The following is a 72,089-nucleotide window of genomic DNA, read 5'->3' as shown; positions in this document are numbered from 1 at the left end:
AACGATGCTTCACTTCATACTGACAGGGCTCAGGGCTCCACCAGCTATGTGATATTTTTTAATTATGCCTCCAGATAAATTCAGTCTTCTCTGATGGGAAGAAATGACCACCAGACAGGTGTTTCTCTCATTTGCCTTTCTTGTACTCATTCTGCCAAATGGCAGAATTAGCATGACTGCCAGTAGTCTCCTCCAAGCCACCACGTAGACCTGCCCTGGTCATGGCATCCAAGTTAACCTGCAAGCCTGCAAGTTAACCAAATAAACCACCTGCAAGAGTCCCACCACTGAATGTACCCAGCTATTCACGTCCAGACCTGTGTTACAGTAACCTAGGCAAGGCATTTCATATTTTCGGGATCATATTCTACAGGGGTGAACACTGCATTCTGCAGTTTGTCTTAATCCTTAACTTCACTTCTTAGCCCTCTGATGTGACAAACTAGTGTGCTCTGACACATGGTCTCCTCACTTCTGACCCTTGCAGCCATTACCAGTCCTGGCTTTAATGATAAAATGCAGTAAATTGATTTTCTTTTCAGGCTGCATAGTTAACACAAAAGGAGGTTCAAATGAGAGATATGAAACTTAAGTAAAGATATAACAGGGTGGAAAAAATCCTTAGAGGACAACAGCAGCTGGGGCAGGCCATGTCATGGAGATCATCAAGGAGAGGAGATAGCTAATAAGGGCTTCAACCTCTGTGGATGTTGTGTGCTCACCAGTTTGTGGCAACTGGCCCATAAGCACAGAGTACTCTTTCTTCATTGTAGAAAAAAAAGGGGGGGGGATTGCAGTGGAAATATGGATTACAAGGCCCTGTTCCCTGCCCTTACAAGCAAACATGTCATATCATTCTTTTTATGAACTTAATGTACCCCACCTTTAAACTCTTGCTTTATGCCCTTTCTAGAATGTTTGGATGGCTGTTCAAGAGAACACTCTTTTAGAAAACAGGAACATCTTTTAGTTTCCAATCTATCCGTATTCGCTTATGCCAATATTGTCCTTTCTCTAAAATGTCCCTGTTCCCTCACCATGGTGTAATTATAGATAACACATGTATCCCTCCATTAACCTTCCCCATTATTAGAACAATCAAGCTAAGGGCTACCAGCCTTCTCTCAAAATAGACTGCCAATTCTCCTACCTTCTCAGGGCCTGTTTCACTTACTCGCTATTAGAGTGAATGAGCAGACTGCTAGGCTGTACTCTTTATATGTCCTCACCAGCACAAATACTTTCTAGAATCTCATTTGCCTTTTATATGATTGCCTCCCATGGTAATTCATAGTCATTCTTGAATCAGTCACCACACATGCATCTTCCTCTTTGGTAGGCAACATTAAAATCCTAATTATGGAGATAATTTATTTCTTGTTGTTATTAAATAGATAGCCTTTTATTTTATTGAAATTCATCCCATTCCCATGAATTCAGCAAATTTCATGAACATTGCTCCTATTTATTGCACTGAAGTCATTGATGGAAATAGTAAAGAAGACAGATCTTAAGATGGAGGAATTTCCACTACTAGCATCTCCCAATTTTGCAATCAATGCTACTCTGTTTCTTGTTCCCACAACACCACAGACCTGACATGAGAGGTACTGACTGAAGAGCTTCTGCACATAGAGCATTATCATCATCATCTACACATGAGCTGTGTAAAGAAGGCAGTACCAGCCCAGACAGATTGCAATCATGATCTGGCAGGTGGCTACTTTGTTAGAAGCCATGATGGATTAGTTTGATGCCAACCAGAAAACCATTGATATAGTTGTGGTGGAAGTTTGCAAGTTTATTACGAATGTGCGGTGGCTGTAAAATGATCGATTTTTCTATCATCTCTGCAATGATATTGGGCTTTGAAAGAATAGAGTTTCAGAATGCCATTAATGGCATTCATAAATGTTTCTCTCCATGGAGTTTTATGATAGAAATCATATGCACAATTTTGCACTCTAGACACTCTGTGGGCATGTCGATGGGAAAGAATAATTCTGCACCACTGAGGATGGTTTGGTTGACCAGGAGGGCAGATCTGGCTGCGTCTATGCCAGCGAATTCAAGCTTGCCAAGCATGCCTGCATGAATCTACTCTAGTAAGCTGTTAGACTGTTCCCTGGCACATACCTGGCCTGTTGCAGCTAGCACACTTCCTGACTAGGAACTGTGCCTTCCTGGGCACTGTTAGAATGGTGTAGGTGGTTTGTATGCAGCAACCCTGTTTGGGAGGATGAGACAATTTATTAGCATAGATGTAAGGTATTCAATGCCAGTTGGCCACAGCACCTGGAAATGTTCCTGGGCACATCTAATTTAATATTATGACATAGCCTTTGAGAACATCACTCTAGGATACCTTGTCATTGTGCATGGTATTAGAGAGCTATATAGCCCATATCTATTTGAATATGAAAGCATCTTTTCCCCTTTTAAAAATATATGTACCTGCTATTATGTCAGGACAGTTCAGTGTACCCTGTCCTCTCCTGGCTTAGGAGGCCATTCCCTGCTAGGAGAGCACCTGTAGGAGCAGGCTCAGTAGTGCACTGAGCTTTTGCTCAATGGAAGTAGAACATGCATTAAGCAAACATAGTAAAATGGTGCGGTCTGTAACCCAGCTTAGGTGCCAGGATGCCCAGCATTCTTTGAAGTAGTAGAGTAGAAGGTAAATGGCACAACATTTGGAAGCACAATGTGAGGAGCTATCACCAGAGTGGGCTTAGGATACCATTAGTTTGCAGGCCTGGCACAGGAACTAGAAAGCTCATCTGTCATTACTGGGAGCAGTCCAAAGGAGGTAGGAATTGAAAGCACTTTGTGTGCTAGAGATTGTGTGGCAAGAGGCAGTGCCCAGGGAAATAGCATGAGGAAATGTGATGCTGCATTACGTTGTCATGTCCATGCCAACTGGCAACTGCTTACTGCTTTATGTAATTTTGAAATATATTGAAAGTTTGGATGAGTCTTCCTGTTGTGTTTCCTCAAGTACTTTTCTGCTAATGGAGAATGTAACTAAAATGTTTATTAGAGCAGGTAAAAATGTTTAAAAAGTAATAAAAATAATTTTATTAGAAAGCGGTAGAGCCCTCCAAGCAGACAATAAATAACATTTGCAAATGGTAGCAAAGTGGCTGCGGTGCTGTCTGTGGAGAGGATCCTGAACCCAAACAGTGTCACCTCCCGGGAGATGGCGTTACATGCTATCAGTGGATCTGCTTTTCTCCCTACTATTGCGTGGGCAGAAGAGGCAGGGGCCGCACGTCCGAGCACATGCTAGTCCTGATGTCCTGACTGACCCAGTGCCTGCCACAGTATTTTCCAGGGCTTTCTCAGCTCCAGAGTGCAATGGTACAGAAATGGTGCTGGCGCTATGGAGAGATCTGCTCCACTACCCCCCCGCTCCCTTTCTCGCTTCCCACTCCCTTTTTTCTCACCCTCCTGCTACGTTTGTGGCACTCTGATATCACCTTGCCCTCTCTGGCCAGCAGCAATCTGTCTGTATTTCCTTTGCTGCTCACCCATGGTGGTGACTGAGCTAAGACTCAATATGCATGTTCTGTAGTAAATCATTACAATTTCTTCCTAAGTTCCCTTCTTCAAAGTCTTCAGTGGATGCTGCAGCCCAGAAAAAGTCCAAGTCCTGCCATACAGCAATGAATGAATCACAGTATATTCTTTGTCTGTGGAATATAATAAAAGAAAACACCTTTTCATATTATTTCTCTTAGCGATGTCACAGCTGGATACCTCTCACAGTTCACTAAGCTGTTATTTCTTCTTTCTACATGTGTCCTACCAGAAGCATTTGCCTCCCAGGTTGTTAGCTTGCAGAAACGATAGTGATGGCTTAAGATTTCAGTTATTTTTATAAAAATCAAGAAATAATTGTAGACTTGGCAGACGGACAGGGAAAACTTCAAACATGACCTTTTCACCAATTATGCTCTTTATATCACAGTCTATCTATGTTAATTCACTGCAGATGCTGTGTTAGAAAAGGCAACATTTTCTCAGCTCTGAAATAAAACTTTCTTACTAAAAAGTTTTTTTTTTCTGTTGGTGACATGCATAAAGAAGGCCTGTAGGGTATAGGAGGAGGTAAGAATCCCACTGACTCCTTTGAGTTCAAAATCATCAGGCTTTATCAGCCGAAAATGAAAAAAATATAGGCAAACATAAACAGGACACCGAACTATGATACAGAAGCCTGTTCACACCAAATCTGCCTTCCCTTTCCACCCGTTGCTCAGAGACCACACTGAGAGACCAGGTACCATGTTAGGGACTTCTCCAGGCAGCACTGCCAACACAGTTCATAATGGAGACTGCCCAGCATGCTATCTCAATGCTAGTACCAGTATTAAGTGTCCTAAACTTAGTATATACTCTATGTAGATAGATATAATACGCATACGGTCATTTCTGTTATGCCTGTCATTTTAAATACTTTAAAAAAGCAGTATTCAGTAAGTGCCTAGTAGAAAAAAAACCTTGCCGCAAGTTTAGATATTAGGTCTCTTCATCTTGGATTGAACATGCTAGTGATGGTGACTGGCAAAGAGAAACACATAACTTCTTCCCTTGACTGAAGCAAAAGCTATCTGAGCAAGTATCTACCAAAAGAATTGCATTGGTTTTCGGATTACATGGAATCTCTCTCCAGGCAGCATCAGCTTGGCATCAGCTGTGACTCTGGTGCTGATGATGTTTCCTCTCTGGTCTGCTTAAGTTGTATCCAAATGGCCCCTCAGACAGCTGCTCACATGCTTCCTTCCAGCATCTGCTCTAGAGCTGGGGCCTCATCCTGCTTCCACTGCTTTCAGAGTTTTCCCAGCGCTGCTGGTGGTCTCATCCTGCTTTAAAAATCCAATTGGTAGGTAGAATAGCCATCAAATATGGCTGTGGAGCTCATGTTGGGTGAAGCTCTTGCAAAACTTGTATTAAGGAAACAATCATCAGTGTTTTAACTTTAAGGGTCCAAAGCAAGGGGGACCAAATAAGGGAGCAAAGCTTATGTTTGTGGATGGTTGTTGGTAGTGTAGTGTTGGTAACCCAAAAGAACAGTGTTAATGCTACAAATAACCCAACATGGACAGGGAAGTTTCATTCAAAACACTTTCACCAGGATTTTAAACTGATTTTTCCATACATCATCTCTCTGTTTTGCAGCCTTTCTTGCCCTACCACATCTTTGTAAAAAGGTGTGAGATTCTGAAGAAGGCTTGTGTTGTGCAGAGTTCAGATACAAATTACTGCACACAAACTTCCCTGCATCAGGTACTCACACCAATTCCCAGCATTAGCAGGCCTTTTCTGCCACAGGGAGCAGAGAAAAACCAGAACTGCACTGGTATGTGCAATCACATCTAACAATCATACTTAGAGCTGAAAAACCAGATTTGCAGGGCTTGGCTCATGGGGAGTTGGCTATGCACACACCATGTTGGCATTTCAAGCATGAGGACAAATACTTCTCTTATGTACAAATGATTGAGCTTCATACCAGGATTTCTAAATTTGTGTAAGTGGACTTCTAAATTTCCATTTCAACTAGGACGTATCATTACAACACTCTAGGTATAACAGAGCATAATTCTTTGTATGACCTACCATTTCACAGTAACACTGACCTTGTTTCTATGCAATGAGTGTATTTCCCTGATGAATTTACACTAATGCATGGGAATTCAAGAAAAGTGATACTACTGCTACATTTTCTAGCTAGTTGTAGCTAAGACCTTTTATGCTTCGCACTTATGGCCTGGGAGGAATGGTTTTATTACCACCGAACTGTAACGAGAATGGAGGAAAAGTAAAGAACAGCTGGATTTAATGAGCTGGAACAGACGTAGATATTAAAGCATCGTGTACACTTGTCGTTCAAAGAGTATCTACGTGCATATAAATACAAGCAATTTAAATGAAGATTTTTGTTATGAAGGTTACAATGGGGATAATACTTTGAAAAAAGATTGAAAAATTAGTGTCTTAAATTATTTTATTTACCACAAGCAAGCCCAAACCAACCTACTTTTTGAAGGCTTGAACTACCAATCTCTGTTTAAACATGATGAATTGTTAATTCTGGACTATGTTACTGGTTTCCTTTTACTGCTGTTGACAGATTTGTTCTTATTTTTCTCTTACATTTTACTTCAAATTGTATGGGTTTTTCCAAGGTAAATTCCTAGGATACTGGTAGAGCACTCATTTATCCTTTTAAAAAGAGCTATTCTGGAGGTGAGACATCAATAGTTTCTAATCTTTGTGCAATTCTTGAGTGTAGCTGTAAAGGAAAAAGCTTAAATCCATTCAAGAGAAATGTGATAGTTTTATAATTTCAGTGAAAGCATTAAAAATAAATCATATGTTAAGAGGATCTCCATACTTCAACACCAATGCAATCTTAAATGACAGGATCTGGTTTTGGAATATGGAATTTTCTTATGGGATTAAAGATGTCAATTTATATTTATGCAGATAAATTCAGCTGCTTAATTTTAGGATGAGATTAATTATTTTTCATGCTAGTAGCTTGACAGTTTCCAGGATCTAAGCGAGACTGGGATCTAAGCAAATCATGATGCAAAAACATTTAATCAGTAATCTGTTCTTTAAATCATGCTAATATTTAGTCTCAGGGCTAGGAATTTGACAAAAAAAAGATTATTAAAGATGGCTTAGAGGAAATTAAATGCACCAAAAAGGTGTTACTTCTATAATAATGACAATATTTGTATTTAAAATTCAAATCAGCTTTCCCTAATTACCCATGAAAAATTACTATTTCACTTATATGGATTCAGTCTCACATCCTTATCTTCACACAGCTACCTGGAGATATGCAGGCAGCAACTGCAGCTAGTAATATCATATCTACAAAATCACACGTTTCTCAAGGAGATGTAGTCTGTGAGTATTTGGATGATCCACTTTTTCAATGGACTGGTGCTTGGCAGACTTTTGTAACATGTCTCTTGCCAAGAGCTCTTTCCAGCAGATGGTAACAGCTGGGTTATGACTGAGTTTGAAAAAGTGCAGAAGGAGCCTCATGAAGGGCCCGTTGTATTATCCCAATGACTCTTTCTTGCTAGTGGGCTTTTGTTGTGTCATGGCACAATTTACTCAGGCAGTTGGGGAAACCGTGCATTAAGGGATCTGGCATGATAAAACAGACTACAGGGCCGGATCCTGCATTACAGGAGAAGGCCCATTGATTCATATGGGCTATAACCTCCGTGAATGTCAAGCATAGTTCTTAAACTAATAAGAGGCTTCCTCTTACTGATGATGTTAAAATACCTGTGGTACAGAACATTTTTAATTGTTTTAAGAGTGGCCATTCAGACACTTTAAGGCTATTTAAGGCAAAAGCAGAAGAGTACATAAACTCTCTGTGGTATTCTTCTTATTAATGGAGATACCCAAGCCATACGTTACCTCAAGCAAAAGATGATTGTGTAATTACTTGTCTCATTTCAAATGTATACGATAAACAATCAGTTTATATCAAAATCACATAAAAATAAGTATTTTGATTAAGTGTATCAATAATTCTTGTATGACTTTTGCTGTTCTGGCAATAGTCTTATTTTGCTTATATCATATTATCAAATTATTTTTTGAAGCTGCTCTGGAGGAGCCAGGAATCTAATTAGTAGTCCTGCAATAGCTCAGCAAACTGTATTTTCAAATCCTGGTTGACATCCCGTACTCAAGAATCCAAATTTCATTCAAAGACATCTTTTCTGATTGTGCCCTTACTACACGTCAAAGCCTGAATACATGCCAGTTTCTGCACAGCTTAAACAATGCCAGTAAGAGGTGTTGACTGCCTCCTTTCGCCTTAGTTTATTCAGATACAAATTACTGCATGCTAAATCACTGTTGATTAAAGCAGATAAGAAAGAGGAAGTTCTACTATATATTGAGATCTGAAAACCCAATGGTCTCATGTTAATGTCAACATAGGGAGGGTCTGACCTGTGGTCAGAACTTGAATTCTTGGGGTAGATCATGTGCTCACATATAATAGTCAAAATGCAGTTTGTATTAAGTAACATAATTTTAACTTGTTTTCCTGTTGTCTTTGTGTGGGAGTCTACCTGCTTGTAATCCCCCCATAATTTTGTTTTGAATCCACTAGGTAACAGCGTACACTTGACAGAAAGACAACAGTTTAAGTCCCTATAAGTTTCACAGGAATAAACAACTGGATAGAAGGTACAGCTCACTGAGGGAACTACATAAACACAAACAGTGTAACTGAATTATTTAGTTAGAGAATCCACACATATGAGAGGTATTATGACTACCTCAAGTGCAGAAAATACTTGGGTGTTTTTATACCTTCTTAAACATTGGCAAATACCCTGGAAATCAATACCATTAGTTCCGCTACTCAGAAAACTACTTTTTTAGATATGCTAAAAAAAAAAAAAAAATCACCAGTCAAGCCCAAGAGTGACCAAGATGAATTCACAATATTGCTCGGTACTTCTGCTGATGTCAATAAAATATCAGGCAAAGGCCTATCTCTAAAACCAAAATATTCAGGTATCAAAGTGTAAACTGATTTTCACCATTCAGCCAGAGAACAACATTGGTACATTGTCCAACTGGACATAGCTCTTCTTCAGCAGCAAGCCACTTGCTAAAATCCCCAAAGCTTCAGTAGGCATTAGTGCCAATTCAAATCAATGTTCAAAATGCATCAAATAACTAGAGAGAAAATATGGGTATAGATTTTCCTGTAGTCTGTACTAATAAGACTGTATATACTATAGATATACTAAATCAGCAATCATTTCTTGTGTATGCAGCAGGGTTAAACTTGACTTAAAGCACTGTAACCAAAAGAATATGGCCTGGGGGTTCTGAAGTGCCCTGACATAGTGATTTATTCAGCCGTGGGCATTTTCTTCTGATAATTGCACAATAAAATGGTTGTGGCTGTGCAGAGCAGTAACATCATCATCTTTATTCCTGTTCTGCTAATACTAATACCTGCCAATGAGCACTTCATTGTTGTCCAGATTACAAAACCAAGCTGTCCATTATAACCCTTCATGTTCCCAGCAGGACTCTATTCAGCAGTGTCCAGGCGGCCGTGCAAGGCAGCTCCCTCGTCAGAAGATATTATGTGGCTGGTTAAAGCCTGTCACAAATCCTGCAGCTCTCCTCATCTTGCTTTTGAGTTGTTTTTTCTCTTATTATTTTCTGTTTCTCCAGACAGGGGTTTTCCTTCTAAGCCATCTTAGATGTAAATCAATCCAGAAAGGCTCACCAAGAGGAGGAGGAGCAGGAGCCTGGCTGCCCGTTTCTTTCAGGGCCTCTCTTCCTTCAGGCAATTTGCCTTTCAAGATAGCACCTTGGCAGCTGAGAACAAGTGGAACTAGTGTGCTATTTCCCCGTTCATCATCAGCCAGTCTAGTTTAAGCTAAAGGTAAGACATGACTGAAGGGGTAGATGATTAGCCCGGAAAGTAATCTGAAGGAGGCAGCGCAATCAACATGCAACTTTGCAGCAGCTTCCAGTCTCTGCTAAAGCCAGAGCAATTGTTAATATATTGCAGCATATATTTCCATACACTAAACCTACTCATAAAGCATCTTTTGTGTCTGAACAAATATGAATAACTTCCCAGATCATTGCAAGGGCATATACACATTTATGAGAATTAGGTAAAGCCTATAAAATAGCTTCAATGGATATGCATACAAATAGTTATCCCACTTTCAGCTATTCTTCCCAAAGAATATTGTCATTCTGAACCAGATCAAAGGTCTGCCCCTCTGTGCACCCTGTCTGGGACTGTATCCAGTAGGAGCAAATATAAAGAAATATAACGAAAACACAAATATTGAGAGATGCCCCTTATTTACTTACATATTACTATTTACTTACATATTACTACTTTCTAAGAATCAGAGGTTAAGGGAGCTGAACTGAAGTGGATCCATTGTATTTCACAACCCTTGATAAACCTATCCTTCATGAATTTGTCTAATCCTGTTAAGTCTTTGACACTTTTAAAGCCCCTTTATGTTTTATTCCCATGAAACTTTGAAAAAGCCCCCAAAATATCTATCTGCTCCACAGTGATGTTCAGAGAGTGTATTTCAAAGATGTTGGGACAAGCATGTGTGCACCTGAAATTCTGCATTCATACATAATCACTCAGCCTGGGAACACCTCAGGACAAATCTGATTTATTACGACAAAATCTGATCACTCAGACTTCCACAGCTTAGCATTAAAATCCCTGTCACATAAATTTAAATGAGATATGTACATTCTAGGAACAGAACATAGCCAACTGCATTCAGCCAAAGTCACCTGAGTTTGCTTAGTTTCCTTCACCCAAATATTGATCAGACTGTTAAAATTTTTTATTAGAGGAAGTAGAAAGATTAAAATCTGGTAGTTTTCCTTTTTGTCTACAAAAACGTCTCCTTTTAATCGCTCCTAACAGTACCAATACAACACCCGTGTTATTCTAGTTTTATAAACTGACACCAATAACCAATAAACCAATAACTAATAAAAAACTATTACTGCCCCGTGTCTCTCGCAGCATGGCTTTTCATTTTGTACAACAAAACATCCTCTAGATTTGCTTCAATGTTTAACCTTTACCTTTATGTTTCACCTTGCCTAGCAGCCTGTTAGTGAACAGAAATAAATAATCAACAATAGTTTAAAACAGAGAACGTTTTGGTTTGTTTGTTTGGGGGAAACAAAGCTGGTTTTTTTTGTCTTTCTATGTAAAGCCACTGCATTATTTCCACATGGCTGAAGTAGTCTTTGGAGCGATCTGTGTTTAAGAAGCCTGGGAACGATCCTTGTATCTATCTAAAAAACATTAATTTGAGCATATTAAAGGAAAAATGAAAAGTTCCCAGGCAAAAGATTATTGTTGTTATTGCAGTACATTGTACAGTGGGAAAAACATACTATGTTTCTATGCTCCAGTGCTTCATCAAATCACCTGATTGCTGAGTTAAATCCAATAGCACAAAAGCCTTTTGGTATAACAACAACAACAAAAGCCTGCCAGATACTAGCTGAATGGACAAGGTTGTAAACTGTGAAGTTGCACATGTGGCCACATGCTTTAGTACTGGAGTTGTTCTATTTTAACAGTTACTATGCCAAGGCAAGGCTACGCTTCCCAAAAACACCAGAACATTTTTTCACCTTTGACCCAAGATGATGGCATGTAATGGTGACAACAAATAACAGCGAAGTCTTGCTGGGGAAAGTCCAAAGGGGAAATACGTGACTCTTCCCTCTGTGTTTCCTCAAAGGTACTCATTATTATCACTGCAGTAAAGAATGTCAGATCTATTGTGTTACTAGACTTGAAAGGCCAAAGGAATCCACTGGAAGTGTGGGTTTTATGGCGGTATAGTTAACTCCCATTATTGTCCCTGCTAAGGAAGCGTGGAATCCGTACTGTGGTTTCTTCTTTCTTAACAGCCAGCTTACTTTTCCATATCTCCCATTTATGGTTCACTTCAATCTGATGCTGCATAGTAACAAAACATCACGAAGTTGAATTTCCAACCTGAACTCTGAAAAATTTCTGTGATTGAAATATTGATAGCTTTCTTTTACTCAGCAGTACTTGGTACAGTACAACATTATAGTAAATCTTTGGGTAAGTAATTTTTTCTGATCAGTTCTTTGCTTTCCTTGGAAAGCATTTACAGATATTAGGAGCACCGTTGGGTAGGAGCTGTTAATCTCTTGAGGGCGAACCCCTCTGTGCTCCAGTACTGCCCAGAACTGTTACCTTGGTGAGTTGTCTGTATGTAGCAATGGCAGGACTAGTCAACCATATGGGCTCGCACAATAAAGCTGCGCTAAAGATGAGTCCTTGCTGGTTGTGCTTAAGAGCTGGAGAGTGTTCCTTTCTCATAATGCTGTACAAAATTTCTCCAAAACAATCCTTCAAATCCAGCTTCATTTTCACTTGAGATTATTTATCATGAACCTTTCTTTCTCGCATACGACAACATTTTCCACAAGCAAGCTATCAGTTCCTTTCTGACTTGCCATAGTCTCTTACTGTAAGTATTTTCTTCCCTTTTATTTTTATCATGGGGTATGCTGATTTCTATGCATGAAGCTATTGCATGCCCCAAAGATGGAAAAAATATACAAAAATTACAAAGATTCTTTCCTTTCTTCTCTTGTAAGTCTCAGCATATAGAATATTAATAAGCCTGAATTCTATTTGGTTTGCTAATTCCAGATTGTTGTGTTGTAAAAAACTAATTCTGAAGAGAGCTGCAATTTCGGTGAGATCAGTTCAGGTTTATTCTCACTTCCAATTAATTAAATTGCTATTCTTACAGAATCCACAGATGCAAGTGCAGTTCTTAGGAAATCTAAGGATCTTTTGTAGGTACTTTGGGTCCATGTCACCTGCATCAACTGGTAGCTGTCACATGGGACTTACGGGAAGAGCTGCACACTTTTAGGTGGGCAGCTGGAGGCCAGGCAGGATGTATACAGCCTCAAAAATAATAGTAAATAGCCACATAGGGGCACCGAATCATGTCCAGGAGTGGAACACTCTGCAGCTTCTTTTTTCTCTTGGACCCTTTTGAATCTCTACCTGAATTCAGTAGAAAGAGAGATGCAACTCTCCTTAAAAACAGAGGGTAAGTAGGGGATGTCACTGTGGCCAGCAAGAGTTTTCTCCTGTGATCATTCTTTTTCTTCCATCAAAGAAATCTGAAGTCCATGTAATATACAAGAATGTTTCCATGTTATTTGTGGCTACAAAGAACAGTGAGATTAGGAGGAAGTAGGGAGGTTTGGGATCCTTTAAACACAAAGCACTAACTTTAACTGGTTTCCTCTACCTGTAAGTCATACAAGGCTCTCTGGAGTTCTGGAGATCAATGTTCCCCCACAGCAAAAAAGCCAGCATCCGGTAGAAGAAGCAAAAAATATAACAAAGAAAAAATTGGGGATGTCTTTTACCTTATATTGGCTTATCTTCACTGGACATGTTTAGGACACTAGGAAAAGACATAAGGATAGAACAGGTCAAAAACAAGACAATAATGTAGAAAAAGACAGAGACACTTGCATGGACAAGACCAATCAGGCAATCTGTGCTATCCAGGAATGGAATATCCCCATAACAGATACAACTGCAATAAAAGACCACAATAGACTGATTCTTTCTTATTCAAAATGTAAGAAAGACTTGTAGTACATTATGGCATGTGGCACACAAGGCAGCAAAGTGAAAGACATTTGATATTTACTTAACTTCCAACAAGACAGTAGCATTTTGGCACAACTTAAGTGGCACAGAAAAACAGGTGTGAGGAATGAATTTCACATTACCTGCGTCTATTGCCAACATCACATGCTCTGCCACTGTAGCTAGAATCTCACATTTAGGGAACAGAAAAATGACATTGTGAAACATCCAAAAAAAAAAAGACTTATCCAATCTCTGGATCTAAGTTCTAAGTTGTTCAAGCTCTGCACCACTTTAAGGAAATGATTTCTAGGGAAATCCATTAAAGAAAATCTGATACGACTTGTCTTGCTGTAAAATGTGAGTGAGTTCCATATAATGTTCACGCAACTAGAAACAGTCATTATTTCTTTGGCATTTAACATTTTTTAAGAAATGCATATATTTTACTTAAAATGTACTAGTTAGAAGGCTAACCTTACATAAAAGAGATTTTATTTAGTTGTAGTCAGAAATTTCAACAAGAATTTTGAACTAATGCCACACGGATAAATTTAAAGTCAACTAATCATGGCCTCTAAGATGCAAATAGGTATTCTATTTGAACAGTGCTATCCTGGAAATAAGCATTTAGAGACAGACTAATATGACTAAATATGTTTAACATACAAGTAGGGTTTTGAATGATTTTTTTCCTCCCTTGATTGCACAGAAAAATCACTCCCAGAGGACAGAAAGAAAACATGAATGGACCCAAATACACTTGTTGAATGAAACTCTGACTATATGAAATCAACTTTCAAGGACTCAAAAAGGTTCATCTAGAAAGTCACCGCATCATGGCTCTAGTTTTGTTGTGGAATACCTATGGATTCAATGAACTTAAAGTGAAAGCCTGGATTTCTGTTGCAATAAAATATTAGCAATAAAAATCATCAAATTGTTCTACATAAACTTGATGAAGGTGCCCATGGCAACCTAACACATTTGAACCACAAGCCTGATGCACTTCTAAGTATGTTATGGTTACTTATCTTTGATAATCAAACTGCTGAAAATAATACAACACAATTAGCTAATTATTTCAGGGGCGCTGTTGTTCCTACTCTATCTTTACAGGCTACCTGACCACAGTATTTTCTAGATTTATGTTCATCATAACTCAATAGTCAAGTTGGCAGTTTATTCCTTGTTTCTATTTTCTGTGCCAGTATTAACCTTTACCATTAATCAGCAGTTTTCAAGTTACTTATTTCTTCATTTTGATACTGTAATTGATACAATACTTAAAGGGTTTTAAATGTATATATTTAACTGAGACACCTCTTACTGAATGTCACCTATAATAAAATGTCTTTTTCACTGAATACAATATTTCTCAGGAATGCTTACCCTGTGTGAAGGCAAAATAAGCATCAGCCTTTTCAGCTAAGGTTTCAAGAAATTAATTGCTTGAAAAAGGCAGAGAAATCTCTTTAATGTATTGATAGTGAACAAAGGGATTGGTATCATTTTCTATTTCTTCTAAATTGCTTTTATATTTTTATGCATACTCTCGTGCTGTATGAACACTACAGAAAAGTGCATTTATGAAGGCAGGCCACAACCACTTCACATTTTACAACTTTTTGTAATGGAAAGGTTGCATAAATATATAACACATTGCCATTTCCATGGCACTTCTCTTCTTACAGTCTTCTGACTTTTGCTCTTAGAATTAAATAATTCTCAGGTAATGTGAAGCCAATTATGCATATATTTAAAATCACATGTTGATAGTGCCATTTAATGGCATGAAGAATGTGCAGCAGCACTCAACAATTAGCGGTTTCAATAAAGTTGTTGGTGGCTTCAGCAACTTTCTGATGAGGATCAGGATCCTGTTCAAGCATTTCTTTTTGTAAAATGAGAGTCAGGCAACACAGAGACTATGTCTGGACAACAGCTTAGATCACTGTTTCTCAAGTTTTCAGTATAGCCTCTTTTTGGACCCCTCTATCTTTGTGAAACTCCTTTCCGTGCAAAGTTCTCCTTTGACTTACCCTCCTTACATTTCTAGGGTAAGAAGGGAGAAGCCTAATTTCTTTAGATGGAGAGAATGATAACTGCTGGTTGCTCTTACATTGTGGGTAGCAGTTTTGGGGCTCTTCAGCCACATACAGCTCTCAAGCTACTCAAGTGCAATTTGCTATGCTGGGGCTGCATCTGTGAGTAGAGTGAGGCTGTGCTAACATGGGGCTGACTGATTAGTAGGACTATCTAGCAGCAGGAGATTCAGCAGAGATTGCTGAAACCAGCTTTGCTGGGTCACAGAGAAGCAATGAGATGCCCTGGGAAACTGCTGTCATCTCATGCCCATGTACGTGCTGAGAAACCTACCCCTTGACACTTTGAAACATGTGGCCTCTTTGAAGCGTTGTCGAGTTAGGAAGCTGGGTAGCAGCTCCGGTAGTATTTATATTCTGTGACCTCCTTCAAGCCTTTTGGTGGTGCTCTAAGAGGGAGAAAGAGGATGAGTCATAATTCAGTTTGAGAAATACAGACAACATGACAGAACTACAGGTCTGATAAAGAGCAGTGGAAAAAAATGACAGCTATGGCAAAAGAAATACTGTGGAATTTTTGGAAATATTTGTGCAAAAAATTACATTATTGGCATAAGAAAAGTGAGAAAAATATAGCAGAAAAACATCTGAAAGCAAGACAAGGAATTCCCCCAGAACTTGATCTAGAAGAGAGCTATTGCAGTAACCTATAAACAAGGTGAGAATGGATAGGGAAAGGGTATAGCATGAAGCAAAAATCTCCTAGCATCTATGCTGACTCATGACATACTTGATTACACCTCCCAGGGGCACACAATGTCTTGGTGAAACAACAATGGTATTAAAGATCAGAAACTGTGAACACAAATCACAAGACGGAATACAGAAATCTCCACTGGTGAAGCACTTAAATGAGATGAAACTTCCTGTTACATCTTTAGAGTTTATAGGTATTGACTACGTCCTGAGAGCCCCAGGAGAGGGGGAGGCAGAAGGAGCTTATTAAGACAGTGACAAGCAGAGAGGATTTAAAAAATAAATATGTCACTACTAAATAGCTCAAATCAATAACGGAAATAGACTATGTATGTTTGCATAAGCCTGGGAAAAGAAATGAGTAGGAAGACACAGAAATCTGTTCCTCCAAGCTGATTATCTCTGCTTGATTAAGGACAATTAGGTGGTGCACCAATGGTGGAGCAGGGTTGTCAGTGACTGAAGACAGCGTAGGACAAGGTAGCAGAGACCATTGGGTCATCAGAGCTTTTCAATGGGAGCTGTCTGCTCCATAAAAATATTTTGTAAGAACCCCCAGACAGTTTCTTCTTTGTTATGCTCTGCAGCATTTCTTAAATGGTATAATCCCTCGTATACAATCAAGGTAGGAGCGTCATTCTTCTCAGTTTGGACAACAGAGTATTTGCACAGAAAAACAAATTTGTGCTTGTAGCATGAGAGTGGGCTATGAATGATCAGACATTGTTATAAATGCCAATAAACCAAATTGCCATTGTATAAGGGATTTTGTAAACATATAAAAGGACAGCTTGTGCCCCCCCCCTCGCCCAAACCTCACATTGTTGTGAGCCATGGTTGTGGCTAAGTCCACAGTTCCTCTTCACATGGGAAGATGACTTGTAAAAGCTGCCAAATCTGCCTTCATTTTGAAGTGGTTATTGCTTGAATACTTGCTTGAATCTCTGTAGAATATTTTAGTATGCTAATGCATGGTCACAAATGTTCGACTGTCACTAACGTTCTCAGTGAAGCTCTGATAAGCCAAGATGAATTTGCTTACTGCTAGGAATAATCTCTGAAAAATAAAAGATCATTACAATTGTTAATCTATTATCTTTATATATTGATAATTCATTTTAAAAATGGGCAAATAGAATAAAAATAAATGTACTGCAAATGTTTCTAGTTTTAAAGTGTTGACTCAACTGGTTAATTTTTATCAGTCAAAACTAGAAAGGGAAATGGATTGCAATAAAATTTAGCAGTTAGCTGAGGTTTTAGAGGATTCTTAGTTCTCTGAACTAACTGCCTTCTCTGTGACCTTTTATGGTGCTGACCTAAGTGAAATTTGATCAAGTAATTTCTCTGCGTACATTTCAGTAGAAGATCAAAACCAGCCTATGAGCAAAACTGAAGTGTCTGAAATCTGTGACTCATACTTTCCCTCTGTTCAACAGATAAATACCTCACACAAGAAAGTGAACAGAGGTAAGATCTGAATTGGCCTAAGCGCTCTGAGATGTTTAACTTAGCTAATGTAGTTAAGGGAGGGTGAAATATGCCTGTGCTCAAGACCGAGACAAAACTGCAATGATTTCTTCTGTTTTGAGTGATACAGAGAAGAATCTATGGTATTTTTTTAAAAAAGTTAATCCTGATTGGAAAAACTATTTAGAACTAGCCTAGTAACCAGCCCTCTGCTACCTCATCTTATCACTTCAACAGCAACCAGTTATGCAGTGGTGATTAATCCAGCTTTCAAGTGGAGATGGAGATTCCTTGATACCGACTGGACAACCACCAGTGACTTTCTTTTTTAAAACAACCCTTCATGAACCCACTACAAATGGTCTGCTGACCACTAAGGGTTTACAGGTCACATGTTGAAAACCACTGCTTTACAATATTTTTGCATCATACCTGTATTGCTGGTAACATATAGTTAAACAAAATTCACTAGTTTTGCTATTTATATTCCTAACTTCATCTGTGTAGCATAATTTCCCTGGGAATACCTATCTAAATTGTCATCTGCTGCCTATTGTTTTATAATGTAGTTTCTTTATGTAAAATAACTCCTGTATTATCTTATTTGTTCTCTTCTATCTTCTGACATGCTTACTTCAATTAATACAGAATAATATAATTATTACACTATTATAATCACATAGGAGATACCTGACAAATACTTCAAAATGGCTCAGATCTTTATTCTGCTAATTGCTGCAGTAAGTCTGTGCATATCATTGACTGCATTACATCTGAAATTCTTGAGTGAAACCAGCTGAATCATATTCTTCCTGTGTTATGCAGGTTTTTAATTCAAGATCTTTTGTTCTAAAACCAAGACTTTTATTCCAAAGTAATGTCAGATCAACAAATTCATGTTCAGGTTGCTGGGCTTTTTAAGGGGTCGAGTGTAGATTTTCTTTTCTTTTACATTAATAACTGGGCATAAAACTGTAAACATAAAATGAGCTTCTCAAGAAGGATGATGGTTCAGGGAATTAGCATATTTAGATTCACAATATAGAATATTTTCATTATGTCCTCCTAATAATGCAAACCATGTTTGCATTGGGATTACAATAAAATTAAATTTAATAGCATGTTATTAATGCTGATATGCTTTCAAGTTTAAAGAAAAATGCTCTTTTGGTCAGATAAGTGTAAATAATACCTCAGAATGACTCACTTGAGGAGACAGCTATTTCTTATAAATAGCTAAATGAAACAGAATTAGTTATAGAAAATAGTTAAATAAAAATAATCAATTTTGATATCTAGTTTCTTTATGTTTGCTAACCAGGCACTTTATATTTCTACGTTTACCTGTGGTAAGTAGGTATTCTATACTATAATCTATGGCTTAGGTGTATATAATATCTAGATATCTCTCTGGAGATTACAAAAGAAATTAAGTAAAATACGATGCATAAATAAACTTGTTGAAAGTCAGGTGAAGATTCTTGTCATGGAAAGAACTGAGTGTATGGAGAGGCTATTTTGGCTGGTTACCATATTAAGTTGAGCTTTATTATTATAGTTTTTTGACAATACTAATAACTGAAGACATCAATCTACAGATACGGTTATTCATAGCAAAAGACAGTGAAAACAAACTGCTTTGCTTACAATATTTACAACACCGAATCATGCCCTCAGCAGAGAGATACAAATGTCAATAGGCTGCTGAGCTCTTCAAAATCTGTAATAAGTTATCCACATAAGTTTAGCACAGACACACCTTTAGAAAGTCTTTGAAAACACAGATCAAACTCCAGTACAGAGTTTCTATAAACTCTGCAGTTAGGGCAGTTCTGGAAATCTGTTGCCTCTTAAATTGCAGTAACATTTCTATCAAAGGTAAGTCTGTCAAATGGGAGTGTACTTTTGGGTCATTGTTTGCAGAACCTCTAAGGTCATAATACACACTTTTAACCTACTTTAAGTTTTGAACATAGACTTCAGACTTCAAGGACTCAGGTGCAAGCCTCAGGTATTTCCCATTCATTTAAGCTCATCTTTGTGCCTTGTTCTATTACGATAATGAACTTTCATTGCTGGAAGCAACTGCATATTTTAAATCAGCATAAAAACATCCAAATGATAGCTGCATGAAGTCAATGTGGTATTTATTAGACAGAGGAAAAAAAACAGAAGCAGCAAAGCTTTTGTTCTTTCTTATACAAAGGTGTAGCTTGAAAAAAACTCCAGTATCATCATCCAGTATTATCATCAAGAAATTAAGTTATAAAAGTCAGGAACTGGCATAATATGTTCTTTGCCACTTAAATACTGTATATTATTTTAGCAAACATTTCTGCTAGCAATTGTTAACCTCAGGCAATAGAAATATCTGTTTGCATAGGAGTAAAGAGCAGCTAGGGAATCTGTTTATTCACTCTCATAAAAGCTTTTCTTCACTGATATGCAGAGTTACTATTTCAGAATGAGTTATAAAACAAACTTGTTTTAAGTGGTACTTTTGCTGGCTGAGTTTAATGTTATTTCTGAAAACCATATTAACAGCATAAAGTTATTAGTAGATATATAAATGATACACAAAATTAGTAGTACTATTCGTTTAAAGCTATGTTTAACTTCTTTAGTTTCCAGAGAAAAAAGGGATCTTTACAAGCTCTTTTCTTTGTCGATAAGTTTTTAAAATTCAGTATCTGACATATGGTGTAAGAATACTCATTTCAAAGGAAGAAACAACACAAGACAGAAACCACAGACTGGTTTATGTTTTTGTGACTCAGTTACAATCATCCTGACATTTCCTTCCATGTGGTACTAGTATTTTACAATGACTTCCTACAAGTCCTTTGTGATCTTGACCCTCTGTGTCCATCGCTCTTATGAAGATATGCCTTTTGATATTGGACTTGCAGACTGTTTTTCTGCTTCCAGAAAGGGCTCTCTTTTTTTATTGTCAAGCCCAGTGCGCTGTCTTTGTCACAGACCCCAGCTGGCTGGCTGGAAGCATCACCTCAGTGCAAAACAGGTAGGTGACTGGATTTATTCTGGCTCACCTCTCCTTAGTAGCGGCTGTTACCCTGAAGGCTGCATTACGTGGTGTTATAACTAGATGGGTGAACATGAAATTTTGATTGCTAAATCCTGGGCCTGTAGACGTATGTAACAGGACTCAGAGAAAGAATCAGGAAGAAAGAATAAAGATACAAAGGAAGAAATCAGCTGAGGACAAGAGGAGATAATGAACCAAATAAATGCATGGAGGTATAATACCATACCTGCAATGAAGCACCCAGAGCCCTCTGCCATGAAATGTTTTGGAAAAACATCTGAAAGACCACAAGATTTTAAGGGAAGAAATTGAAGAGAAATCAAAAAACAGAGTTAAGATGCTAAAACCAGACATGCCCAAACTGTGGAGAAATTGGATTCTAAGAGCTCTGAAATATGGGTAATATGGGTCTATATGTAGTAAGAAAACATTACAGAAAATGAAAGTGATAAATAAGGAAAAGGAACAAAGAAAAAGAATCCTCCCTGGATCTAAGAAAACTGGGAGAAGCCATGAGAAAAGAGGAAAATTCACTGACTATAACTAAAATTATAGTCTTTTTTTCTGCTTGTCTTCTTAATGAGAGTGTAAAAAATTGCTGCCTTTTTTGCTTGCTACGTATGATGCTTAGATATAAATCATCTATGGGCTCATGACTAGACTTCAGTGAAACTAATGACATGAAAATCTGCAGACCTGGGATGAGAAAACATTTATAAAAAAAAGATCAGCCTGGTGAAAGGAATATTAAAATTATTTCTATTACTATATTATAACATTTATATCTGTTCATGCTATTATGCTTTAGGAATATGTATGGTTATTACTAGGTAGAAGAATCATGAATCATTCGGCTTCCAAAGGATATCCCTGAACAACAGTCTCAAATGCAGATGTTTCAGAATTCCTAAATTGCTTGTTGGAGTTAGAGGGCCTTATTCAAGGTCTTTCATGGATAAGTTGTTATGAGGCATCCTGAAATGGCATTTAAAATTGTGATTGAGAGGCCAATTTGAGTTATTCCAGTTTAAATCCAGGGTAGTCCAACAGACTGCAGTTAACTGTCACCTGAATCAAAAGGCAGGTGAAGGGAAATGTTTTTTTGAATAGATGTGTCACTTTGCTGGCTATCTATCTCATTTAGTTACTGTAAAAGCTAGCACTGTTTTACCAGAATAATCATTATCATAAGCTACACTTTCTGCATTCAGTGTGAGTGTAGGAAAAAAAAACCCTTGGTTGTCACCAAGTATGGTGAAGATTCAAGTTCAGGCTATTCACACTCATAGTCATCAGTTCCCTTGGTGAAAAGAAAAATGGAGAAAATGGCGTTTTTCAGTTACCAAATAGATATTCTTTCATGTTATCACAAATCTTTCATATTTCAAAAAAATATATAATTATTTTGCAAAAGCATGGATGGTTTTCCATTCTTCTAAAAAGATGGCTTAAGAGGAAAGCTGCATCTTCTATTGCCAACCATAAATGCTTAAAAGTTGAGAAAAATGAGAAGACAAAAATTTTTTTTTCATTGAATTGTGCTAAGTAAGCTAAGTACATTCTACATAAAACTACTATCAAAACACAATAGGAAAAAATATAAAAATATTTTTCCATTCTTATTTTGAAGTCAGCAAGTGCCACAGTACCACTAGTGTGAGGAAGGGAGCCCCTAGAACAACCAGTGATCATTCTTACTTCCTCATTCCTTTGTTGCTGTTATCCCTGTAATGCTGCCATAGAAGCTGATGGAAATTTTGCTACAGGTTTTAAATAGAATGAATAAATATCTTCATGTTATAATTAAGAAATTTATGTTGAAATTTTGTACAAGCTTACCTTCTAAAATACAGCACATTCTATTTATCTTGTTCTGGAGGTGATCCTTCATATCTCACTTTTAATCACAAAATTAAAAATCAATCAATCATTTTTGGTTAAAGAGAGGATTTCTTTCAAAAGATCTCTCACAGAAATGTATTTTTTCCCATAGTGCAAAGACTGTGACATAGTCATAGTAAGAATAAGAACATTAAAACTGTATTGACTCCTCTGAATTTAGCTTTGCTACTTCATTTATATTGGAGAAATCTCAATGAAAAGGATAAGTCTGCTCAATATTTATGTAATTTTGAAAAGAACTTTGAATAAATAAAAATTGATTATGGTATACAAAGTACCGCAGGTATTTTATGCATTTCCTATAGACTGGAAACAGGTTTGTACTGAACAGGAATTCCCAACGTGTTTAAATACCATTACTATGGGGGTTATTCCATCTTATACTTAATCCTTAACAAGATCTCAATTCTTATCAGCAAAACCAAGTAAGGAGACCATTGTAGCAGTTTATCAAGGAGATTTCTGCCATCTAGTGGAAAATATACGAGTAACATAAATGCATACCTGAATATCTAAAAACCTTTGTTCCAAGACTAAGTATGTAACTGCTGTATCTAAACTGTAACAAAAATGTTATCGCTTCCATAGTTCGGGGGTTTTTTTAGTAACAAATCTCTCTACTTCTTGATATATTGCAAAATATTTCTTCTAACTTATCTTTAGTCATATTGGCTACTCCTCATTTATCCTCATTCATATCCTTGTTTATCCAATCATTATTAGCTATTACACTACTTCTGGAAGATATTAAAACCTGTCACTTGATAGACTTCCTCCGCGACCGCACGTCTTAACTTTATGCAAACCTCCTGCTTGCAGCATGCAATTCTACACCATATGAAGGCCTGGTCCTGAATGTTAGGAAAAAAAAAATCCCTAAGTGTACCTACTAGTCTAAAACCTCTACCTATGTGTGTGTGTGTGTGTATATATATATGTGTGTATATATATATTTTTTTTTCATACCCTTAGAACCTTGCAGGTGCAACAACAGGAATATGTCATGGTAATTGTTCCAGTTATACTTCGTTTAGTATATTGTCCAAAAAAAAAAAAAAGAATGTTATCAGAACAACATAAATGTGAATCAAGTCATAATTCCAAAAACACGGGGCAGAAGGCCGTCATTTGGAACATCCACTACGACGCATTGGTTAGGAACAGCTAAACGTAAAAATCCTAAAAATGTAAAAAACAACTTTGATGGGTTCTGCACGAGTGATTCTTCATACCCACAGCAGGTATTTTCAGTGCTTATATTCGGGTATGTAAATTCATGCCTAAACTTGGCATCTCCAGTGCTACGGAGTCAAAAGTAGAGGCAGGGCAGGCTGCTCCGGTGGTCTGACAGGCGCACAGCCCGAAGTGCCTCGGGTGTTAAACCAGGCTTGCCGGGCAGGTAGTCTAAACCGCCCCCCCCGAAGAGGAGAAAGGTCACAGGCGGCCGATTTGGGCCGCTCCGACCCCCGGCCTCGGCCGTGCAAAGAAGCAGAAACCCGGCAGCAGCTCTGGGATGACACTGGGGGCCGCCCCGGACCCTGAGGCGAAGGGCGGACATGGCGGCCGGCGGGGCGCGCTCTCCGCACTACACTTCCCAGAAGCCCCGTGCGGGCCGAGGAAGAGCCCGCGCTCGTTTTCCGGCGGTGCCGCTGCCGCGCGGGGGCTGCTGGGAGTTGTAGTAGGGGGGCGGAAGGACCATGGCGTCCAAGATCCGTGTGGCGCTGCGGCCCGTGAAGAGTATCCTGGTCCGCTTCTGCCCCTTCGAGCCCAACGCGGAGAGCACGAGGTGAGGGGCTGCTGTCGCCCGGCCCGGCCCGGCCCGGCCCCTCCGCCGGCCCCGCGGCGCCTCCCTCGCCGCGGAGGCAGGCGGCCGGGGGGCGCCGCCATCTCCCTGCGGCTCCCTCCGCAGCTCCAGCTTAAAGAGCGCTCCTCAAGTGTGGGATCCTCATAGGGTTTCGTTGTATACTTTTATTTATTTATTTATCTGGGGACTGAGATTTTGCTGACTAGCACCCGTTAATAGTTTGGCTTTAAATTAAAGCCTAAAGTGACCTCAGCGCGGCCTGCACCCCAGGACCCTCGCGGAGCCCTGCCTTGGTGACTGCTGCACCACGATGTCTGCAGGGTTTTTGCGCGGTTGCACCTAGAAATAAGCAATTCCCTAAATAAAAGCAGTTCCCTAAATAGAAAGGACGGAGTAGAGGCCAGAGCCACTCCAGCTGTTGCCCTGACTGCATTGGTAATACAAGTAAAATGCAGCAGTTAAAATTACTGCCACTGCAAAGCTGTGCGGTTTGCTGTCACCATAGCAAGCGAAAGAAAGAACACATAGCAGGAGCGAATCTGTGAGGAAAGGGCATGGTTTTTCTTCGTTCTTTGTCCAAGACCTTCCCTTTCACAAGCTTGTATGCTTGCCGTACGCTTTACGTGACTCACACGATCTTGGTCTTTAAGGGCTTGCATTCAGCATGGCTTCATAGTTTGGTTTAGTCTAGGCAGAACCTTAGTGATTTACAGTGATTGAAAAGACACTGTATTTGTCTTAAGGGCTATGTTTATGCTAAGTATTGTCAGGATACGCACAGCATTAATTTTTAGCAGATTTGTAGAGGATCTCCATGTCTTGAGTGTAGACTCCTGCATGTAAGTGTGTTTAACTTTCCTAGTCTGCTCGCAGAGATGCTACTCTCAGTTGCTGAGAATGTAGGTGTGCGACCAAAGTTACTGGCCCAAGTGGGAAAGAAAGGAGGGAACAGCTGCTGCTGTGTCTTGTTAATCAACTGCTTGAGAGATCTAGCTAATTGTGCTTCTGGAGTGATGCAACTTTTGCCATTTCTGCATGGAAGGAATATGATATGTCATTTTCAGTAGATTTGCACACACATTTATTATTAAAAGAGTCTTATTAGCACAACTTAACCTAGAATGTCTTTAAGTCAACTGAATGTCAAGCAGATTTCATACATGTGAGAAACCTACTGGAAACAGATGTTGTTAAATAACTAAATGTGGTCTGAACCCAAAAAATAAAACAGTGGTAAGTAAATGGTATATAAAGAAAAATGAGAATTGGTTTGCTGATTCTACTTTTTTCATATTAATAACCCAGCTGAGAGAAATGCAGAAAGTACATGTACTGAATTTTTGAAAAATTCATTGGTATACTTTTTACGTATCAGCACATAACACATCCATTTGAATTTTTAAGTGTAATTCTCTCATAAGAAGTAGATGCCTGAAATTATTAAATGAAAATCTTATTTTGTTTATACTTTGATCAGCAGGCAATGTCAACCTGTTATAATTAATTATATAAATATCTATAATATACTTAATACATTTTCAATTGTATTTTCAGAATATTTCTTCAACGGATATACCATAAAAAAATCTATGACACTAACAGGAACTGTGAAGTGACTGCTGATGTGAGACATGATGGGTCTGAACCACTTATAGATGTTATGTTTGGTAAGAAGTTCATTTTTAATGATTACAGAAAGTCCTACCAGATTTGAGTTGTTATGGTACTATTATCTTCTCTATTTTTTTATTGTGATTGCTTTTTTGTGTGTTCCAGTCCACAGCTGTATGCTGTGCAGTTAAGAAGAAAAAAGGAAGAGGGAATTATTAATGTATAGAGAAATGTGTGTGTATATATATAAATATATATATATCTTCATACTACAGTTAGAACTGGTATATCTTAGATCAAAAGCTGACTTAATTTTAGGCTGGAGTTCACATTTGAAGTGACATACTTCTGTGCCCTTGCAACTCAGGTAGAATTCCAGAGAATGTATCTCTGTTTGGATGTAAAAGTACGTTCATGTTCTGGTCCATGTTATTATCTGTGGCAGAGGCGTGTTAGTCTCGAGAATACAAAGTTGAATGCTTTAGATGCTTATGCATCTGAGTAACTTGCTATTTATTTACTGAGTATGGAGGAACAGCTTATAGTAAAGATAAGACTTTTCATATGTAGAAGGACTTACAGAGTGAGGTCAACTGATCTATGACAAATTTCTTGTCTTCTCTGAAAGTGTAATAAGTATATATTGGACCATATGATATTTAAAGGTCCCTTCCAACCTCACCATTCTGTGATTCTGTGAATAGGTAGGGAGCTGATGGTGAAAATTTTGTCAGTTTTGGAAGCAGCCCAGAGTCTAGGCTGTGAACAGATGGCTCTAATCTGCTTTTGTCCTCTTCCCTGGCTGCATCTCCTTTCCTACTGTGCCTTAATGGCCCATTATGGCATGTAGCCTATTAAAGTTTTTATTATTATTGATCCTTTTCTTGAACTTTCTTATATTTAGTGAATCAGTAGGAATGTCAAGAATGTTGAATGTACTTGGCTTTGTCTTTACAGTGTTGACTATACCTCCTTTACCCTTTCCCATGCCTCTCCTTTTCCCAACCTTGTCTCTTAACTGTGATGTATTAAGACCTAAGAAGTAAAGCTTGATGTTTTTCACAGTGTAAAAACAAAACGATTTATTTCACTGATGCCAAGAGCTATGGCTCTGAACTCTTCACTTTCTAAGAGTTGATTATTTTCCAAATGAAGAGTTTACAGCCCTTGTAGCTGGCAGACATTGGGCTGGAACTTGGATGCTATGCATTATATTGCATTTTATGGGTGAATTATATTTACAAATGTTTCAAAAATAAAATATTTAACTCAAGCACTATACTTAACTTCTAATGCTCCTTCACTGTTTTAAAGTAGTTTTTTTCAGAATTTTAAAAATCCTTTTGCTCTCTACTTTTTAAATTACAACTACCAGATTGCATCAACTAATTCATTGTTTTGGCTAAAGAAATAAGTTAAACAGACTGTTTACAATGTGCTGCTAAAATGCTGAGCCATATGTGGAAATTATGCCTCCTAGTCCCTTCTATGCCTTCTGTTAGATGATTTGAGAGCATAGGGTGAGCCATTCTGATCAAATATATGTTTCTGCTGTAGGTATATCTAGAGAAACATGTTTGATTTTTAATGGTACAATACAGAAATAAAAGTTTTATATGGATTGTGTGCAATTTAATGTGTTATTTGTTCTTACAGTGATGTTGTGTAACCAGATTCCTTGGTGAATGGAATACTTTTTAATCAGACAGGATGAACAGGATGTTCAGATTAATATGTGTGAGATAGAACTGCACACTAAAGCAACTGTGACTTAGACTTTGTGAGTTCTTAAAACTTGTTCCCTTTACAGCTGACGGAGAGCGACTGATAATGAAAGGAGCCAACCTGACAACAGTTGAAATGTTAACAGCATTGAGCTCCAGATGTAATGCAAAAGAGCTTAAAGCAGAACAGAAAAGCAAGAAGAAGAGTCCATGAAGAACCAAACAAATGTGTTCACATTTACATGTGTCAAAAGCAGCAGGCTGTATAGAAGGCTTTTCTCATATGTGACAAAAACTGAAAGAGAAAGATGGCCAAGTGCTGACCAGTTTAACATGCAGCAGAATGAATCATTTAAATGTTCTTGCCTCTTCTCCTCAAGGAAAATGCAGTGGAGCCACATAACTTTTAACAAGTAGCAGGTCAAAATGGCTTATGCCACAAGTGCATCTTTCTAACCACCTGCTTCTTGGTCATCTGCATATTGGACTAAAATCACATGTATTTGCATATGAATATGAATAGTGGACATTAGTTATTAATAAATGTTAAAAATCAAGATAGATCTCTTTCGACATTATTTCTAATACATGCTCTGTACAGTGGAATGCAATATGCTGTTAGAGTGGTAATAATTTGAAAATAATTAAATGAAGATACCTGAGGAAAATTTTTGAAATATTCAACATTGACTTCAGTTGTGAGGCAGCAAACTGCAAATACAGCTTAAATTTTATAATAATCCTGCTTGTCTGCTGCTAAATATCTACCTTTTCTTCCTCTGTTTGCAAGGAAGTGTGAGATTTGATAAATGTGAATTTAGCTCAGCAATTAAAGTGACAAGGTAATGGGACTGTGAACACATATAAAAGCTACTCATTCTGTAAAAAAAGTAGCAAAATTTATCTCGAAAGGTAAGTTAGTGTTTTTGACAGTTGGAGGAAATGACGGTCTTTGAAGTTCAGTTTTGTAATATTTTTGTCACTTAGTTTTGAGGAATTTCATTAAATATTCTGTAAAGATCAAAGGAAGAACATGGCTGTGTTTATAGATACAACCCTATTATTTATTAAAGTAAGTGTTTAAGAATCTCATCTGTATTGCAGAGTTTTCTGGATGTGGAAGGCCTGATCTCTTCTCATCTCTACAGGTGAAGGTGTCAACTGCTTAGGTGTTTTAAAGTAATTAAAGTTCTAGTTTCTAGAATCAAAAGATGTAATCCTAAGTTGAAAGGTATTAGTCCTACCTATTGTTAATCAGATGTCTGACTTTTATAAAATTATAATACCTATGTTTCCAAAGGTAATTTTGCTGCAGATTTAGAACACAAATCTTGTCTCTAAAACTAGATTTACTTTATTTTTGCTAAGATTTGTAAATGCCCTGTCTTAAGGCAACATCATATTATGTAGCAGCACTGTCAGGGCAAGTCTTTGCTGACTTCTTAACCAGGATGATGAAGTCAAGATAATGTTGCAGAAGCAGAGATGTGCTAAAGATTTTGTGATATTTTGTGATGGCCTCTTTTCTTCAGTGTGTTTGGAAGAAATAGATGAAAAGAAGATGATTGGGGCAGATGCGTCAATGAAATTTGGAAATGAGAGCAATGTATTTGAATTACTTAATCTGGAATGGATACCAGTCTGTTATCCTTTTATTAACCTACCAGCTTTGGGGAGTGGTCTCAGAATGCTGAGCTCCTGAACCTGCCGCTGAGCTCTGTTCTGGTAGAAGGAGTTCTGAGAACATACGAATTTTTTGAAAGATTTTCAAATCCTGTGAAGCTAGAAGAGCATCTTAGAAAGTGGACCAAAGAGAAGAAAGGATTTTCAAAAGAGAGTTTTGAATCCTTTTTTTTTTTCTTCTAGTTTAAAAGAATATTGTATAGCATGATTTTGAAGAATCCTTACCTGAAGAAGCCTTACAAAGAAGGTGAGAATAGATCAATGGAAAAGCACTGAAGAATTGCTCATTCATTCTCCAGTTAATTGCATATTCGTATGCTCAAAAGCCTTCTTACAGAATGTATCAGTGATGTTAGATAACTTCCTTGTTTTTGTGTTTTATTTTCTTTAACAGTTTATGCAGCAGTCGTGTCAGACAATTTTTGCAAAAGTTGTATTTAAGGATGAAGCATTTAAATACATCTTAAACCCAATAGTAAGCCATTTGCAAACAGTTAAAGAGTAAAACAAGGGTTAAGTATCATATTTCTAGAGTGATTAAAAAAGGATCAGTTTTTAGTAAAATTTCTCTTAGTCTTTATATCAGTCCAAAATTAAGGTTTACGTTTATGAAGAGAAAAGAGTGAAAAATTAAGCTCCTAGTTCAGCTTTTTTTAGCCAAAGTAAATCCTCTCCACTGTTGAAGAAAAGTGATTTTTTTCTTTAGTCTAAAGGACATATATCAGGCTTTCTATGGGGTGAGATTTTACTACGCATTGGCGTGTTAAGTCAGAGATGCCAGACATTTTTACTTAGATTAAGCAAAGGGCCTATAATGTAGTCACTGAGAGATGACTGACAATTCAGTGGACAAGGTATCAACTAATGCTCCCTTTGCCATTTGTGCTGCTATAAGCTGCAATTTACAATGGAAAAACTCCCATATATTTTTTGCATGAAAAAACGGTAATGTCTAGTATTCAGATATGTACTAAAGAAAATGATAGAGGGAAAAAAGCTAAAGAGGTGCATTCTCAACACTGACTAGATCCTGAAGTGATATGAACAAGCTTTACAGGCAAGGAGATACTCCTGCGATTATTGCTCTCTGCCTGAGAAAAATGTTATGTCAATAGGTAGATTTTTTTTCTCTGTACCATATAGATAAAAGTACATCTGTATTTTTCAAGTATGTTAAAGATGGTCTTTAGGAGTAGTTAAATAACTTTACTCTGAGCTGTTCATACATCAGCATCAGTTTCTGCTCCTGAGTGACTGAATGAAACAAAGCCGAGTGACCTGCTGTTCTGACATTTTACTGGCATGCACAATCTAGGCTATGTGGATATACAGGGTATTAAGGTCAGTTGTACAGCCCAAAGCCAGGCTGGATGAGCATTGACTTTGCACATTATTATTCTCTAACCCACAAATCTTGATTTCCCCACAAAAACCATGGGCACTTGCCTAAATATAAAAGGAACTGGAGCAAGCCCCCCAAAATAAGGGGATTAACAGAATACAAATACCATGCCTCGTAAGACAAGTAGGATTTCCAATAGCAGATGATGACGCTAAAATATCTAGAGCCTTAATACGTGGTCATTCAGTCATCTTAGACTTGTTTATCATACAGACAGCTAATGATGCAGACATTTTTGTCAATGTGTAAAGAAGATAGTCCTAACAGAGATGAAAGTGCTATTCAGATACCAATAGATGGTCAGGGAACTCCTTTTTTGAAAATATCTGCAATGTTATTTTAGAAAAAGATGACGTCTTTAACAAAGATTTAAGCAGGAACAGCAATGTTACTGAACATTTCCACAGGGAGTTTTACCTATTAGCTGGTTCATAGGTGCCAATGCAAATACTGTTCCTCATCTCAGTTTGGGCAATTCCATGCTATGTATTGCTGGAAAAACTGAGTGCAATGCAGTATGCTACGCAAAGCCCGTGTGAGGAGTGGAAGATGCTTTAATTCTTTCAATTTTTTCCGAAGTGATGCAGTCTAATGGATATTATGATTTGTCAGCACACAAAAGGCTTCATCTAGTCATTTTGGAAAACTGTCTGCAAGTATTTGCACTGTTAGATATACAAGATTGCATTAATTTTTGTTGTCTTTTCCTAATTTCTCAGCTATACTGTATGAATTGTCAATGACCAAGAAGGAAATATGATGTAACGAAGCATGTGTACCCTCTCCATACACACATACACCCTCTGTATAGTTTGAGAATTGCTGTCTTGCTGTCCACCTCATCAACAAAATGTGCAGCCAGTTTTCCTGGATGAAAGGTCCTTGCTTTTCCACTGCATAGTTTGGAGTTTTCTTCAGACTGACAGCTTGCTTACAACCATTTCTCTCTGAACTGCACCTCCGCTCCCTTCCCCTTCTTTTCGCTTAATAGCTTTTTTCCTTCCTAATAATATTTGATCTCATCCACTTGTACCTTCTCCCTCTGGAAGGTCTGGGTCACTCTTCTGAGACTTCTTTGTGGTTTACCAAGACCTACTGTAGTAGCTTCAAGCAGCCAAGAGGCTGTGCTCCCAGCAGGCTGCTGCTGCTTCTCTCCTTCCTCCCCAGCATCATTCTATATTTTGAGAAATGTTGGGCTACAGCAGTTAGAGGTGTGACTTTGCTCTCTGATCATCTTTTATTTAATGACAAATCATCTTTATATTGAGTTGGTCTTCTCAAGATTTTACAAAATTAAGACTGTACCAAGGATAAGTTAGAGGTGTGAAGATGAAGAAATTACCACGTGCTCATATGTTTTGATTGTGTCTTGTTATTTTAAGTTTCAAAAATTGTACTTGAAAGCAGAATTAATGTGAGCTTAGAGACTGTACTTTATTTAAAGCAGATTCCTGCTCTGGCAATATTGCAAACAAAAGTTACTATTATATGGAAGGCGATAGCTGCATTGGGCCTTACTGGATGAGCCAAGTCTAACTTGCTAACGTAGGAAAAGAATGTTTGTATTAAGACATAACAGCTAGAAAAGGAAAGTAGCAGACATGTTTGTGAAGGGAGAACTCAATTAATAGAAGTAAACCCTGGGAAATACCAAGACCTTCATAGACAGCTTTCATAAACTGTATACTAGCTATATTTCAGAAAGTTTGGAGGACAGGCAAGAGAGAGAGCAATGTGTTCTCTCTTTACCTACTTATTGCTTCTTCTCTGTTTCTTTTGATCCCTCCATCCCTTTTATTCCTGACTTTCACTTTTCACTTCCCTAAGGCTCTTATTTTTATTGTGTTAGATGTTGTATCTTTAGGATAGAAATATGGCAAATAATATATGGAAATCAAATTCTTTGTTAATATTTGCCTTTTCTTACTTTACCATATATAGCGTTTCCAGTTCTTGCTTTTTTTCATGCTGGTGCCTGGAATTTCTTTGGCTTCTCACTGAGATAGTAGATTAGAAAGTTTAATAAGTACAGGTACATCGTAAAGCCAATTTTAAAATTGATCTAAAAACAGCTAGTAGAGATTTAAGCATTATACAGATGCAAAAGTCATAGTTAAATGACAAATATCATAAGTATATATTTTAAAAGTAGTCATTCCTTTAATACAATAAAGTTATAGATAGCTTAATAACCTCATGAAAAATCGAATGTGTCATAATAAAACTTTCCTCTGTTTTCTCTAAAGAATGATAGAATGGTAAGGTTGGAAGGGACCTCTGGAGGTCGTCTAGTCCAACCCTCAACATAGTCCCGTACAGGGATTGAACCCATGATCTTGGCATTAGCAGCACCATGCTCTAACCAACTGAGCTAAACCTGCCCGCAAAAGGAGGTCTTCAAAGTTTATGGCTCTTCTAGCATACTCTAAAGGTGTTCAGTTTGAAGGGGAGACAAAGTGCATGGACAAGATTTCTTTTATATAAATTCCTACAAGCAGCTCCATTTACACCAAAACAATTCAAAACCAATACCTTAAGTTTCAGCAAGCTGATAAACCATACAACCTGAGTTTTCTGAGTGAAATCCTACCTACATGATGAATGACATGGCTTTGGTATCGCTTTCTTTATTGCACTTAAAAATTTTTTTTTTACAAATAAAAATGACAGCAAAAAATAATATCTTACTGTTTTGCCCCTATGGGACAGCAGCAAGAAATGGAAAAGCTAAGTAGAAGAATGGAAATAGCATATAGTTCTCATACTGAATGTGACAGCTATGTAGACTGTAGCAGGAAGTCTAGTTAAGAGCAGTCATCGCAGAACTTCATGGGATTCCCTTCCCATTTGGAAAGAAGAGCTCAGGTAGCAGGACCAGGTACTGACTGCACTTCTATTCGTTACTGAAGCCGAAGGCATGTTTAGTTTTCTGTTGTGCATACGGCATAATTATTCAGAGCCCTTTTTATGGATCATGATACTGTGTTTATATACCAAAATAGTCCTAACACAAGTCCTTCTGTTCCTACACATCTGTTCATCTGGATAGGTTGCAAAGCATCTTTGATGTGAGCTCTCTGCTTTATCGTCACAGAAATAAGAATTGCTTAGCCTATATGCAGCCTAGAAAAACTGTTTTGTCTAGGTTGTGTTCTTCCACAAAGTTCTCTCTAAGTGATCACTGAAGTTGTTAGATCATTAATTCTTTCCCTCTACTCATAGGAGTCCAAGATGAAACAAAGTCAGGAGTCAAAGACCTGCCTTATTGTAAAAATAGAATGGCCAGCTTATAAAAGGGCAAATAGCTAATTTATCATCTCAAAACAGTTCATACACAGACTTCCTAATTTACTTTTTTTTTTTTTTTTGGTCTCTTTTTCTATGGAGGCTTTACAGCAACTTGTCTTGCAAATCCACTTCTCAAGTGATTTTACAATGTTTACTGGAAATGGCAAATTTAAGAAGTGGTTGATTAATTTTTCCTTTCCCTTACATAAGCTAGCTCAGTATCAAGTACCATATATGCACATGCAACAAGAAAAAGTAACAGAAACTATCCTGTGGCAGGAAAAATTCAGGGAACTGCAATGTAACTCAATGTCACATTTTCTCTTACATGAGATCAGATCTAGAGAAAGAATAAAGGACGTAAACCCAAATACAATGAAGCTTTTCAGGTGTTGAAAAGCAAAATGCATGCCTATCCTGCACAGTTGCCTGAGATGCCAGAGGCAAAGATTTTCTTAGAAGGTCTTTTGAACACTAGTCATGTACTTAACATGTTTGACAGACTTACCGTGTTGGCAATGGGCATGGGATGATTGTAAAGACTAATTTTAGCCCTCAAAAGGATTTTGCTAGGTTTTTTCTACAGTCCATGAAAGAGAAAGTCCTTTCTTCAAAGTGAGTCAGAAATGGAAGATAATATTTGAATTACACCCTAGAGAGCCTCTCTATTGTCACTGGCTATATGCAGATGTAAGGAGTCTACTGCACTTTGGCAAAAGTTAAGCTAAACTTCAGCAGTGCTACCCTGGGCATCTATTTCACACCTAAGCCCTTGATATCCTCGGACAAAGTCCTTTGGGAGACCCAATCTGGTAGACAGACTGTTCCTCACACACCTTGACAGCAGCATTTGTGCAGCACAAAAAGCTGCAGTCGCTGCCTCTTACGCTCAAAAGCTACCAGAGAAGGGATTTGTTACCCACCTCACACCGGGGAAGGGGGTTAGGGCACTTTCCAAGGCAGTGGTGACACTAAGTGCAATACTCTCCTCAGCTCGGGGAGACTGAAGCTCCTGTTTCCTGCAGTAATAGGCAAGGTATAATGCACCGGGGTGTAGGGGAGGTCTTCCCAGTGCCTCGTGTTACAGGTGTGCGGCTGTGCAGAAGGGAGAGTACAAACCATGGGGCTGGGAGAGCATGCCCGAACTCTCCGGTCCATTCTCTGGACCATGGAGAACACTTAGCAGAGCACGTGCAGCAGGCCCTGTCCTCCAAATTTCTATATATGTAGCACTCTCCTTGGTGATGTCCTGGGAAGGAGAAGTAGTGCAATTGTTATAACTATAACCTAATCTTTTTCCTCATTGTATCTTTGCAGTCATCAAATAATATTCTTAGTAATGTAACTCTCTTTATGATATGCAATTACAAATATATTTTTAATGCTAAAACTGTAGATACCCCTTCTAAAATCCAACTGACAAGTCTAGTTTGTGATTCTAAATTTCATAAGGTAATTACTCATTGTTTTTAGAAATATTTCTTTTATCGTTACTTACTCTAAATCAATTTGCCATTCATTTGATTGATCAGTCCTTGCCCTTCTGTCCTTATTGCTTGAGACTACATAGAAAGGACAAGGAAGTTGTTTTTGTTTGGTTTTATTTTTGGAAGTTTGGGCAAGTTTTTGTATTTTCTGAGTTTTCTAAAAAGCCATTCCAGATTACTATCTTTCTGAAAGTCTCCTCTATGAGGAGATATCTGTCAAAAATGAGTTTTCCCTTTATGCAGATCAAAGGTGTTTTCAATGCTCCAACTACAGCTATGTACAATTTGTAATCATTCTAATCTCTTCCTTAACATTTTTATGACTATGCTGATTGTCAAATTCTGAAGATAAATAAAAATATTTTCATTCTGATGTGTGGATGATTACTATTCAGGGTAGATGCTGCTGCTAAATAAAGAGGATTTCTAAAAGCTTCCAAAATTAGATGCAAGCTGCTATATCTGATGTCTTTGAGCTGGCATGGGATGGAAATCAGGTCATTTTCCTCTGAAATGTGAAGTCTGGAGCTGCTCACTGCAGGTTTTTGTGCTTCCTCCCCCACCATTTTGGGCAGGGATCAACCAGTGAGCTGTCACAATGTTGTAGCAGTAAATTTTGCCCTCAGTGTAAGCATTTCCCTTTAAACTTGTTGTGAACATGCTGATGAGCGCGTACAGAACATATGCTGAGGTTGACAGTGTGTTAATTGCATTATAGTAATACTTTGTGGCATCAGCTCTGATCAGGGCTCCAACTGACCAGACACTGTATGTGTACAAGTAAGAGCCAGCCTGTCCCTAACAGCCTAAGCAACGATGTCCAGATTCATCACAAAGTCTCCTTAGATCCCAAAGCCTAAGATGCAGTCTGCACTGGGGAGTAAAACAGCTTTGTTTTAACTTGAAAACTGAGATCTGTTGCACAAAGCCCACTGATAAAGCCAGAATATACCCAGCTCTTTTAACTCAGAGGTAATGAAATGCTCATAGTCCAGGAGATCTTGAGCATATTGACATAGTGGCGTCCCCCAGGGCTCAGTACTGGGTCCCATCCTGTTCAACTTCATCAGGATGAGGGGATGGAGTGCATCCTCAGCAAGTTTGCTGATGATACCAAGCTGGGAGGAGTGGCTGACACACCAGGGGCCTGTGCTGCCATTCAGAGAGACCTGGGTAGACTGGAGAGTTGGGTGGAGAGGAACCTCCTGAGGTTCAACAAGGGCAAGTGCAGAGTCCTGCACTAGGGAGAAATAACCCTAGGCACCAGTACAGGCTGGGGGCTGACCTGGAGAGCAGCTCTGCAAAGGACCTGGCAGTGCTGGTGGATGACAAATTGACCCTGAGCCAGCAATGTGCCCTTGTGGCCAAGAAGGCTAATGGTCTCCTGGGGTGCATTAGGAAGAGTGTCGCCAGTAGGTCGAGGGAGGTGATCCTGCCCCTCTACTCAGCCCTGAGTAGAGTACTCAGCCCTGGCCTCATCTGTGTCCAGTTCTGGGCACCCCAGGGCAAAAGAGACATGGAGCTACTGGAGAGAGTCCAGTGTAGGGCTACAAAGATGATCAGAGCATCTGACCTATGAAGAACAGCTGTGAGAGCTGGGCCTTTTTAGCCTGGGGAAGAGAAGACTGAGGGGGTGATCTTATCAGTGTGTACAAGTACCTGAAGGGACGGCGTCAAGGAGGTGGGGACAAACTGTTTTCAGTTGTCCCGTGTGACAGGACAAGAGGCAATGGGCAGAAATTGAAGCACAGGAAGTTCCGCCTGACCATGAGGGGGAATTTCTTCACTGTGAGAGTGATGGAGCACTGGCACAGGTTGCCCAGGGAGGTTGTGGAGTCTCCTTCTCTGGAGATATTCAAGGCCCTCCTGGATGCAACCCTGTCTAACATGCTCTAGGTGACCCTGCTGAGCAGGGAGGTTGGACTAGATGATCTCCAGAGGTCCCTTCCAACCTTACTGATTCTATGATTCTATGACATACAAACAAAAACATGTAGATTCATGTGTTGCTTCGTAATACTTGGTCTAGTATTGCCCAAGTAATGAGCTCCTGAGCTTACCTGTGCCAGCTATGTGACCATATGCAACCTTAAAATGTGTTTCATCATGTCTACCCAATGATGACATGGCTGGGAACAGAAAACCACACTTGTACAATAAGGAAACAGAAACAAAGCTGTGCTACCTATGCAATTTTTCTCATCCGTACCTTGAGGGTGAGTAACTATTATTCATAGGCTGTTTTCATTTTTTTTCACAGCTAGGTGTAGGCTGAAGAGTAAAATTTGGGCTGTGCTGTCCAATTTTCCTGGCAATTTCTCAAAGCTTTCTTAAGAGGTGATCTCACTTATGAGAAGCCTAGCACTTAGAGAAGGTACATTATAGTATATATACTAGGAGGATGGTGAGATCTTCCCTATTACCCAATAAGGCAAAGCCTGGTACTATCAGATATGGGCAATTTAATGGGTAAAGGTCTAGGAGAAAAGTTACACCTCCTATGTAACCTGATCAGCAGTACATTGCAGAAGAGGAGGTGGTGCTCTGCCTTGCCCAAGTAGCAGGTATTACAACTCCAAAAGACCAAATATGGCTTGGCTTTCACGCAATGGGTAAAGCTATGGCTACGTGAAGAAAAACCTCAAGCACTGCCGGCCACAGCTTCCCAACTCTCCCGTTGGATGAAGCATAGCTGCGCTATGCGCAGTTGCCCAAAGCAGTGGAACGAAGGTCTCTTTGCACTCTTCCCTTGGCCCTTCTCTTTGCAATTGGTAATAAAGGACTGTAATATCCTCCCTCCTACGGGACTCAAGGGCTTGACTACCTTGCGAAAACATCCTCTGTGGCAGACCCAAACTGCTGAAGTGGTAGTTGCTTCTCATTGTGCCTACGTGTTTTCCGTGCAACTAATTTTCAAAGGAAAATTTACAGTTTTCAATGTAAATTTGATTCTGCTTCTCTTTGACAAAGTATAGTCTAATCTGGAGACAAACAAAACCTCTCTCAGAGAACTTCAGGTGTCTGCACTGAAACAGTAATATATGGCATACAAATTCAATGTATTGCAATATGAATATATGTATTTGCTGCTTCTGTCTGGGTGTATCTAGACAGGCGAGGAGGATACACACGACACTTGGAAACACCTGACCTTGATGTCAACATCATATCAGGCAAGCATATGGATTTACAAAGAGGGATCCCTGTGGATTAAGCATCTCTGAATATCTAATCTTTTTATTTTTGCTCCCAAAGTAGAGAAATGAGTTCCCTTATCTTTGAAATATTTGACCAACACACAGTATTCATATCCTATACTGTCATAGTTTAAAAAAAAAAAAAAGGAAAAGAAAAGCGTATTTTGTAGTGTAGGCTGCATATATCTTACCCAGAAGAATACATCTCTGGTCACATTCAGCGCTACAGTACAACAGATCTCAGTGCTGTATTCTGTCTCAAATAATTTTCAAGATGTGGCATTGACAGTCCCCTTCATCACAGGGTTAATAAGCAAAATATTCGATTTTTGCAAAAATTGAAAGAGATGTTAAAATTGAGATGTTCTGTTGTTTTCATAAAAAAGAGGTAAGATTCTCTCTTCTTGAAGAAAAGCTAATCTTGTACGAACTTACATGCCTAGACTCAAAAAATCGTAGGGAAAATAAATTCAAACAAAAAGTTTAGACAAAAAAGGATAGAAAAATGTAGCAACATTCTGCACAGGTAGGTAGCTATGTATATCTCTGTATACTTCAGATCCAGAAATACTGTCTCACCACTAGATGGAAATAGTGGATTTTTCATCTTTTGTTGCATTATCAGCACCTGTATCTGAATACTATTGTCATATCATAAGCCATCTGCAGACAGCACTGCAGAAATATGGATCAGAAATTCTTTGCTAGCATAGATGGATTAAAGCGAAGATTTCTATTTCTAGATAATGTCCCCATTTTACAAGACTGAAGGTTCCTAGCTCCTGAAAAAAAAAATGGTTCTGTTTGATCCCTAACGTAATTGTTTTTAATTTATCCTTTCTGAAAGCAATCGGAAAAGAGCTACAGAACAGACAGCATTTTGTTTCCGCTAACATGAATTAGGTAGTAAACATCATCCTAATTTAAAATCTATTCCGGAATATTTTGTGCAAGACCAGAAAAAAAAAAAAAAAGTGGAAGGAAGCTTAAAGTCTTGTGTTTCAATATACTTATTTAACGACAAAAAACCCCAGTGTGGCTTGCTGCTTTATGACAGGATGCTATAGCATTGTTTGCATATGAAAACAAAACACAGAGTCAGAGAAGTGGAAGATAATTAAAGGCAGCTCAGTAGGGAGGAATAGTTAACATTAAAAAAAACTATTTAAAAATGAGCTAATTATTTAGTGCATATAAATATGGTCTTCTATAAAGTTTTGAAACTTCTAACTGATTCAGTTTAGCTTTACTAACTTGCATCACTGCAGTCTAAAGAGAAAGCCATACTTCTCACTTTCAGTGTACCAAAACATTCAGATTCACGTCACCTTCTGGTGCTGCAAGGATCTAGAACCAGCACAGAGACCTCACTGTCACTGTCAAGTTTTGACACCCTTATCAAGGCACTAGGCATATCTTCCCCCCCTTCCCCTCCTTTTTTTTTTTCTCCCCCATGGTAAAGAGCTGCTCTGGGTTTCATCTCTTTTGATACATGGCCAGAAGAGACAGCCATCAGCATAATCCCGATGATGGAAACATTGTCTTTGGCATACGTGGGAATCAGGAATTCTGTTGTGATTTGGATGTAGTAGCTTTTCCAGGAAATATGAGCGTGGCTTACTCTGCTCACCAGACAGAACGGGACACAAGATTTGCCAGAACCTCACCGGGCCCAGTAACGGTGTATTTTGCGATGGCACTTCTGTGTCAGCTTGCATCAACAGCAACTGCTGCCTTTTACCTTAAGAAGCAGAATCAGGGCGCCGCAGTTTAACGCGCTCTGGGACCAAGGCAGCAAACTGCATTTTCCCAGTGCTGACGAAGGAGGCTGCGTGAAGGCTGCGACTCCCCGCTGTGCCGCCAGCACCTGTGCAAAGGTCTCGGGTTTGCCCCCTCCTAGGCGCTGCCCGTGCGCCGCGGGGCTGCTCGCAGCTCCGGCAGCAAGCGGCGGATTGCGGCAGCTGGAGCAACGCATGATCCGGCGAGGGCGTGTTGGGGGCCGCGGGAGGCGGCTGCCTGCGTGTGCGCGCGTGTCCGAGTCCGTGCGCGTGGACGCGTGGGCGCGTGTGCGCGGCGCGGGCGCTCTCGCCGCCGCGGGGCCGGGGCCGGGCGGGGGCCGCCGGGGGCCGGGGCCGGGGCGGGGGTGCCCGGGGGAAGGGACCGGGGCCGGGCGCCCCATTGGCTCTCGGCGGCGGCTGGTGGCGGCGGCCCCGCTATAAAGGCGGCGCGGCGCGGCCGTGGCGCAGCCCGTGCTCCCGCCGCGCTCCCCGGGGACGCCGCCCGCCAGCCCCGCCGCCCGCCAGCCCCGCCGCCGCCATGGCCATCGACGCGTTTTTGGGCAAATGGTGCCTCGTCTCCAGCGAGGGCTTTGAGGACTATATGAAGGAGCTGGGTAAGGAGCCAAGGCGGGCACAGCCGCAGGGGGGCCGCGTTGCCCCCCGGCCGCCCCCGCGCCCCGGGCAGCCGGGAGCCGGGGCGGGGGGGGGGGCTATTTTCGGCTGCGCCCGGCTGACAGCGGGAGCCCCGCGCCCGCCTGCGCGGCCGAGGCTCTGTCCAAGGTCCGCCGGGGCCGCGGAGGGGCTGCGCGGCCGGGGAGCCGCCGGCTGCGCGGAGCCCGCGGCGCGCATCGCTCCCCGGCGGCGGCAGCTGCCGGTGGGCGCCGGGCTCGCTGCGAGCGGCCCCGCGCCTTGAAACGCCGGGCATCGCCTTGAAACGCCGGGCATCGCCTTGAAACGCCGGGCATCGCCTTGAAACGCCGGGCATCGCCTTCCGCGAGGGGCCCGCCGCGCCCCGCAGCCTGCCCCTGCTCGGCCCCTCCGGCCGCTGCCTCGGAGCCGCGCTGCCCCAGCGCTGTGGGGCCGCCGGGCCGGCTCGACCCGAGCCGGTTTTTGGAGGAGGCAGCTCGGGTGTCTGCGCGCCGGGGGCAGAGATGAATCATAACGGGATGGGCTGCCTGCGGGTAACTGGGGGCTGGCTGCATCGCCGAAGGGGACTTGCGTTCTCCTGTGGGCAGCACCTTAACTGGGAGGGGGTGGTCCTGACCTACATGTAGTCCAGGTTGCTGCATACTTTGTAACCCTAAATTATTTTTAAAAGTACAGAATCAACACCAGGAGTCTATTCTGAAAACTCAGATCTCCCCCTTCCCTGTGAGCATCCAGCCTCTTGTTGTGTGTGTGTGTAACCCAGTGAATCCTGAATTATCTTCTGCACATTAGTCGCTCTGGAAAGCTAGGTTACCTTCTCCAGAGGTGGGCAATGTGGCCCTGAATCTCCCTGGAGGGCGAGGAGAAAGGCGTTCAGGCCTCACATTCTTCATGTAAAGTATAAAAATCATCACTGCATTTAGGCTCTGCAGACAGCGGTAGCTGTAATTGCATTTGGTGAGAGGCCTATCAGTATGCACTAGGTATGCTCCGAGGATGCCTTCTAGACTGAGCCTTTTTGGAAGCTTTGGTGGAGGACAAGTGAGACTTCAAAGCTCAGCTCAGTTCAGCCACGCGGTGATGCCACCACACTGCTCACATCTGATGAGCCAGGATGAGGCAAATGCCCCAGGTTGCAGTTTCAAAGTAGAAATTATGCGTTACAACCACTAAGCGCCTCCTATGTGTAGGCAGCAGCTGGATGTTGTTTGTTTGTTTTTTAGATCCCAATCTTTAAAAAGTTACTTTTGTTTTTGTACAATTACTATTTACGCAACTGAATTTATCTCAAGTCACACTTTAGAAGCCAGTCTTTTGTTGGTTCTCGCCCTTGCTGGCTACTGACACAAATTTCTGCTTTTGATCCTAGAGAGATGCACTGTAAATGAGATTCTGCAGATTCTGCTCAGTCTGCATATAAGAATATTTAAGGATAGAGTGAAGAATTTTAAATTTTACTATTTACCATATGGGAAAAATGAAGAGCTTGGGGAAAAAATATGTGGCATATCTGCTCAGTTGGATTCAAAGGTGTAGCTGATGAAATAACTCACTGAATACTCCACACTGGATACGAACAAAGGTGGTGGAGTTGCTATGATGATAACTTTAATTTCCAATCAGAAAACCTGGATTGAGGAGAACTGGTTTTTGTTATGAATATTATTTTCTCTTTTACATCCCTGAGGAAACTGTTATCTTTGTGTTTTGGTGTCACCCTCACCAAAATAACCTATACACTCCAGGCTAGCACTGTGCTGTATGTGACCGTGTTTTCTAACTACACCAGCTACAGAGCACAGATATTCACTTACTTGGTGGCACTTTCTGCTCCATCTGACTGTCCGTCTGTTCTGGGTTCAGATCTGTGTTTTCCAATTTGATGGATTCCAGCTTGTTGCCCATGTACCTTATTTATATCTGTCTTCATGAGAGATCGAAGAGACTCAAGCAAAGCACTTGAATGGTACATGTAGGAGCTGAAGCAGTGTCATTCTTTTCTGATGAAGGTTTTGAAGTCTGCTTTTTCAACATGATACTCTTACTCTGCTGAATTTCAAGTCATGATGCAAAAGTCCTTGATCACAAGGTCCTTGTGTATGTGTGTATGTAAGCTGTCTAAGGACACTATTTTGCTGATAGGAGTATTCTCATTCAGCATTCCTTACTTTGCATACTGGATGTAGAAGATGAAACTTCAAAAGCAGCACATTTAAAATTCTGTGAAGAACTAAGGAGGGGGTATCTGGAGTAAACTGAAATAAATATGCAGGTGGATTCATCTGTCAGCTAAAAATTGTATGCAGAATTTTTAAAGCATTCAAAAGCTGAAGGAAAAAATCTATATTAGTTATTGCTTTTGTTTGTTTTTCTGATTGTTGCTTATTTCTGTTAGTAAAAAGTCCATGTTGAGTTTTGAAAGGGCTGCTAGACCTCCAGAGGGCAAAATAGATTTAACTTTAGCTCCCTGACCATGCAAGACAATAAGCCTGCAAATAAGTTTTTTTTCCTTCCCCATCAATGGATAATTAAAAACATACTCTTTCTCTGTGGCTCTTGAGCTTTAGTTCTCAAGCGTACTTAAGTGCCTAATTAAATGGAAATTAGATGTTTGAATTCTTGTCTCGACCTAACCCTTGGGGTTTAACTGACTTTGTGATATTGTTTCTCTTGCTTTGCAGGTGTGGGTATGGCCATGAGAAAAATGGGAAGTATGGCCAAACCGGATGTTTACATTATTAAGGATGGAGATACAATCACTGTAAAAACAGAAAGCACCTTCAAAACTTCACAGTTCAGCTTCAAGCTTGGTGAGAAATTTGAGGAAAACACGTTAGATGGCAGGAAAACTCAGGTCAGTACACTAGGCGTTCTACTGAGCAAACCCAGTCCTTTGAGTGGTTCACAGATAAAGATAATAGTTAATGTGAGCATCAAAAATGTTTTTTTTAACAATGCTTTGTTTGATGGACTACTGCCACTTTAAGTCTCATTGAAATCATTTTGTTCTTCTGGATTAAGCAATCTGTAAAGAGGGAAAATGCTGAAACTAACGATATAAAACAGCATTGTGCTAATAAAACTAACAGACTTCTAAATGCTAAAGGCCAAATGCCACTTTATTTGAAGCCAATGGAGAAAATCCCATTGATGTTTAATCAGAGGCAGCCCTACAGTAAACCTTACTGCTCATTCCCTCATATTTGCATAACAAGAGAGTCTGTTTCAGTGTGCAATTGGATAACTTATACACAAAGCAAAAATGTGAATCGCAGCCCCTAATCACCAGTTTTAGAAAGCAAAGAGGCCTGAGTGGGGAGAATATTCATGCCAGAGGAGGTTAAACACAAGGAAACCCTCAAATGTGTCTTTTCACCAACTTATGTGAGAGCTCTGTGTAGCATTCTCCCCTTTTGGTCACGCACTGGTAATTCATCTGTTATTGCAAGATCAGATAAATGTGACACAAAAGCTCGAAGCCCATGTACAAAGAGATGAATAGAGAACATCGTCTGCTCTTGTTAATTGAAATTGTGCATGCTGTCAAAGGTCTGCTTCATGCAGGCTTGTGTCACAGTAGTGACTGAACAAGCAGTGAGATAATGTAAGAACAGGATCAATGAAAAATTTAGGATAAAATCCTTGCTTTGTAGAAGTCAACGGCAAGATTACCATTGAGTGAGCTGGAATGGGGAACTTTCCTTTGAAATAAGGTGTTAGAAAGCAACCTTCGTCAAGTCCCGTGGGTAAAATATTAATGTTCTGATTCCTTTTTCAGACCCTTGTCACCTTAAAAGATGATGGGTCATTGATTCAGGAACAAGAATGGGATGGCAAGAAGACCATAATATCACGGAAACTGGTGGATGGACAGTTGGTGGTGGTGAGTTCAGCTTTGCTTTCGCTTCATTGAGTTGCTAGCTGGTAGTCTGACGTGTAAGTCTAAGATTTCTAGCTGCAGCCTCTTTCCTTATATTCTGCATGGATGCAAATTAATGAATTCATTTCTTTATTTTCTAGGAATGTGACATGAATGGTGTCAAGTGTATTAGAGTCTACCAGAAAGCATGAGGACAGGTCTTCATATTCTGTAGGAACTTGCTACAAACAACTCAGTTCAGTGGACAGAGCTCCTTTACACTCCATTTTTTCCTTTTCCCTGTTTTCTAGTATTTCAATGAACTGAGTAGCTGTGTGCAATCCTTTTTAAAAGCCGTGATGTAACTATTATGTAACTATTCTGATCTATTGAGGCTATTAAATACAATTTTCAAATATACAAAGTGGAAATGTTATTATAGTGGAATTTTAAAGTGAGCTTTTATAAAAACTCAGTTTAGTTTTAGGCTCCACTGGGTTCAGTTCGAGATAGTATGTATCTTCTCACTCACTAATGGTAACGAATGTTTAACAGCAAACTGAATTTTGACCAACCTTCCCATGCTTAATTGATAAAGTAGTAAATTCTGAAATAGAAATAACTTCAGAGATGGAACTTTGAGTGTTTTTTCTATCTTGTGAGCTTCAAAGTAAATAGAATTGGTTGGGGAAAGATAAGTTTTGTTGATATTTAAGCAAAGGAATGCATTTTCATGGGTAGGTTTGCTTTTCTTTTTCATGTTTCAAATCCAGAAATTTCTTACCTGGAAAAAAAAAAAAAAAAAAAAAAAACAAAAACAAAACAAAAAAAAATAGTGAGCCAATTGGCATGATTAACTTAAGAAACACGAAAGTGCTTTGTTGAAAGGAAATGTTATTTTGAGAACACACTTTGTTTCCTTGCAAAACTCTTATTTCCTGTCTAATAGTATTCTGAAAACTCTTAACCAAAATCTATTGAAATACTGCCTAAAATTTAAAGCCTCATTTTTTAGAAAACTGGATAGAAATGGAGTTTATGTGCTTTAAAGTGCCATAATAAATAATAAGACGTATCAGTGTGTTGAGTATTACTTTGTATTGCACTGGTTGGGAAATGGAGCCTTTGACACTAGTGTTCTTCCAAAGAGATCTCAGACAGACTCAAATACAAAGTTTAGGTGAAGTTTTTGTCTGTGGAGTAACAGGTGGTGGAGAGGTTTCTACCAGATTCAGAAATCTGCTGAATAGCACAGTCACACTTCCAGTTTGCAGCATCAGTCAATGCAAAATCCATTGTTTCTTCAGCCTTACAGATATTTAGATGCTCCATGTATATATCATATTATTGAGCTCTCCTCAATGCAGGTGAAAAGTCTGTATGTTCATCTTAGCAGACATGGAAATTGAATTTTTCTGAAACTTTGGATTATTTATCTTTTATAATTTCTTGAGTGTTTATGAATCATCCCTTCCATCTACATTATCTGAAGGCATTTATAGATGCAGCATGTTTCTTACAACCTTTCTTCTTACTCTATATAGAATCTTTCCTGCTCCCTAAGTTTATGAATTGGCCAATCTTAATATCACTTTTTTATTTTGTATTTTTCCTGATTTAGTGTGAACCCTGAAGGCCTACATGGTATTCCACTACACTGGACATTAAAAAAGATGGTTTTTGTTATTAGGGGACAGAATCTCCCATAGAAACAACAGAAATGGAAAACCATTTGATCTAAAAAGAAACTTGTTTCACAATCAGAAATACATTAAACAGTAGCAGGAGAATGGATGCAGCAATCCATCATACAAAAGAAGCAGAATGTTACTTCTTTAAGCAATGTGGGTCGCTGGTCTATCACTTACTGCTTGCTGCCTGTTTACTCTTCTGATGCCGTGTAGTGTTAACTGTTTATCTTTCATTTGGATGGAAAAAGCTTCCAATGTCTTTTATAGGACATCCGTTTTGATTACAATGAGATCATTTCTTGTAAAGTGAAAGGCAGAAGAATATCTTTTTACAGTAATTTCCTATGGAAAAAAAGGCTTTTAAAATCTGTATTGGGGTGTGTGCACGCTCACATTTCCCTCTATTAATTTTTTGAACATACTCTCTAATGTGAAGCAGAGGCCAGAGGTCCCAAAGATAATCATTCATCTACAAATGACATGAAAATAGGTGGCCTGATAAATGAGATAGGCTGCACATGGAAGTCCCACTTCATTTGACATTGAATGGAAGAAAAACACTATAAACACTCTTGGCACACATAAACAGTTTTCTTAGATTCTGTAAGACACAAAGCAACAGGAAATTACAATTCTTTAGAACTAATTCTCCAGAACTGCTTAGGCTCACATGTTTATTTGCTTTATTTTGAAGTGAACTTAGCATATGTTGCTGGTGACTTCAATGTAAGTGTATTGTGACCTAGAACTGCCAGTCCTAGATTAAACCACATAGTAGAAAGGATGCTCATTTTATACTATCAAAGGCCAAGATTTAGAACGTTCAAGGCATACAAATATAATTTCCATCCAAATTATTTCTATTCATTACTATACAAGAAAAAAGAATTTTTCTTACTGTTTTTTAAGGAGTGTAAACAAAATGTGCTAAAATAACAAATTGTCTTGAGAACTGAATAACTCACTGTAGTTCACTGCATCATGTAAGATGACTGAAAATAAGAAAATGAGAACAAGTGAAAAAAAATATGTATTATTCAGTGTTGTTTCTATAAAACAATAAGAAACAACATTATACTCCACAGTTATAAAATAAGGAAACAAGTATTGGTGCAACACTTTGGTATGATTTTGAGAATATTTTTGAGGGAGGGGGATGTAAGAAATATCTTTAGCAGACTGAAACTGCAAAAACTTTCAAAGACAGTGCCCATATCCACTGCACCCCATGTTCATTTAAAGTAGTGAGCGGTGTCCAATTTGTATCTTTATATCTCATGTTCTTCACAAATCGCTAATTCCAAATTATTTCTTTGCAAATTCTTCTCTAGTAGGTTTTTTGATTTTTTTTGGGGGGGGGGGGGGAAACAGGGTAAGGAAGGAATATTTAGCAATTTAGATCTGATATGCTACTGCATTAGGGAAATCTCATATCCAGGCTTTCCAGGAACACTAATGAAATGGTACTGTGCTTTGGGGAGAGCATACTGGCTCTATATAATGCTCAGACTATCAAAGATTTTCCTGTTATGGTTTGGTTATATGCTTTATTTCAAAACTGTTATCCTATTCTGCATGCACTGTCTACAGTTAATGTTATCCCTTCCTCTTCCTCTTCCCTCCCTATCTCACATATGCACTTCAGATCAAAGTTTTTTAAAAACAAAATAAATGATAGGAAATCTCTCAATTTTTTTAGGTTATTGTCTCACTGTTAGCTGTCAGCTGTCAGCTGTCATAAGAAAAAAAGAATGATTATTTTTTTAAGTATGAAGGTCAAGTGAAGGAAGACAGCTTTGCTCTGCCAATAACTATTTGGGCAATATTAGCTATTACAAATGTAAAAGAAGAAACGCCTACATCTGGAAAGAAAATGAAACATTAAATAGGTACTCTATGTTTTCAAGGCATACCCTAAAACCTAGTATTGTTGATTCTGGCACGTATAAACAATCTTTCCTCCTCCTATATAGCACCATGTTCAAAGCACTCTCTTGCTCACAAAGCAGCCTATTAAAAGTAACTCTTGCTAAAGTCAGATGCTGAAAGTAAGTGTCCTGCTATGGCAAAGTAAATATTTCTCAGGGCCCTGCGGGGCACCGCCCGCCCCGCTGGTCGCTGCTCCCGCCGCCCAGCCCGGCCCCACCGCAGCGCAGCGCAGCCCGGGCCGGCAGCGGCCGCGGCTCGGTCCCGCCCGGGCTCCGCGGCCGCGCGGCGCCCCCCGGCGCTGGGGCTGCCCCGGGCGCTGCTCCCGCCGGGCAGCGCTCGCTTCTCCAAGCCGAGGTGCCTACAGCGTTTACTGTAGATACAGAAGCACCTGCAGCTTTTGCACTGCAAAACTCATACATTAAACCTTTATTTATTTATTTTTAATGAGGAAACTCCGACCTTGGAAAGGGTTTGTAATCTACCTGAAGTTGTTTTATGAAAATAAAAGTAGTAACACGGGCCAGCGTCAATCAAGTCCTTGTTATTGACTGCTTGAATATATGTTAACAGAACAAATTTTTGCACTACGTTGAGCATGTGTGCTTGTACGTGGGGGGAAAAAAAACCCTGTGTAATGTGATAATTGGGGTACCAAGGTAATATATATTAATTGTTCTTTGATGCCTCGTTTCAGACACAAAGTTCAGCCTTGGGAGAATTTAGCACTGTTCTCATAGGTTTGGAGACAGTCCAGCATCTGTGTAAACACATTTTGTTCCGTGATTCTCCTTCTAGCTTTGGCTTTTCAGCCATTGGACATCAAATTCTGTGATTCTGTGAAAGTAAGATTTTGTTGATGCTTCCTAGAATGGTTTTAATCTATTCTTATTTTAGAGGAAAAGGAAACACTATTACAGACCCCAATCCCAAGTGAATTTGGCTTCCTTTCCTGAAAAAAAAATATTTTCAAACTCAATTCCCTCCAGCAGATGGTCTTAATTATGTTCTGGAGATACTTCTAGGTGAAATCCATTACAGCTCCAGAAGAAATGTAAAGATTCAGAAAGAAATGTAGTAAGTATGAATCAGAATCATTTTCTGCTAATGTTCTGCAAAAATCTTTTGAATCTCAAATATTATATTTAAGATTTTAAAGTAATATATTTTTCACTAATCACAGATGCACACTATGAAATTAAATATCGGAAGACAAATATTTCACTCTGAGGATCATGCCTACTACCTATCTAGGGCTGGACGTTTGCTCCCACATGCACAGCACTTGGTTCCACTTAGAAATTCATACTTGAAATCAATGAGTCTACTTCCAGAAAAAGTGTCAGCTAATGTCACTATGCATTCAGCTCAGATCATTGCTTAAAGTCTTAAAGAGAAAATCAGGGGATTGAATGCAATTTTGAGCCAGCACTTGCAGTGCACTGCTGGGTGGTGACCTTGCTCCCTGCAGCGCTCCCTGGGGCGATTCTCATCCAGTGGCTTGTTGTCTTCTGAGGCTGTGAGATATGTACATGCGTATGATGAAGACTGGGTTTGAAACCATATGGAATAGGGAAGCCTGCCTATTCCTAACCTCCACAGCAACCTAGACCTCAGGCCTGAAATCGGAGTGTCTATTACAGGGAGTTTTCTGGAGTACATGGGCTATCTGTACACAGGGAAGCTTGAGTTGAAGGCAACACAGACCCACTTAGTCTAGAAATTAGAATCTGGCCTAGGCTTTTCTATTTAATTATTTAAGTAACCTAGTGAAGCAGAGGAGTAGGAACTGTTCCTATTTTATTAGTGGATTAAAAAAAAAGGCAAAATATTATTGTAAAACAAATACCTCTCCCTAGAATGTATAAAGCAGTAATTGATGCTGAGATTTGCTCTCAGTGTTTCCTATTTACTCATCTCCACTGATCCTCCTAAACCACTTTGCTTCATACACATTTAATTGCATATAAATAAAGTTCAGAAAATGGGATGCTTCCATTTTTTTATGGTAATTTTTTTTTCTTTAGGTGAGATTCAGAGTGAAAATACAAGCTGCATATCTTTACTGGCAGCATTATTTGAATAATCACATTCTTTTTGCAGAATCCATGAAATCTGGTCTCTTTTAACCAGCTTAAGCAGTAGATGCTTTTCTGATACTGTGACTGAAGAGAGGAAGCCAACTGATTATAAACACAAATTACACGTACCTCAGTTGCCTTAGCATCCTTGATCCCCTTTCCTCTTTTCATATATCTGCACAATTTGATCAATGCTTACCTGAGTCTACACATCACCCCTCTGGATGTTTGCTTTATGCATGGAGGTTCTTATTCTGCCCTGTTATGTTTAAGATTATCAGATCTCTTGGATTTAGATTCCGAGCTTCAGGAAGGCCTGATTACTGGAATAGGCATTAAGAAAGATAAGAGCGAATGTAGCTGCACCTTGTCCAGTCTCCCATTTTTAGATCTTTTCCTAGTGAATTACTTTTATCTCTAATACATTCACTGCTTTGGGGAGTTCCTCAATAATATTATTCCCGGTTGGCCAATGTATAATACACTGTCCCATAGAAGATTCTTAAACTCATGTTTCCTAATTGGGCCTGTCAACTTAGATAGCCTTCGATATTATATGTCCAAAATAATAAGTTTTGGAGGAAAGGTTTCCACAGAGATTCTTCTCCATTTGGAGTACTGAATGTTTCAGATAAAGAAATCACAAACCTGAACAATTACCTGTCACTGGAAGAGAAAGTGTGTCAAGACCTTTGGAATAGTTAAAAAATCTTTGGTAAAGCCTTGCAAACTCATGTCACCCACCACAGTTCCCATTCATGCAAATATTAACTTATTAGGGACTGTCTGGATATCCCTCTTTGTGAGTAAAAGCATGTTTTATGTGAGAGATTGTTTGGAAGTCTACCGACACTTCCCTTTTTTCCAGCTAACAATTTCTAGTCAGTTGTATCTTTGTTGCACTTCCATGGACAAGGAACTGTGAAGATAAATTATGAAGCTTTATCATTTAAGATGATAAAATGATAAAATTCAAATTTTTTGCTCCCTTTAGTGGGATTTTTCCACATGTTGTACCTACAACTTTAAATTTCAGGAATAACATGGGATTTTTTCCACAATTCATTCTACAGATTGTACTAGAAAGCTAATGGCAGCTTTGAAGTAGAAGCATACTTAGCTGTATTTCCCAGGTGGATTCCAGCTATGATCAAGAGCTACCCATATTTAGAGCAGCATTGGTGGTATCTTATGAAGTGATGAGCTTCTATATCAATAGAAAGTCTCGATTTACTTTAGTGAGATTGGACTAGGCTCTAGTAACTGAATGCTAATATTAGAGATGAAAAATGAAAGATTAATTAAGATTAGTAAGAAATTAACACTTGTGTTATTGACTCTTTAAAATCAGATTAAGTAATTTTCCTCCTTGAATTTATAAGGCTTATAATGATAACAGAGTTCACTGGTAACAGAATTTGAGCAACAAGTAAATTTTGATGAATTCTTATATTTACTTATTAATTCTGATAGATGGATGAGGCTAATATTTACAACACAGAGAAGTATTGCCAATATGGTTTTATTATAACTGTTTCTAACTTCTTCTTGGAATAAAACTTGTGAAAAATGTGTGGAAATGCAGTAGAGCTCAAAATATATTGCATTCTCTTGATGTTATTGGTCTTTGTCTTATTTAATTGTGTTATCATAGGGAAAGCATTTCTCTTGCATTGTTTATTGGCCTTGAATAGTATCAACAGATTTTAGTAGGAAGGATATTCAGCTGTATCTTACAATAACATTTTACTGATAACTTCACTAATGTTATGATGACAGATAAAAAAGGCAAAACTATTTTGGATTCAATGTCACTTTTTTGTCACTTTTTTTTTTAGGTTAATGCTTGTTTGGACATCTTCTGAAGAACAAACTAATCAAACATTTAGAATGATGTTAAGTCTATGATTCTAAGTCAGTAATGTCTTTACTATTTTTTCGTATTGCTAAAGAAAGAGCTGTAATTAATATTTTTGACTACCCTAAGCAATGGAGTTTTGTCCTTTAAATTAAATTCATGTAATAAAATGCCAAATACTCACTAATCAGAATGAATTCCTTTGCATATTATGCGTGTGGTTATATCAGAGAGAAAAAGGAAAACCTGACACAATTTTACTACTGTAAGCCTAATACAAATCTACAAAAGCCAGATTCATTTTTTTGTATACCTCTCACATTACCAGCAAAATTACGGACTCTGTTACAGGACTTGGGCCAGCCTCTTCTCAGTGGTGCTCAGTGATAGGATGAGAGGCAGCAGGCACAAACTAAAACACAGGAAGTTCTGTCTGACCATGAAGAGAAACTTCTTTATTGTGAAGGTGACAGAGGCCTGGAACAGATTGCCCAGAGAGGCAGTGGAGTCTCCTCTAGAGATATTCAAAATCTACCTGGATTGAACCCTCTGCAATGTACTCTAGGTGATCCTGCTTGAGCAGGGAGGTTGAACTTGATGATCTCAAGAGGTCCCTTCCAACCTCAACCATTCTGTGATTCTGTGATTCTGTGAGATGTCTCTTGGGCTCTCATGACTTCATCTGTTGCTTTTGAAAGACGTGCTTGAATGTAATTGGATGTAATTCAGGATATCATTTTGAGGCTGATTGGATACATGAATAAGAACACAATTTTGTTAAAACAATTTCTATTAATGCCTAAGCCAAGAAGAACAGGTCTAGGTTCTCTCATGTGATTAGCATTTAATAGGTACATTTCATTCAATAGGTGCAATCTTCTTATAGGGTAGAGCAGCGAAACACCTATTTTTATGACATTGACTTTCTACCAAATGAGACTGTGCTCCTTGAGAGTTTCAATTTATCTTAGAAGTTGTTGTTCATGTAAAGACTGGTGTCTGATTTTGCTAGCCAAGCAGTACTTATGCAGACAGATCTAAAAACCCATTAATGCTCCCTCAAAGTAGAAAAATACACACTGTTAAAAGCTTTTACTTCTGTGAAAAAGAGAAAATGTGAAGAACAGGTATGCAACCATTATATCTTTTCTATCCCCTTTTTATCCATTGGCAAAGCTAGCATTTCATGTGGTAAAAGGCCTCTTGGAAAGGATACTTTGAAAATTTTACTGATTTTGCTTATGTCAGTTCTTACTAAGAGGTTTAGAAGACTTCTAATCCTTTACTTTGTATAAAAAGATAAGTTTAATTGAATTAATTCAACCTTCCTCTCATACTTGTCCTTTAATGACGTTCCTACTTAACAAATAGGGAATTTCTATGGGATTATTTATGGATACTTACTGTTCTAGTTCAGTGTACTAGATTTAATCTAGATATTGAAACAATAGTTCAAAACTGGATGGACTGGGTGTTGAGTTCAGACATAACAATGTAATTCAAGTTTGATTCTATTCAAGCCAAATAAGTCATTTTAGTCTTTTCCGGGATGATTCTGAACTAGCCAGTCTCTTACTTTTTTGTATGCATTGTAAAGGCTTTGCTTTCTTTTTCTTTCCTCCTTTCCTTCCTCTCTTTTGATTTCACTTTCAATTTCTTTTTATTGCTTTCCCTTTCTTGCTTTCTTGCTATTTCTCTTTTTCTCTTTCTCTCTCTCTTTCTTCCCTCCTTACTTTCCTTTTTTCTTTTCCTTCCTTCCTTCCTTCCTTTCTTCCTTCTTTCCTTCCTTCCTTCCTTTCTTCTTTCTTTTTAGAATACATATTGGAGACTGCAAAAGAGAGATGATGCCATTACTCCAAGCACTGCTCTTAATGTTCCACTTGCACCTTGAAGAAGTATTTCATAAAAAAATAATATCAAGTAGGGCAGGAAGCACTTTGGTAGGCCATTTATTTCTTCTTCTGCCTCAAAGCTGAATAGTATCTGTGTTGTTCTTGAGAAATAGTATGATTTTTTTTAAGCATTTCCATATCCTTCCTTAGGAACATTTTTCATACTTTGAATAAAAAAAAAAATGGGCCCCTTCCCATGTTGCAATATTTTTCTCTGCACCTTATCCCATAAGCTGCTGTGGGTGCCAACACATCAGTCAAACCATTCTTTTTCTCATTGCCCTTGACAAGTGGAGAATTGCTTTCTTGTCACCCTCATCTCGGTTTCTCATTTTGCATCTTTGCTTCCACCTTTCCTACAGCCTCTGCCTATCTGACAAGGCAGCTTTATCTGGTCTTCTGCTGTCTGTGTTGTTTGCAGTGACTAGGGGCTCAGTGTCAAATTGATTATTTCTCCAGGTTCTGTTTACTCTGGGTCTCTATCAGTCTAGTCAGACTCTGGATATATCCAGGTCACATGCTGAGGCTGCTCTACCGAGCAACTGTTTCTCTGCTGACCCAACAGCTCATAATTTCTTGGCTTCATTGCAAGACTGAGGGTTCATGTGGGAAAATGAGAGTATGATACTGGGAAGAATGAGTTGAAAGAGTTTCCATTTTTAACTGTAGTTACACTGTTTAGGGTTGGGCTGAAGAAACAGATGATTCTTTAGTGGACTCCGAATGGTTTGACTCCCACTGTCAGATGTATTACTTTTCCATATGACAAGTCCTATCTCTGATGGCATACAGCTTCCACCTTGGCTACTAGGGGAGATCAGTCTTTTTCCTGTCATTGTAGTAGCAGCATTGTAACAAAATATATTTATATATATACTTATTTTATAACCATCTATGAAAGGACATCCAATGATGGTCCCTTAGACAAGCAACTACAGCTAAGCAGCCCAAATAAGATGACAATAAGTCCAAAGATAAATTCAAATAAGATTACAAAGTCTGAGAGCAGCTTTGGGAGTGACATTGTATCTGATCTCATGCTTCTCCTAGCGACTCATGTGGTTACTCTCATTCAGTCTTCATCCATTCAGTGGACAAACCTAGCAATAGCATCTTACAGTAGTTATAAAAAGTATGGTACATTGTGGGATCAGGCCCATCCTACCTAAAGCACCCAGCTGAGGAGCAAAAATAAGAACCAGGATTGCGCAGTTCTCTTGAAAAGTCAGTGGAGAGGGGCAGAGGTGACCTAGAAATATCAGGTGGCAGAGTCTGAGGAGTAAATCTCCAGGTCCAAGTCCACTGCAAACTTACTTCATTGTCTTTCAGAGACATACAGCGACACAGTGTAACACTAGCAGCTATGATATGATAGGAGATACGTGACTTATCCGCTACTCAATGAACCTCACAGGAGTTGTGTGAATCACACGTACTCCAATTCTTGAGTCACACTAATCATATGCAAGCCATGCATATATAAGTATACACATATATACAGTATACATCTACATGCTTACAAGGTATGTTTTAGTAGGTCTCTTATCTAGTTGTGCAGAACTGGTTAGTTAAGAAATAAATTGGTTTTGTTTCTAAACATCTGGAGATGGGTATTTTGTGTTAATGGGTGATGGCATAGGAGTAGGTTTTTAATTAATTTTGAATATGCATCTCTGGGGGAGTTTTGCACTACGGTGCATATATTGCTACTAGAGACTGTTAAAAGAATGGGATGTGGATATCTCTACCATCAAAAGAGTTTTTTTCCCCAAGAGCCTCTAATGTCCAAAACTCATGGCACTTTGCACACTTGGGTGGGTGGTAAGTCTGGGTGATTTACAATGTGCCATGTTCTGCAGCAGTAAGAAGGTTGTCCCTTTCAAGGGACAGGTTCCCATACAGTTAGCCAACATAGTTTATGTTGCCTAGTAATCATGTCTGCCCATGACTCCCAAATGGATTGATATGTATCAGCAGTTGTTAGCTCTTGATGTTGTCTATTTTTGATGCTCACACAATTCAAGTGATCTTGTCAGGATATTAATACAGGCTTCTTCACGAAGTAGTTAGTCCAGCTAAGGTTTAAATCTGTCATTTGAGAAACATTCGTGTTTTGCTGTTGAATAAAGGGAAAGACTTGGATGGGTGGGACCTTGCTTAAATGTCAGATTTCAAAGATGACTTTGTAAAAAGCCAGCAATTAACTAATTAACTGATTATTTTATTGCATTTTTTTTCTTTTTTTTGTGTGTGATTTACTACCTGAATCTACAGACTTACTCAACCCAAGCGTCCTTGGGATGTGGAGCTTCACCCATAGCTCCCCTGCTCTCCTCCTGCATTACTGAAGCTGAGCCTTCACCTGACCACCCAACACAAACATCTATGGCATCTATAACCACATAGATCCACCCCACTTCAGAAGTGTTTTTTACAGCTGAACTTTTCTACTGCTAGGTAATGGGATACAGAGGGTCGCTGCCATGTCTTTCCCCTCACTAGCTTAGTAGCTGTCTTCCCCAGAAAGTAGTATTTGGTCCTTTCTCCTTTTTCCTGGCCCACCTTCTACTTCCCCTTCCCCTACAATGTTTGCATTTTTCAGCCCAAACCACTAGATGTCACAAGTACTCACAGCTAAGTTATAAATCCCTGAAATACTGTCTTGGAGATCTTGCTATTTTCCTCATTTTGATTGAGGAGGCTGAACACTGGGACACAGACTTGCTGTAAATGTGGGAACTCCTAGAGGTAATAAAAAAATCAAGTGTGCCAAATCAGTGCTTATAGAGCAAATCCATAATGTTTTGTGGCAAGCTATTGATTATACAAGGGAATTACGTCTGTTGTCGTCAAAATGCCTTAATTCAGCTAGCCATAGGAAGCTAATAAATAGGGTGTGACCTGAGAGATCTACAGACTGTATCTAACACAAGACAATATGCTGGTGAAGTAAGGTGTATAAAAGTAGAATATAGAAAAGGCTCCATCCTGGAAAAAAGCTTGTGGTTAAGTAACACAGAAGGATCCTCAGGTTCAATTTAGATGATATTCAAACTATAACAGTAATCCATGCCACCAGTGAAACAAATCTTTCTCCTCTCTGTCCGCTTACTCCTATCTGTCTTTTTATAAACAAATCAATCATTCCTGCCTAGCATGATGTGTTTTACATTAGTTGGAAAGACATATTTTTAGATTCCCAGTACACCAGAAGCTGACTCTGTAGGAATCTGAGATATCAACCTTTAATGAAAAGGATATCTCAGTTTTTCAAATGTTACAGAAAAATACGTTAGATTTTTTTCCCTTAACCCTGTAAAACCACCTTTTTTATTTTGCAGGTAGACATTTCCTGTTCCAAAAATCTTTTTTTTCCCCCAAAAGATCCTCCTGCACACCACCACCATGCAGTATATCCATCTACATGTGCACTGTCTATATTATTGCTGCTCTCAAAAGCAGTACTCCATCGTGCTCCACACTGAACAAACAGCAAGCACAAATGTTCTCTCTAAAAGGACAGAAACCCCAGTCCTTCCGTTTCGGGCCCTGATTCTGCTGAGTACTGTTGTGAGCCTTGACCTTTGCAGCTTCCCACTGACACCTGCTTGCATCATCTAGGTCTCCTCAAGCAAGGCACAACAGTGGACATGACATAACAAATTGCTGGAAGGAGATTATTGGGGTGATGTGAAGTACATGGGAAAGGAACTGTGTATAATATTAAGCTAGTGACAGGCTTGCTGCTGGTATTACAGACTACAAGATCACACAGTGTCTTGTTTCAGGAGTCTGTGCTAAAATATGGACAGACAGTCCTGGCTTCCCAATATTGCCCTCCTTCTCAAGTCTCTGTAATACTTTTCCCATTTATTTCAAAAATACTCCTTGAATTGTTTGGGGCTCTATATCCCCAATGTCTCCAACATCACTATCTTCAATTCTTTTAGCATTTTAATCATTTTGAGAGCATGAAGAGAGATGTGTGGGAGACAGGTGTGCTGAAAGGATTTAATGCTTCCGTGAGCCTGTCCTGAGTATACTCAAAAAGTTGGGATTCTCTCACTTCTCATCTTTTTTAACCTTTTTCTCAAAATTAGCACAGTTTTACACAGAAATCTAGACTATTACATGTGGTTAGTGACTTGATCAAATGTGGTATTACTTCATTTCATTCAAAGACATTGTTATAAATCTAGAGTGGCCAATAACGTTGTCATTGAGAGTTGGTTAGATGAGAGCATAACTGCTTTGGGCTATACAAGGTGATGAATTTAGGCTTTATAACATACTGCACTGCTCCTAGAATAGAATATATAATCCCAAAAGAAACATAGACCATTCATTCATTTTGTAAAATAGTTTCAAAGACATTGACATCAGCATATAGCTGTGAGTTATTAGCTAATAACACTGTATAACATTTACAAGTCACACTGTACAATGCACTATTGTTCACATTAATCACTCACGCAAGACAGCTAATTTGGTTCCAAAAGTAATATTTAGAATGAATGCTGAGTGTTACTAAATTACTATTAAGTAGCCACCTGCTGCACATTTATGACATTATATTTGTATACTGCTGCAATAATCTAAATTGCGCTTAAAGGTAGAGTTCAGTTCCAGATACTGTTTTGTTAATAATCTACCATGTAAACAAATACAATCAATTATGGCTGGAGGTAATTACCATGTTGAATCATTTTCTTACAACACTTACATGAAAAATCAGATTGATTTTAAAAGATTTCAAATGTCACTTGTATTTAGATGAAGGTGTGTCCTGAACCACAATAGGTGCAATTACAGAGATAAGATTAAGAAGGTGTCAGCTTTCTTCTGTTTTTGTATATGTTTTCTGAATAACTTTATAAAAAGGAAAGGTTTGCCTACACCTGCTCTCCGTAGAGACCAGGCATTCCCCAGGCAGAGTCAACAGAAATCTTTCCATGCTCCTTTACAGGACCTGGCCCATGCCTGGGCTTTTTAGAGATATTTCATCTATTTACCAACCAGAAATAATAACAGGGGAAAAAAAAAGAAAAACAGAAAGAAAAAAAAGAAGAGAATATTACATTTTGTTACCACTGGGGTGTGCCACTTAAAAGGGATTTTTTTTCTCCCCAGTAATTTGTTCTGCTATGGCTTTATGCTGGACCTTCGCCCTTTACCTTCATCTGGCACTTATCTATTTGAAAGTCAAACCACAAAGAAATGCACTCAAAACAAGCATCACCTTTGTCTTCTAAAAGGGGAGAAGAAAAAGAACGAAGAGGTGATGTTTCTTGCCTGATGCCACACAAATATGACAGTCAAAGACCAAAAGAATAAGCCTGCGTCTCTACCAGCAGGATTCATTTTACCTGAAGTTGGCCAGTGGAAGTCAGGCCTCTGGTTTAAGCTCTAGATAGGCTCTTTCTCCTGTCAGTAGGTGCATTTGCAGGTGCCAATGCATCCTACCTACTCTGTGCATCTATTTCATATGAGAAATTTCCCTAAGAATGTGCTTATTTCTCTCTCTTTCTCCACTCATTAGAGAGTTACCCTAAACCATAAGCATATATGAGATGCTCGCGTTTCAGAAGATGACTTTAAGTGAGTTGAATCCCACAACTCGTGCACTTTGCTACCCACTGGACTGTGTTCATCCTGGAGAACAAAAGGCTTAGAGAGGACCTAACAGCAGCCTTACAACGCCCACGGAGAGATAACTAAGAAAAGGGAGCCAGGCTCATTTCTGAAGTGCATAGCAGACTAACGAGATACAGTGATCATAAATTGAAATAGAGAACCGTAAGACTGGGTATAGAAAAATGTATTTTTCCCATAAGGACTGTCATGCAATCTAGCAGGTTGCCTGGAAAGTGGTGGGGTCTCTGATCCTGGAAGTCTTTGAGTCCCAACTGGGCAAAGGCCTAAGCAGTCTGGTGTGAACAAAATGCTGTCCTGGCTTTAAGTGGGGCGTTGGACTGTGACCTCCCAGGGTGCCTTCAGACCCAAATGATTTGGTGTCTCTGTGCTGCTTTTTGTGCTGTCACACACACAACACACACACATCAGAGACATTCTGTGAAGGTAATATCAAGATATACATGAATGCAGAATCTATATAAGATTTAACACTGGGCACTGAATCAGATATTAATTAGGCAACAAGGATCAAGTTTGTGTTGCCCTGGCACCTCCAATAACTGAGTTTTCAGACGTGTGCCTGTTCTTATAAGAAGTTGTCACAGCACAGTTGTGGTAGCTTCTGCTTTGGTCTTTGGGGAAAATGTAGGAACTAAAATCCTTTCAGAATATCTGTGAGAGTGAAATAAAGAAAGTGGCATGGAAAAAAATTCTAATGAAACAAAAAAATTTCAGATAGACCTGTTGACTGATCCGTTGATAGATTAAATAAATGGATTGCACTTGCTTAGTATTAAAATTGTACATTTCCTCTAAAGACAATTGTAGAATGAGATTTTTCTGAAACTTCACTTGATTTGAAAAAAGCAAATCATTACCTATGAATTCTAGAATGAAAATTAAATTATATTTTAATGGAAAATTAAGTGAAATTTTAGTAGCAAAGGCTAGTCAGGGAAATGTCAGACATGCAAATCCTTGAGCCTGCTAGAAAAAGGTGATGAAAACTGATATAAAGAGAATTCAAATGATTAGTCACTTGAATTCCATACAGTTTGAGAAATAGTTAGTCTGTGCCCTAAATTCTACAGAGAATTCCAGTTTGAAACACTTGATTTTTTCCTTGGGGAATGAGACAGTGTAAAGTATGTACACAGGTTTCCAATTGGCTTTAAGAGCAGAATCATGCACTGAAAAGAGTCAACTGAATGTTAAATACAGATTTCTCAACATGTTGCTAGCATGATTCCTGTTGCAAGTAAATTGCACAAAATGAAAATAGCTATAAATAGAACAACTCAGTATGAGAGAGCAATATTACATTATATGCTTAATGACATTGATGTTTTCAGCTGGTTAAATCTCATACAGAGGAAGTTGTTCTCCTTATTGAACAACATATTTTTATTCTCCATCTTGCAGCTGGTAGAAAAAAGCATGATTATGGTAGATTTTTCAGCAAAGGTTCGTTCTTCTCTTTCTCTCTCCACTTCTCATTTAGCAATCAGCCACATCTCAGCTAGCCTTGTAGCTGCTTGAAAACTGAAAAGATATTTTCCTAAAACTTGATATGAAGTGATTTGGCCCCTTTTAGTCTATAGGTGGGAAATATATACAAAAATCACTGTTGGAACAATGGAACATTGTCTTCTATTCCCTAAATTATTAATCTCCTAATAAATCACACAGAATGACTGCACATGGCTTTGACAAGACTAAATTATTGTCCATGTCTTTAGAAATAAATGAGCAAAACTACAAGATAGTGACACTAATGTTCTGTATTGCTTCGAGCTAGTTACTTATACATAGATCTTCAAAGGTGCTTAGGTGCCTTTTAACGTCTGACTATAGTCTCTGTGCTTTCCTTTCTCATCTGAAAGATATCATGAGAATACTTCTCTACTTTGCGGGTGCCTATTGGGATACTCAGACACTAAAATAATGGGTCATAGAAGTACTTTAAAGAAGAGGCTGTGAGAAGTGGAGAAACTCGCTAATGGATTTTTAAAACTACGCTAATAACTTCCTCCCACTAATGTGGATTTAAAATTATACAAACAGGACCACACCTTTCTCAGCCCCACCTGAAATGATATTCCTTGCCTCTGCACTCAATAAAATATTCATGTGGCACAAGTAGAAGCAAACATACATTGCTCTTTCGTCCCTCATATTCTGAGCCTGAAACCCAAAGCAACCTGTCCTTTACAGCTTCTACCTTCAGCTTTGCTGGACGTCTCCGTTGTGCAGCACCACCTCTCAGATTCTGCTTGCACAATATCTCATAGCAGCTCCCTCAGGGGATGAGGCCCTTTGAGAACCACTCTGACTCAACATGTAAAAGACCCTGAATTTACCATTTTTTCCTCTCAGTTTTCGTCAGGGTGTTGCTATTGTTAACACTTCAGAGGAAAAGAATCCCTCACATGTGAAATTAATCCGAACATAAAGGAAGTATTAGGGACTTTACATACTTTTTAAACTTTTTTCATCCAATGGAATAAAGGAGAATACTTGATCTTTTTTCTTTTTTCTTTTTTCTTTTTTTTCCTCCCCTCTAAGGACTTTGTGCTGTTTGGAAGTTGTTGGAAGTTTCTTCTCCAAGCTTAAACCCCCTGTCAGCTCCTCCTCTGATACCAGAGCCCTCTGTTTTAAGGTTAGGCCAGTGACTGAAGCTAATTGCATCCTTCTTGCATGGGAGGGACCACACTGACATATTCCATTTTCCTGTTTTGAAATCAAAAGATCTCTGCAATTCAGAGAACTTATAGGTTAGCTACAGAAACTTTGCATGTGACAGTATGCATCATCCGAAGTCCTGGACGCACTGATGGAAGAGTACCCTCATTATTAAACACAATATTCTTGATTCAATTACAAAACAATTGCAATCCAAATGCAAAACCAGAATATTCTAAGTATATAAGGTTTTTTTACACACATTTAAAAGCTTCATAGAAGTGTTGGTTGAAAGAGACTTCTGGAGGTCATTTAGACCAACCTCCTACTCTAAGCAGGATTATCACCATTCCAGCCTCAGGTTAGCTTCAGGTTTATCATAGCTGGATCTTGAAAAGTCCAAGGATGGACTTACATACAGACAGATTTGATTCGTCCTTATTCTAGGTAGCAGGTAGGATATTGCATAAGAAATACCTTCAATAGGTTGTCCACACAAGGACCAAAGTCAGAAGTTACACACTGGAGCAGAAACTGCTCCTTGCTCTTCCCTCCAGAGAACAGCTCAGCTAGGGAGAGGTGGAGTTTTTGTAGTTAGGAATAATCATGGTGGAAATGATATGTTATGAGAGTTATCAAGCACAGTCTGCCCAAGGTTCCTTTAGGGATAATAACAGTCAGTAAACTTTAGTTTTCAGGGTCTACAAAAGAGGCACAGCTGGCTTCAGAAAACCTGTAAATCCCAGCTATTGCTAACTGGTAAAGCCAGTACTGCAGAACAGTATAAAATTATGATTATCACCATCTTTGAAGCTATATTAATTGCCATGGAGTGGGTTCAGAAGGAAACAGCTTGCTATTATCATCCAGGCAGCCCACTAGGACCTTCACTGTTCAGTTTCTGAGAGTGTGCACTTTTGGATGAATGGACAAGCAGTGCTGGCTTCTGATGCCTTGTGTGGAGGGGGCTGAATTACTGAATTGTGTGTTCCTCTTTGACGGAAAAATGTCATTTACAATGTAGGTTTGTCACGTGTAAAACTTTCAGTAGGTTTCTTCAAAGTCTGATTTTTGCCTCTCTGAATACTTCCCTTGTGTCTAATAACTTTTATCTTCCTTCACAAATTCCAGAAAACTGAGCAGGAGAGATTTCTTCCAGTATGAAAGCTGCATACTCCTTAATACATTGCCTTTCATGTCAAAGAGAAATTTTGTCTTAAAGGTGCCTTGGAAAAATGATACACCAACAGCAGTAGTTGCTGATTGTAGAGATCGGGTAAAACGGTCTACACTGCTTTCCCAGCCACTCTGATCTGAATCTGAGCTGTACATGCAGCTCCTCAAATTCTCCACACCTGAAGTCTTCGGGTTTTTTAACTGAATCAATACCAAAGGTAGTGGAGAATTTTGCAGTCCAGTTCCCGATATAAAACAGAAGAATATCCAGCAAGAGGGATGAAAAAGAAGCTGTTGTTGTGTATTAATGACCTTTCCCCTAAACTGGCCTTGATTTGTACTGCTAACCCAGGCTGTAAGGCTGTAAACAGTTTCTAGTCTATCCAATAAATATTCTTTGTTTTTTTTTGTTTTTTTTTTGTTGTTTTTTCAGTTTTTAGAATAGTTTCACCTGATCTCAGGTGTTGCTGGTGTCATTTCTCATTAGCAAAATTTGTAAAACTCACTGTTTTCCCATGAATTTCCTTCATTTGTTTATTATTCATTTGATCTCTTGGATTCAAGCAACTATTCATTTTTAGATATTGCTTGTGAATGTTAGAAAACAAAGAACTTCAAGGCATGGAAATGAGGTTTATTGTCTTTTTTCACAAAAATACTTTTAAGTCTGGAAAATTAATCCCTTAGATTTTTTTCATTAGTATTGCATTGCGCAGCATAAGCAGCTAAAATTTCAATAAGGCTGTGATATCAACTAGTTTTCTGCCTCCAAGCAATATAAATAGCATTAACTTTCCACTTGATTTCTACAGGCAAATTAACAAACTATTTTCTGTGATCACAACCAAAATAAAACCAAGCAAGATTACCCCTTTTCTTTTTAAATTAGAATTTATGGTAATACCAAGCCTCAGTCTTTATTTTTAAAAGAGCAACTACCATCTAGAAAACAACATTTTGTCTCTCTGGAGATGCACTTTTGTTGAACTCATTTAAACTAAAAGTTGTCTTTGAAAAAGGCTATTTGAGTTTACCTCCCTTCTTTCCTAGGATACAAGCAGTCAAGCACTTTTTTTTAGCTCAGATTTTTCAACCTTATCTCTTGCTGTTCAAATTATATTCAACTAAAATATCAATAACTTGAATAATTGGCACCTAAAATGGTCTGTATGAGCCTTGGCATCTAAGAAAGCAAGAGGAAAGCCAGCTTTTTCATGCCCATGTGCCATATTTAGGAGATGAGATGCTGGACCCTGAGCTCCTGCATCGAGCACGTCAGAGGGACCTCCGTGAAGCTGTTTGGCCCTCACGGTCACCTACTGGTGGCAAAGCCATGCATGACATCACACGTGGGTAGACGCAGGAGGAATCGCCAGGCCTCCGTATGGGGACAGCTCTATCTGCAGCCAGGAGTTGGCGGGGCTGGGTGCGGCTGCTGGACACTGCCACTGGATTTCGGTCTGCGATGAGCTCGTGGGAAAGCAGCAGGGACTGGGCCTGTGCCAGCGCAGAAGCGCTGCAATGAGACAGACCATCCAGTAATCCTACTTAGACATTTGCAAGCTCCTTTTTTTTCTCTCTCCTGATGGAAGGCTGACTTGGAAATGCACATCACCAGAGTCCCCAGCTTGCTCTTGGGTGGCCTCCAGGAACTGAAGCAAGAACTGCTATTACGCAAGTTCAAACGATAACCTCGGAGGCCCTGTGCTTAAGGATTTGAAACTTTTCTCTTTCTCTGGAAGCTGCAGTAAATACTCTTCTATTGTAGGGGATTTTCAGGATGACTGCTGGCCTTGGTGCCAGCGGTGCAGGTCTGTGAATGACCTCCCACCTCGCCTGGGCTGGCTTTGCCGGGAGCAAGCAAGAGCTGTGCTGACCGAATGCAGCACGCACCCTCCGCCTGGGCGCAGATTCCCTGCGAGAAGGCCCTGTTATTTTTCACAAGGGGAGGGGAGGCCCACAGCATTTCTCACGGTCACATAAAATGTCTGCGGAGAGCTGGGGAACTGCGTGTGGATTGCCTGAGTTTCAGACTCCGAGCGTGGGAGAGTCTCCTGAGAGAAGCAAAGTGTCTTTTTTTCCTGTCACCTCTTTCTGACCCCTGACACAGGCGAGCCTCATACCTGTGCTGCTGCTCTCACACATTGGAGGGTGACCCAGCAGGACACATCCTGGAGTCTGGTGCTATTGATGCCTTCCAGTGTGCTTCCTGGACAGACCACGTGCTTAAGGTTGCCTCTCCCACCTACAGCTTGGAAAACCAAAAATGAGTGCTTTCAGACTGCTGTCCCATTCAAGTCCCATTCAGGAATTGCCCTTAAAAGAGAAAGCCGGATGACAGAAAAGCCCAGGCTTTCTGGGCAGGCTCAGGGTGAGAGTAACTATAGTGCCTGCTTTGTGGTACCCTGGGTGTAGGCAGCGTATATGTGTCTCCAGGACAACAGATGAAGAAGAGAGCAGGCAGCCAGGCTTGTTTCATCACCTCTGCACAGGTGCCTGGCACTGTTCGAGGTGCCCTGGGCCATCTCAGGCATCCCAATGGGCTCCACCATGGTCCCATGCCCTGTGGCCTGCTGGAGAAGCAGCTAGGGGCAGGAGGTACCCAGGGCATCCACGGTGGCCCTAGACACCTACATTGAAGACAGCTGCATCAAGGCCTATGTGCTCACTCCTTTCTCTGAAAAAAAATCAGATCCTTGGCTCTGAAGGACTCTCTGAAGTCCTTCTCATGTGTAGAAACAACCAGTCCTGAGAGCTGCTGTGGCAGACTTGACTTGGAGGGAGAGGCAACATTTGTGTCCCTGGGACACGGAAGAACTGTCCTCTGTATTAATTCCTTTTTTGTTTGACTAAATTACTTTGTCATAAAGAAAGCCAACCAAAATGAAAAGGAAAATCAGTTGCAATTACACAGCTAGTTTTAAAAAATATTTTTTAAAATTATTTGTTCTCCAGCCAAACAAATGGAAATATCTTTCCAAACCAATGTTATCTTCCAGTTTAACCTCTTCATTATTCAGTTGTATCTTTCAATTTATTTTTTTGATAACCTCTTATGTAAAAGAAAAGATTAGTACCCAAACTGTCATTTTCAAATGAAAAATTACAGTGATGCAATTAGAAAAATCAGCATTAAATATTTTGAATTAAAATCAAGACTGTTTTTTTCTGGATAAATGGATTTGATAAATTAAAGTGGATAAACAGATTGATAAAAATGACTCAAATGTTAAGTTTAAGTGATGAGATGGTAGATTTTTACCTAAATTAATGGAAATTCTTTTATTTTAAAAAAATGCTTTATTTCAGTAGTTTAATTTTAAATCAAATATCTTGTTTCTCTGCCATTTCCTTCATATTCAGATGAGTTGGAGATACAGCTCTAAGGCACTGGCACGCTATCTGAGATAGCTTATTTCCAAAACAGCTTTGCCAATCAGAAGCTTGCACATGTAAGGAGAATTTATACATGTACTTGGAAAGAATGTCAGAATTGGAAAACTGGATGTCTTTGGGTATCAGGGCCAATAAACATCTCATGGATGATGAGATTTTGCATTATGTGTTGCATCTGGTGGATAAAATTATATATTTTTTTCTCAAAAAAGTTAGATTTATTAGGAAGAGAAAAAGAGGGTACACTCCTATGTGCATGTGTATAGTGTGTGCTCACTCCTGGAGAGAAAGAAATCTACTAGCAAAATAGTTTTGTTTGTTATCTATCCAATTTTTCCTTTAGTAATAACATATGTTACACTGGGGAAAGCAAGGAATTTACTATGATAACACTGGAAAAGAAGAACGCATACACGGTTGCAGTTTCATTTTACATGTGTGTACACAAGCAAATTCGTCTAACTTTCTCACAGTACCAGTAACTCCTGTGATTGGTTATGCACTAGATGCCTCTTTTCGTGAGAAGCACAATTCGTATTTTTCAAACACATTCATCTTTCTATTTGTAAATGACTTGAATTTGGGCTCAAAAGAAAAAAAATAAGAAAGAATATTGAAAGTGTTTCTTGTTTATTGGCTTAATTTTACAGGGAGAGTTGAAAAAAAACTTCCTCATGTCAAAGTCACTCACTTTTTGGGAGCAAATATGACACCAAAAAAAAAAAAAAAAACATTAAATGAGACATAGACATAAGCCCAACTGAAGAGAATTATCCTATACCGTACTGGTGAAAACTGGGCTTGATTTTAGTAGTTAAAAATCTCTGAAAACCTCACATTTCCAGGCAGATAAGACTGTTGGTCCTGCACATGGCATTCCCTGATGGAGCACACTGCAGCTAGGAGTGCATGGTGAGCTGCTGAGGCGGTGGCAGAGGTGGCTGGTGGATGTCCCTGGGTCTGTCCGTCAATATGTGGGCTGGGTCATCCGTGATGATGTCCCTGCTGTGGGCATTGGTACCAAAATATGATGCCCAAAATTTACTTCCAGAAAAAGCTCTTTTCAGATCAGCTGATTGAACTCTGGCACTTATGATGGCCCCTTTAACATGGGCTGAAGGTCAAATCCTTCAGCAGAAAAGGGAACGGATCCCTGCCAGCGCCACACCAGCACTCTCACCGGTGACTAAACTTCCTCTTTTCAGTTCTTCCTGCCCATTAATAAGCTGCCTCCTGTCCTACTGTGACATACGATTTTTACCATTCTTTTACCATTTTTTTTCTCCTTCTGGTTAAACTTAACAAATTAAGGAAATACTCAAAGTATAGCATCTCAACAGATACCTGACCTGCAGAACTAGTGAATATCCTTTATAGGAACTGTGGTTCTGCTTTAATTGTAGAATTAAGACTAATTTTATGTGCAACTGAAACAGTAATAAACAGTTTTTTGTAGGCTACCCTAAAGTGACTCCACACAATATGTGTTTGTTGAATACCCTGCACCATGGCATCACGGTGGCTATAATTCTGACAACCTCCTTCATAAAGGTATCTTATTCATTTCAATGATGTCTGTGGAGAATACTTGATACTGTGATTTACATCTCGGCTTAAATTTTCCATTGGGCTAAGGAACGGCCTTTATTTCCACAGGCGCAGTCTGTGCCTTCTGTGTTTGCGCCATCAGAATGAATGGCCAGGGCAAATCTCAGCACTTACACTTGCAGCTACTTTGGTTGAAAGGGAGGTGTTCTGAACTTATGAGCAAAAATTATCCGAGACTGTAAAATGACACATTCAAATGACACATAAGAAGAATGATGTTGAAGGAGATATATTAAAGCACATTTTCTAGAATCAGCTAACTAGCTAGCTAACTGGAGCACTCAATGTGAAGAAAAAGACCCAGAGGGGCTGTCCATCAAGTAGGTAATGGATACAGGCACCAGGACTCCAGCTAGTACCGTGACTGGAGAATATATGGCAGTGGAAGAGAACAGATGGATGGGACCTGAAAGTAGAGGACAGTCTGCCACTGCACTACATCTGGCACTTCAGCACATCACTAGAAAGGTACTATGTTAAATCTGCTTTCACGTGATGCCTGAGACATTTTAATTTTCCATTTTTAAAGTGCTCTGTAAAAAAACTCAAGGTGTGTCTGTATTCTCCGACTCCTCTTCTGCATAAGGGGGAAAAACAAACAAGGAGATAAGGAAGAAGGGAGAAGGAAAAACCATCAGGGAGGCCCAAAAGGCAGAGAGAATGCTACTTCTCAAGACATTTGATCTTATGGTATGTATGCTTTTTTTCTTTTCTTTTTTTTTTTTTTTTTTTAACTGGGTCTAGCAGTTATCTGTGAGAATCATGTGGTCGTTTCAGAAGGAACATGGTAACTAAACTTCTCAGTCTTGGATGATGGCCAATATTTAGGATCACAATACTATGTTAAACGAGCAAATTTTAAAGCCTCTTTAAAATTCTCTTGGTATAAATGCAGATTGTTGGACCCATGAAATGGAACAACAGCCACATTTAAACATAGGTCAGCAGAGAAGAAAATATTGGAGGAGGCAATTTGCCAGGAATGTAAGTTAGACCAACTCAAAAATAGGCTGTGGAAAAGCCTTATTTTGGAAGTCTGATTCAGATACGCTTGCAGATAAGCTTTCAGTTCTTAAAGAAGTGAGATAATAAGGCTTAAAGTAGATTTATCATTGCCCAATAGCAGCATTTCACAATCCGAAATAAAATTGCTTAAGGTTCCTGTAGCGCACAGTCTACGTTGCATGCGCCTCCAAGCTGAAAGACAACTGTCTGAAATGATTTGAGAGTACAGTGAGATTGCATCAGCCAGGTGAGAGGTGACTGAAGAAAAGCCTCAGCCCTGAGTCAGCAGAGCGTGGGGTGGTATGGACTGCTCTGGAAGTGGCACGGAGCCACACTGCCTCAGCAGGAGCTTTGGGAAGCATTTTGGCAGTGAGAAACTCTCCTGACTCCTACTCCCTGTGCATTTGTTTCCACCTCCCTACAAAGGATGCAGCTGTATCCCTTTGGGGGAATCTTGCCTGCTCTGCCCTGAATGCAGCTTTGTTCAGCATTTTTGCGTGGATCATGTAAAGTGAATATGGGAAGACAGGGGAGAAACTGATACGCATATATCCTTGTTCCAAATGTGTATTATGGCAGCTAATGTGACAAATTAATGTCCTGAAAAGACTAAAGACCTTGGAAATAAAGATGTTGCAGGCTATACAAATGCTGTGTTTATCAGTGCAGATTGTTGCAGGACTCAAATTTCATCATATCTTGCAGCAGGTTTCTCTGAGTTGCTTAACACATCTGTTTGGTGGATTACGGGATAACTACGCAAGCGAAAAGCAGCCATAATTTTTACTCATGAAACCATGAGGGATCAAAAACAACTGCTTTTACAGTAACATGAATAAAGCTGAAATCCTCAGCAACATGACCTTTAGTATCCTAGATGGGACTAGCCACATCTGCTCAGCTTTTTCTTTCACAGTGCTGCGTCAGAGCGTAAAAGTGTCCATCCAGCAGCTCCGGTACAATATTTACTGATGGAAATATGATGGCTGATGCATGCTCAGTGCTCCGAAGGGACGCTGTCTATGAAGAAAGAATATGCTTCTAGGGATATCAATTTTTCAAAAGGCATCAACATCAAGAATTCTGCATGCTACCCTTTTAGAAAAGACACAGTATTAGCCACTTTAGCTATTTCGCTATATTAGCCATTTTTTCTTTTTCTTTCCCCCCCCCCTCTTTAGGTCTACAGGAAAAGGACAGACCCTTGCAGTATGACTGTTTATTTGTGTGTGTGAAAATTGAGCCACTTTTAGAAATTTCAGTTCTTCAGAAACCTGGGCAGCTGTTCAGGCTATTAAAGAGTTAGTGAACACTCCTTTCTCTTGTTCAGCCTTTCACTGATTTTGCTAGATGTGCTGCAATATCCCAGGCCTCTGACCACGTGAGATACTAAAACGGGGCGATGACAGTGCTGGATTGTGAATGGAGGAGCCCAGGCACAATATCATCGACCCACAGAACACAGTGTTCGACAGTGGCATGAAAGGTGCTTTGTGAACCAATGGAAAAGCTGAGAAGGGAGCGGATGGGCACAAAAGCTGACTTTAGCTATATATCCCAGCACTGCCTGCATAGGGAGATGTCATCAAACTGAATGCTGCAGCCTCAGACGATTCCTTAAATCACAAAGCCTGTAACTGTTCATTTTCTGCATAGTTCTCCCACATCAGTGGAAGATATATATATTGAGGTGAACAAATACCATTTAAACCAGAAATTCTTAGACAAATATCCTTTTTTTAAACTGCTTGAATAGCCAGGGCATGCTTTAAATCACTATGTTCACCTTATTTTTTTGTGTTTAGAACCGTTCTCCATTTAGAGACCTGCAGATTTCTTGGTGTTGCTTCACAGGCATTAGTGATACAAACTGTATCATTTCTACATTAAGTACTGAAATAATGTCTTATTACTTCTAAGGTATGAACCTTATTTTAGTTAAAGACTAAATACAGTGCAAGTCACAGTAATAAAATACATAGACTAAGTTGCTACAATAGGCCATAAGCACACAAGGGTCACACATATCACCTCTACCTGGCATTACAGTATCCTGAAGACTTGAATTTATGTAAACATGCCTCTTAAAGCATCTGAATATTTCCTGTTTCTGCTGTTTTTTTGACCACCTCTGAGAAGCCCTAGGGGGAAAAAAAAGAAAAAAACAGGAGTTTCAGATTGCCGTTATCTGAACAATTAATTCAGC

At 39.3% G+C, this 72,089-nt stretch overlaps 2 protein-coding genes across 2 annotated transcripts; both read left to right on the top strand.

Moving 5' to 3' along the window:
* Window positions 1-24,126: 24,126 nt before the first annotated feature.
* Window positions 24,127-28,149, top strand: MRPL53 (mitochondrial ribosomal protein L53). Its single transcript, XM_062568168.1, has 3 exons — window positions 24,127-24,239; window positions 25,812-25,924; window positions 27,679-28,149. Exons 1-3 carry the CDS (start codon window positions 24,151-24,153, stop codon window positions 27,804-27,806), a joined length of 330 nt encoding a protein of 109 aa, XP_062424152.1. The 5' UTR covers window positions 24,127-24,150; the 3' UTR covers window positions 27,807-28,149.
* A 12,743-nt stretch (window positions 28,150-40,892) lies between these two features.
* LOC134137370 (fatty acid-binding protein 5) lies at window positions 40,893-46,009 on the top strand. The gene is made up of 4 exons (XM_062570249.1): window positions 40,893-41,041; window positions 43,757-43,929; window positions 44,854-44,958; window positions 45,096-46,009. Exons 1-4 carry the CDS (start codon window positions 40,966-40,968, stop codon window positions 45,144-45,146), a joined length of 405 nt encoding a protein of 134 aa, XP_062426233.1. The 5' UTR covers window positions 40,893-40,965; the 3' UTR covers window positions 45,147-46,009.
* The last annotated feature ends 26,080 nt before the right edge of the window (window positions 46,010-72,089 follow it).

This window comes from Rhea pennata, chromosome 2 (assembly GCF_028389875.1).
Source record: "Rhea pennata isolate bPtePen1 chromosome 2, bPtePen1.pri, whole genome shotgun sequence".
In the NCBI taxonomy this organism is placed as follows: Eukaryota; Metazoa; Chordata; class Aves; order Rheiformes; family Rheidae; genus Rhea; species Rhea pennata.
The sequence above is the reverse complement of the archived record's forward strand: the minus strand, read 5'-3'. Positions and strand labels throughout refer to the sequence as shown.

What these genes read in the sequence shown, in the direction of transcription:
- LOC134137370 (XM_062570249.1), top strand. Translation starts at nt 40,966, where the DNA reads ATGGCCATCGACGCGTTTTTGGGCAAATGGTGCCTCGTCTCCAGCGAG. An exon ending in GGACTATATGAAGGAGCTGG is followed by an intron (nt 41,042 to 43,756) that starts GTAAGGAGCCAA and finishes CTTGCTTTGCAG; the next exon opens with GTGTGGGTATGGCCATGAGA. An exon ending in TGGATGGACAGTTGGTGGTG is followed by an intron (nt 44,959 to 45,095) that starts GTGAGTTCAGCT and finishes TTTATTTTCTAG; the next exon opens with GAATGTGACATGAATGGTGT.
- MRPL53 (XM_062568168.1), top strand. Translation starts at nt 24,151, where the DNA reads ATGGCGTCCAAGATCCGTGTGGCGCTGCGGCCCGTGAAGAGTATCCTG. An exon ending in CCCAACGCGGAGAGCACGAG is followed by an intron (nt 24,240 to 25,811) that starts GTGAGGGGCTGC and finishes TTGTATTTTCAG; the next exon opens with AATATTTCTTCAACGGATAT. An exon ending in ACTTATAGATGTTATGTTTG is followed by an intron (nt 25,925 to 27,678) that starts GTAAGAAGTTCA and finishes TTCCCTTTACAG; the next exon opens with CTGACGGAGAGCGACTGATA.